General features: G+C 46.5%; 1 protein-coding gene and 1 pseudogene across 1 annotated transcript in view; both read right to left on the reverse strand.

Moving 5' to 3' along the window:
* Positions 1–19754: 19754 nt before the first annotated feature.
* Positions 19755–43149, reverse strand: LOC115118899 (double-strand-break repair protein rad21 homolog A-like; annotated as a pseudogene).
* A 16324-nt stretch (positions 43150–59473) lies between these two features.
* The window catches only part of LOC135574924 (exostosin-1a-like), a 26341-nt gene continuing 13725 nt past the window's right edge, over positions 59474–72089 (reverse strand). The window contains exons 6-10 of the mRNA XM_065027045.1: positions 70614–70726; positions 68941–69064; positions 66533–66693; positions 62422–62593; positions 59474–61166 (exon numbers count right to left, since the gene is read on the reverse strand). Coding sequence (XP_064883117.1) covers positions 60981–61166; positions 62422–62593; positions 66533–66693; positions 68941–69064; positions 70614–70726 — 756 coding nt within the window. The 3' untranslated portion in view covers positions 59474–60980. The remainder of the gene's footprint in view (positions 61167–62421; positions 62594–66532; positions 66694–68940; positions 69065–70613; positions 70727–72089) is intronic.

Consider the following 72089-nt stretch of genomic DNA (forward strand, 5'->3'; position numbering starts at 1 on the left):
TATTTACATTTTGAGGTTTGATCCAACAGAAATAGGACATAGACACCAAAACACATTTAGACATTATTTTACTGTAATAGACAAGTTAGCCTTTATGTCTCAATTCCTCAAACCTGCAGTTCAGAGCAGACATTACTAAATACAAGAGTATCAATGAACATGGATTTATGCTGTTTGTCACAACAACAAAAAAACGAAATTTTCATAGACTTGAAAGCCAGATCAGTGACTATTGCACCAACAACAACAGCAGCACCAACAACAACAACAGCACCAACAACAACAACAGCACCAACAACAACAACACCACCAACAACAGCAACACCACCAACAACAACAACACCACCAACAACAACAACACCACCAACAACAGCAGCAACACCACCAACAACAACAACACCACCAACAACACCACCAACAACAACACCACCACCAACAACAGCAGCAACAGCACCAACAACAGCAACAACACCACCAACAACACCACCACCAACAACAGCAACACCACCAACAACAGCAACACCACCAACAACAACAACACCACCAACAACAACAACACCACCAACAACAACAACACCACCAACAACACCACCAACAACAACAACAGCAGCACCAACAACAGCACCAACAACATCAACACCACCAACAACAGCAACACCACCAACAACAGCAACACCACCAACAACAACAACACCACCAACAACACCACCAACAACAACAACACCACCAACAACAGCAGCAACAGCACCAACAACAGCAACAACACCACCAACAACACCACCAACAGCACCAACAACAACACCAACAACACCACCAACAGCAGCAACACCACCACCACCACCAACACCAACACCAACAGCAGCAACAGCACCAACAACACCACCAACAACAACAGCACCAACAACACCACCAACAACACCACCAACAACAGCAACAACACCACCAACAACACCACCAACAACAGCAACAACACCACCAACAACAGCAACAACACCACCAACAACAGCAACAACACCACCAACAACAACAACAGCACCAACAACACCACCAACAACAACACCACAAACAACACCACCAGCACCAACAACAACAACAGCAGCACCAACAACAACAGCAGCACCAACAACAACAGCAGCACCAACAACAACAGCAGCACCAACAACAACAGCAGCACCAACAACAACAGCAGCAACAACACCAGCAACAACACCACCACCAACAACAGCACCAACACCACCACCAACAACAGCAACAACACCACCAACAACAACAGCAGCACCAACAACAACAGCAGCACCAACAACAACAACAACAGCACCAACAACAACAACAGCACCAACAACAACAACAGCAACAACAGCAACAACACCAACAGCAACAACACCACCAACAACAACACCACCAACAACACCACCAACAACAACACCACCACCAACAACAGCAGCAACAGCACCAACAACAGCAACAACACCACCAACAACACCACCAACAGCAGCAACACCACCACCACCACCAACACCAACACCAACAGCAGCAACAGCACCAACAACACCACCAACAACACCACCAACAACACCACCAACAACAACAACAGCACCAACAACACCACCAACAACAACACCACCAACAACACCACCAACAACAGCAACAACACCACCAACAACACCACCAGCACCAACAACAGCAACACCACCACCAACAACAACAGCACCAACAACAACAACAGCAGCACCAACAACAACAGCAGCACCAACAACAACAGCAGCACCAACAACAACAGCAGCACCAACAACACCACCAACAACAGCAACAACACCACCACCAACAACAGCACCAACACCACCACCAACAACAGCAACAACACCACCAACAACAACAACACCAACAACAACAACAGCAGCACCAACAACAACAGCAGCACCAACAACAACAACAACAGCACCAACAACAACAACACCACCAACAACAACAACAGCACCAACAGCAACAACAGCAACAACACCAACAGCAACAACAACAGCAACAACACCAACAGCAACAACACCAACAGCAACAACAGCAACAACAACAACAACAACACCAACAACAACAACAACACCAGCAACACCAACACCAACAACAACAGCTGGTTAAACTCATCGCGTGACTCCAAGTTGATCAATAGAGAATGACCAATATATGGGGCCGACACCTGCCCTTCTCCATTGGCCTTGCCGATAGTCCCTCTACATAGAAAAACTTCAGCCACGCCAGCCGCCAATCACCGTCTAATGTTATGTTTTATAACGAAAGCACTTTCTCCCGTGTCATTACGGTCGCTGTCCGCGGTTCTGAAACATTGTTTTTAGTGCACTGTGGAATTGGCACCTTTCCCTATGTTGCTATGTGCATAATAACTGTGGAATTGGCACCTTTCCCTATGTTGCTATGTGCATAATAACTGTGGAATTGGCACCTTTCCCCATGTTGCTATGTGCATACTGTGGAATTGGCACCTTTTATGTTGCTATGTGCATAATAACTGTGGAATTGGCACCTTTCCCCTATGTTGCTATGTGCATAATAACTGTGGAATTGGCACCTTTCCCTATGTTGCTATGTGCATAATAACTGTGGAATTGGCACCTTTCCCTGTTGCTATGTGCATAATAACTGTGGAATTGGCACCTTTCCCTATGTTGCTATGTGCATAATAACTGTGGAATTGGCACCTTTCCCTATGTTGCTATGTGCATAATAACTGTGGAATTGGCACCTTTCCTATGTTGCTATGTGCATAATAACTGTGGAATTGGCACCTTTCCCTATGTTGCTATGTGCATAATAACTGTGGAATTGGCACCTTTCCCTATGTTGCTATGTGCATAATAACTGTGGAATTGGCACCTTTCCCTATGTTGCTATGTGCATAATAACTGTGGAATTGGCAATAATAATAACTGTGGAATTGGCACCTTTCCTATGTTGCTATGTGCATAATAACTGTGGAATTGGCACCTTTCCCTATGTTGCTATGTGCATAATAACTGTGGAATTGGCACCTTTCCCTATGTTGCTATGTGCATAATAACTGTGGAATTGGCACCTTTCCCTATGTTGCTATGTGCATAATAACTGTGGAATTGGCACCTTTCCCTATGTTGCTATGTGCATAATAACTGTGGAATTGGCACCTTTCCCTATGTTGCTATGTGCATAATAACTGTGGAATTGGCACCTTTCCCTGTTGCTATGTGCATAATAACTGTGGAATTGGCACCTTTCCCTGTTGCTATGTGCATAATAACTGTGGAATTGGCACCTTTCCCTATGTTGCTATGTGCATAATAACTGTGGAATTGGCACCTTTCCCTATGTTGCTATGTGCATAATAACTGTGGAATTGGCACCTTTCCCTGTTGCTATGTGCATAATAACTGTGGAATTGGCACCTTTCCCTATGTTGCTATGTGCATAATAACTGAATGAAACCAGCATGTTGAGAGGGAGAACAATGAGGCGGAGGCAGTGAAGACGAGGAAACAGCCCTTCGCCTAATTGTCTGAGAAAATTGAGGAGAGAGAGGAAACTCCAATGTAATTAGGTCTATAAATCAATGGCCTAACTGTTCATTTATTGCCTAAGTGTTCATCTTTACACTGCTGCTACTCTGTTATCATCTAGTCACTTTAATATCTCTACCTACATGTACATAGTACCTCGACTAACTGATGCTCCCCACACATTGACTCTGTACATATATAGCCTCAATTGACTTCTGGTACTAATAGCCTCCACATTGACTCTGTACCCCCCTGTATAGCCTCCACATTGCCTCCACATTGACTCTATACTGGTACCCCCTCTGTATATAGCCTCCACATTGACTCTGTACCGGTATATAGCCCCACATGACTATATAGCCTCCACATTGACTCTGTACCGGTACCCCCTGTATATAGCCTCCATATTGACTCTGTACCCTGTATATAGCCTCCACATTGACTCTGTACCCCCCTGTATATAGTCTCCACATTGACTCTGTACTGGTACCCCCCTGACTATATAGTCTCCATATTGACTCTGTACCGGTACCCCCTCCACATTGACTCACTGGTACCCCCTGAGGACTCTACTACATATAGTCTCCACATTGACTTGTATTCATATAGTCTCCATATTGACTCTGTACCGGTAGTGTCTACTACACCTTTCACTGTAAGGTCTACTACACCTCAGCATTTCACTGTAAGGTCTACTCCACCTGTTGTATTCAGCATTTCACTGTAAGGTCTACTACACCTGTTGTATTCAGCATTTCACTGTAAGGTCTACTACACCTGTTGTATTCAGCATTTCACTCTAAGGTCTATATCAGTTGTATTCGCTGCATGTGACTAAAAACATTATATTTGTGGCTTTATAAATGATTCATATGCATCTACAGAAATAAAACAGATCCTGCTTCTGTTTGAACAGGACATCCTGGCTCTAGACCTGACTCTAGACCTGACTCTAGACCTGACTCTAGACCTGACTCTAGACCTGACTCTAGACCTGACTCTAGACCTGACTCTAGACCTGACTCTCTTGACTTAGCATGATGCAATGGAATAGCAACTAGCTGGCTGGCTCCAAGTACCCCCGAGCAGGTGAATAGTTTAGCTACACTGGGAATAACTGTCCTTCACAATGATCCAATCTAGCACCAGGCAGGCAGCAACCACAGGTGGGTTAAATGTTTTACTCAACCAGGCAAGTCAGTTAATTCTTATTTACAAATGACGGCCTACCACTGGCCAAAACCTCCATTAACCCGGGACGACGTTGGGCCAAATTGTGCGTTGCCTTATGGGACTTCCGATCACGGCCGGCTGTGATTCAGCCCGGGATCGAACCAGGGCCTGTAGTGACGCCTAACACCGAGTTGCAGTGCCTTAGACCGCTGAGCCACTCGAAGCCCCAAAATGAACGAATGCAGTTTATTTCACAGACAAACACAGGCTGAATCCTGAATGACACCCTATTCCCTATATAGTGCACTACTTTAGACCAGGGCCCTATTCCCTATATAGTGCATTACTTTAGACCAGGGCCCTATTCCCTATATAGTGCACTACTTTAGACCAGGGCCCTATTCCTATATAGTGCACTACTTTAGACCAGGGCCCTATTCCCTATATAGTGCATTACTATAGACCAGGGCCCTATTCCCTATATAGTGCATTACTTTAGACCAGGGCCCTATTCCCTATATAGTGCATTACTATAGACCAGGGCCCTATTCCCTATATAGTGCATTACTATAGACCAGGGCCCTATTCCCTATATAGTGCATTACTTTAGACCAGGGCCCTATTCCCTATATAGTGCATTACTATAGACCAGGGCTCTATTCCCTATATAGTGCATTACTTTAGACCAGGGCCCTATTCCCTATATAGTGCACTACTTTAGACCAGGGCCCTATTCCCTATATAGTGCACTACTGTTAACCAGGGGCGGTGCGCTATATTAGAGAATAGGGTGCTATTTGAGATGCGGCCAGACAATTATTTCCCCAAAATGAGTCCATATTTCTTCATAACAAATGTCCTTGTATCTAACCAGCCAAGCACTTAAACAATACACAGTAGACTCTGATTTGAACCTTTAGTCCTCTAGTCTGGCTGTTGACTTATAACGAGGACGATCAAATCGTGTTCTAGCAGCAGCTGCCCAGTCAAGTTCCTCTCCTCTCCTTAAACGTGAAGCATTAAAAAAAACTACCTCTTTATTTTTTTATACTGCAGATTGATGAGATTTCACTAGCAGTAAAACAATGGCGCCCTCTGTTGGCAAAACGGAGGTAGTGCAAGAGAAAAGGTCCATGTAGCCTAGATGCAAATCTGTTATTTCTGTTTTTCCAGTTCATTTGTGAGCTTTTTTGTTTATTTGTTTGAGTAGTCACAGCAGGGGCCACTTCTGGCACTGACTATCAGTCCTGTGTTTTGTACTGTGGACACAGCAGGGGCCACTTCTGGCACTGACTGTCAGTCCTGTGGTTTGTACCGTGGACACAGCAGGGGTCACTTCTGGCACTGACTATCAGTCCTGTACTGTGGACACAGCAGGGGTCACTTCTGGCACTGACTGTCAGTCCTGTACTGTGGACACAGCAGGGGTCACTTCTGGCACTGACTGTCAGTCCTGTGTTTTGTACTGTGGACACAGTAGGGGTCACTTCTGGCACTGACTGTCAGTCCTGTACTGTGGACACAGCAGGGGTCACTTCTGGCACTGACTGTCAGTCCTGTGTTTTGTACTGTGGACACAGCAGGGGTCACTTCTGGCACTGACTGTCAGTCCTGTGTTTTGTACCGTGGACACAGCAGGGGTCACTTCTGGCACTGACTGTCAGTCCTGTACTGTGGACACAGCAGGGGTCACTTCTGGCACTGACTGTCAGTCCTGTGTTTTGTACTGTGGACACAGTAGGGGCCACTTCTGGCACTGACTGTCAGTCCTGTACTGTGGACACAGTAGGGGCCACTTCTGGCACTGACTGTCAGTCCTGTGGTTTGTACCGTGGACACAGCAGGGGTCACTTCTGGCACTGACTGTCAGTCCTGTACTGTGGACACAGTAGGGGTCACTTCTGGCACTGACTGTCAGTCCTGTACTGTGGACACAGTAGGGGTCACTTCTGGCACTGACTGTCAGTCCTGTACCGTGGACACAGCAGGGGTCACTTCTGGCACTGACTGTCAGTCCTGTACTGTGGACACAGTCCACTTCTGGCACTGACTGTCAGTCCTGTACTGTGGACACAGTAGGGGCCACTTCTGGCACTGACTGTCAGTCCTGTGGTTTGTACCGTGGACACAGCAGGGGTCACTTCTGGCACTGACTGTCAGTCCTGTACTGTGGACACAGTAGGGGTCACTTCTGGCACTGACTGTCAGTCCTGTGTTTTGTACCGTGGACACAGCAGGGGCCACTTCTGGCACTGACTGTCAGTCCTGTACTGGACACAGCAGGGGCCACTTCTGGCACTGACTGTCAGTCCTGTGTTTTGTACTGTGGACACAATAGGGGCCATTTCTGGCACTGACTGTCAGTCCTGTGGTTTGTACTGTGGACACAGTAGGGGCCATTTCTGGCACTGACTGTCAGTCCTGTGTTTTGTACCGTGGACACAGTAGGGGTCACTTCTGGCACTGACTGTCAGTCCTGTACTGTGGACACAGCAGGGGTCACTTCTGGCACTGACTGTCAGTCCTGTGTTTTGTACTGTGGACACAGCAGGGGTCACTTCTGGCACTGACTGTCAGTCCTGTGTTTTGTACCGTGGACACAGCAGGGGTCACTTCTGGCACTGACTGTCAGTCCTGTACTGTGGACACAGCAGGGGTCACTTCTGGCACTGACTGTCAGTCCTGTGTTTTGTACTGTGGACACAGTAGGGGCCACTTCTGGCACTGACTGTCAGTCCTGTACTGTGGACACAGTAGGGGCCACTTCTGGCACTGACTGTCAGTCCTGTGGTTTGTACCGTGGACACAGCAGGGGTCACTTCTGGCACTGACTGTCAGTCCTGTACTGTGGACACAGTAGGGGTCACTTCTGGCACTGACTGTCAGTCCTGTACTGTGGACACAGTAGGGGTCACTTCTGGCACTGACTGTCAGTCCTGTACCGTGGACACAGCAGGGGTCACTTCTGGCACTGACTGTCAGTCCTGTACTGTGGACACAGTAGGGGCCACTTCTGGCACTGACTGTCAGTCCTGTACTGTGGACACAGTAGGGGCCACTTCTGGCACTGACTGTCAGTCCTGTGGTTTGTACCGTGGACACAGCAGGGGTCACTTCTGGCACTGACTGTCAGTCCTGTACTGTGGACACAGTAGGGGTCACTTCTGGCACTGACTGTCAGTCCTGTGTTTTGTACCGTGGACACAGCAGGGGCCACTTCTGGCACTGACTGTCAGTCCTGTACCGTGGACACAGCAGGGGCCACTTCTGGCACTGACTGTCAGTCCTGTGTTTTGTACTGTGGACACAATAGGGGCCATTTCTGGCACTGACTGTCAGTCCTGTGGTTTGTACTGTGGACACAGTAGGGGCCATTTCTGGCACTGACTGTCAGTCCTGTGTTTTGTACCGTGGACACAGCAGGGGCCACTTCTGGCACTGACTGTCAGTCCTGTGTTTTGTACTGTGGACACAGTAGGGGCCACTTCTGGCACTGACTGTCAGTCCTGTGTTTTGTACTGTGGACACAGTAGGGGCCACTTCTGGCACTGACTGTCAGTCCTGTGGTTTGTACTGTGGACATAGCAGGGGTCACTTCTGGCACTGACTATCAGTCCTGTGTTTTGTACCGTGGACACAGTAGGGGCCACTTCTGGCACTGACTGTCAGTCCTGTACTGTGGACACAGCAGGGGCCACTTCTGGCACTGACTGTCAGTCCTGTACTGTGGACACAGCAGGGGCCTCTTCTGGCACTGACTGTCAGTCCTGTACTGTGGACACAGTAGGGGCCACTTCTGGCACTGACTGTCAGTCCTGTACTGTGGACACAGCAGGGGCCTCTTCTGGCACTGACTGTCAGTCCTGTACTGTGGACACAGTAGGGGCCACTTCTGGCACTGACTGTCAGTCCTGTACTGTGGACACAGCAGGGGCCACTTCTGGCACTGACTGTCAGTCCTGTACTGTGGACACAGCAGGGGCCACTTCTGGCACTGACTGTCAGTCCTGTACTGTGGACACAGCAGGGGCCACTTCTGGCACTGACTGTCAGTCCTGTACTGTGGACACAGTAGGGGCCACTTCTGGCACTGACTGTCAGTCCTGTACTGTGGACACAGTAGGGGCCACTTCTGGCACTGACTGTCAGTCCTGTACTGTGGACAGAGCAGGGGCCACTTCTGGCACTGACTGTCAGTCCTGTACTGTGGACAGAGCAGGGGCCACTTCTGGCACTGACTGTCAGTCCTGTACTGTGGACACAGCAGGGGCCACTTCTGGCACTGACTGTCAGTCCTGTACTGTGGACACAGCAGGGGCCTCTTCTGGCACTGACTGTCAGTCCTGTACTGTGGACACAGCAGGGGCCTCTTCTGGCACTGACTGTCAGTCCTGTACTGTGGACACAGCAGGGGCCTCTTCTGGCACTGACTGTCAGTCCTGTACTGTGGACACAGTAGGGGCCACTTCTGGCACTGACTGTCAGTCCTGTACTGTGGACACAGTAGGGGCCACTTCTGGCACTGACTGTCAGTCCTGTACTGTGGACACAGTAGGGGCCACTTCTGGCACTGACTGTCAGTCCTGTACTGTGGACACAGCAGGGGCCTCTTCTGGCACTGACTGTCAGTCCTGTACTGTGGACACAGCAGGGGCCACTTCTGGCACTGACTGTCAGTCCTGTACTGTGGACACAGCAGGGGCCACTTCTGGCACTGACTGTCAGTCCTGTACTGTGGACACAGCAGGGGCCACTTCTGGCACTGACTGTCAGTCCTGTACTGTGGACACAGCAGGGGCCACTTCTGGCACTGACTGTCAGTCCTGTACTGTGGACACAGCAGGGGCCTCTTCTGGCACTGACTGTCAGTCCTGTGTTTTGTACTGTGGACACAGCAGGGGCCTCTTCTGGCACTGACTGTCAGTCCTGTACTGTGGACACAGCAGGGGCCACTTCTGGCACTGACTGTCAGTCCTGTGGTTTGTTTGACGCCTGAACATGAATGTGCCTCAAATTGGTCAGCATGGCAACATCCCTCTTTGAACTATGTATATATGCTCCCAGTTATTGCTACAGACTAACTACTAGTGGTGTAAAGTACTTAGGAAGTTTTTTTGGGGGGGGTATCCGTAATGAACTATTTATATTTTTGACAATTTTAGGTTTTACTCTACTACATTCTTAAAGATAAAAAATAAAAAAGAATGTACTTTTTACTCCAAACATTTTCTCTGAAACTCAAAAGTATTTGTTACATTTAGAATGTTTAGCAGGACAGGAAATGGAAATGGTCCAATTCACACACTTATCAGAGAACATCCCTGGTCATCCCTACTGTAAACTACAAGACCATGGTGCTTGCCTACGGAGCTGTGAGGGGAACGGCACCTCAGTACCTCCAGGCTCTGATCAGGCCCTACACCCAAACAAGGGCACTGTGTTCATCCACCTCTGGCCTGCTCGCCTCCCTACCACTGAGGAAGTACAGTTCCCGCTCAGCCCAGTCAAAACTGTTCGCTGCTCTGGCCCCCCAATGGTGGAACAAACTCCCTCACGACGCCAGGACAGCGGAGTCAATCACCACCTTCCGGAGACACCTGAAACCCCACCTCTTTAAGGAATACCTAGGATAGGATAAAGTAATCCTTCTCACCCCCCCCCCTCCCCCCCTTAAAATACCTAGATGCACTATTGTAAAGTGGCTGTTCCACTGGATGTCATAAGGTGAAAGCACCAATTTGTAAGTCGCTCTGGATAAGAGCGTCTGCTAAATGACTTAAATGTAAATGTAAATGTACTGCCTCTGATCTGGAGGACTCACTAAACAGAGAACATCCCTACTGTCTCTGATCTGGAGGACTCACTAAACAGAGAACATCCCTGGTCATCCCTACTGCCTCTGATCTGGAGGACTCACTAAACAGAGAACATCCCTGGTCATCCCTACTGCCTCTGATCTGGAGGACTCACTAAACAGAGAACATCCCTGGTCATCCCTACTGCCTCTGATCTGGAGGACTCACTAAACAGAGAACGTCCCTGGTCATCCCTACTGCCTCTGATCTGGAGGACTCACTAAACAGAGAACGTCCCTGGTCATCCCTACTGCCTCTGATCTGGAGGACTCACTAAACAGAGAACATCCCTACTGTCTCTGATCTGGAGGACTCACTAAACAGAGAACATCCCTGGTCATCCCTACTGCCTCTGATCTGGAGGACTCACTAAACAGAGAACATCCCTGGTCATCCCTACTGCCTCTGATCTGGAGGACTCACTAAACAGAGAACGTCCCTGGTCATCCCTACTGCCTCTGATCTGGAGGACTCACTAAACAGAGAACATCCCTGGTCATCCCTACTGCCTCTGATCTGGAGGACTCACTAAACAGAGAACATCCCTGGTCATCCCTACTGCCTCTGATCTGGAGGACTCACTAAACAGAGAACATCCCTGGTCATCCCTACTGCCTCTGATCTGGAGGACTCACTAAACAGAGAACATCCCTGGTCATCCCTACTGCCTCTGATCTGGAGGACTCACTAAACAGAGAACGTCCCTGGTCATCCCTACTGCCTCTGATCTGGAGGACTCACTAAACAGAGAACATCCCTGGTCATCCCTACTGCCTCTGATCTGGAGGACTCACTAAACAGAGAACATCCCTGGTCATCCCTACTGCCTCTGATCTGGAGGACTCACTAAACACAAACGCTTAGTTTGTAAATTATGTCTGAGAGTTGAACTGTGACCCTGGCTATCCGTAAATGTAAAAAAACAAGAACATTGTGTCGTCTGGTTCTCTTAATATAAGACATTTTAAATGTATACTATAACTTTTGATACTTAAGTACATTTTAAACCAAATACTTTAAGACTTTAACTCTAATAGTATTCTACTGGGTGACTTTTACTTGAGTCATTTTCTTTTAAGAGGTCTACATTTACTCAAGTTTGAAAAGGGGTACTTTTGTCCACCCCTGTTTATTTAACTACATAGTTTGAGATGGATTTTCAGCCGTATGGTAGGAGTGACGTCACTATCCTTTTCTACATGAAAAAAAAGTGTTTTAGTTTAATTTATTAATTGACCATTAAAAAAAAAAAAAAAAAAAAAGTACACATAAAACTTAAAAGCCTTATAAATGAACATGAATAAAAATCGAGGTTAACGGGGTTATTTCCATTGTGGTCCTCTTGAGACAAGATGGCTAGAGAGGATCCAACACAGTATGGCAGTACTAACCACATTTAACGTTAGCAACAAGACCCTGGTGTTAATGTCTGGTAAATCGGGTTTTTTATTGTCACAACAACAAAATGGTAGACAGCGATACTATCCAACCACATTTAACAGTTAGGACACATTCCATACATCCCGCTTGTGTCCGCCATGATGCTAAAGCTAACTAGCATAGCCACACTTTCCAGCCAGTCTATCCGGGTCCCACAGCCTCCAAAACGGACAGAAATAACCTCGTATTTAACTCACCAGCCCTTCGATCTGAATCTGCTTCACGGGTGAATCTAAAGTTGCTCCCGGAGACGTGGCAGCCATCGGGGCGGTTGGTGTCGACGGTGTTTCCTTGCGAGTAGCCATTCTGAAACACGCCGAAAAAAAGAGGGAGGAAAGAGAGGGTGGGACATGGTGCACCGGCTTTCTACGCTTGGGGTAAATGGTTACATGATAAATAGTTCCGAGTGTAGAGCCATTATTCAAAGACTGGATACAGTCATATCTACAAACAGTAAGTAGTTCAAACACGATGTCATTGATTTATTGCTGCCATCACATAATTCATTTCATGAGGAAAAGATATTCAACCTCTCTCCTTTCTATACTTTTTAACAGTAAATTGTCTTGTGCCGTTCACGAGCCTTTTTGGGGCCCAAAGCAACATTTAATTTCCCCACCCCCAGCGATCAAAACATTTTAGCAGCCCCCCTTGACAGCGGTTAGGGAAAAATACGTTTTAGAGTTAATTTCCTGCAATTGTACACATTTTGCCATGAGGCATAGAGAAGATGTTGTCGTTTAAATGTAAGCTTTTTATTTAACGAGGCAAGTCAGTTAAGAACAAATTTTTATTTACACAACGGCCTACTCCGGACGACGCTGGGCCAATTGTACTGCATTTGGTACTCCCAATCACGGCCGGATGTGATTCAGCCTGGATTCGAACCAGGACTGTAGTGACGCCTCTTGCACTGAGATGCAGTGCCTTAGACACTACATAATAATGACGCCGAAGGAGATGGTTGCCGTTTTACGATCCCGTAACCAATATGTATGTTTTTATTTGTCACTTATTTTGTACATAATGTTTCTGACGCGATGTCTTATGACCGAAAAGAGCTTCTTGATATCAGGGCAGCGATTACTCACCCCGTACTGGAGGAATTCTTCAATGTGCCAGAATGACACAACAAGATGGAGGGGTTGCTAAGAGACAGATTGAATGAGTGGAATAATGTGTCAACGTGTGGTCCCACTGTGGTCTCCACCTCTTTAGAGGGCTTTGCCTCTACTGTTATGAAGAGAAGAGAGGGAGAGAGAGGGGGGGGAGAGAGAAAGGGAGAGAGAGACAGAGAGAGAATTGAATTGAATTGAGAGAGAGAGAGAGAGAGGGAAGGAAGGAAGGAAGGAAGGAAGAGAGGAAAAGGGGCTGAATGGATTTAAAATGTATTTATTTTTTCTTTATTTGTAACTTATTTTGTACATAATGTTTCTGACGCGGTGTTTTATGACCGAAAAGAGCTTCTTGATATCAGGGCAGCGATTACTCACCCCGTACTGGAGGAATTCTTCAACGAGTCGCACGGAAACGATGACGTCATCCCCAAAAGGGCCCTCATCCCCGTATTTCGCAGGAGGAAAAGACGGAGATGTCGTGGACGACGGTCCGGGTGCCTTGTAAGGATCCGTCTCAAAGTGGGTGATCTACATTTACCTTCGGTTCTATTAGCCAACGTAGAATCAAATTATAATCAAATAGACGAGCGCGTATCCGCCACGGAGCCGCAGTCAAACGACCACCCCTCATCACTGTCAAACGCTCCCTAAAACACTTCTGTGAGCAGGCCTTTCTAATCGACCTGGCCCGGGTATCCTGAAGGACATTGACCCCCACCCGGCCAGTTGAGGATGCCTGGTCATTCTTTAAAAGTAACTTCCTCACCATTTTAGATAAGCATGCTCCGTTCAAAAATGCAGAACCAAGAACAGATACAGCCCTTGGTTCACTCCAGACCTGACTGCCCTCGACCAGCACAAAAACATCCTGTGGCGGACTGCAATAGCATCGAATAGCCCCGTGATATGCAAACTGTTCAGGAAGTCAGGAACCAATACACGCAGTCAGTCAGGAAAGCTAAGGCCAGCTTCTTCAGGCAGAAGTTTGCATCCTGTAGCTCCAACTCCAAAAAGTTCTGGGACACTGTGAAGTCCATGGAGAACAAGAGTACCTCCTCCCAGCTGCCCACTGCACTGAGGCTAGGTAACACGGTCTCCACCGATAAATCCACGATTATCGAAAGCTTCAATAAGCACTTCAACGGCTGGCCATGCCTTCCGCCTGGCTACTCCAACCTCGGCCAACAGCCCGCCCCGCAGCTCCGCCCAAGCCTCTCCAGGTTCTCCTTTACCTAAATCCAGATAGCAGATGTTCTGAAAGAGCTGCAAAACCTAGACCCGCACAAATCAGCTGGGCTTGACAATCTGGACCCTCTATTTCTGAAAACTATCTGCCGCCATTGTCGCAACCCCTATTACCAGCCTGTTCAACCTCTCTTTCATATCGTTTCCTGAGATCCCTAAGGATTGAAAGCTGCCGCAGTCATCCCCTTTCAAAGGGGGAGACACCCTGACCCAAACTGCTATAGACCTATATCCATCCTGCCCTCCTATCTAAGGTCTTCAAAGCCAAGTCAACAAAACAGGTCACTGACCATCTCGAATCCCACCGCACCTTCCCGCTGTGCAATCTGGTTTCCGAGCCGGTCACGGGTGCACCTCAGCCACGCTCAAGGTACTAAACGATATCATTACCGCCATCGATAAAAGACAGTACTGTGCAGCCGTCTTCATCGACCTCGCCAAGGCTTTCGACTCTGTCAATCACCATATTCTTATCGGCAGACTCAATAGCCTCGGTTTCCGGATGACTGCCTTGCCTGGTTCACCAATTACTTTGCAGACAGAGTTCAGTGTGTCAAATCGGAGGGCATGCTGTCCGGTCCTCTGGCAGTCTCTATGGGGGTGCCACAGGGTTCACCCTCGGGCCGACTCTTTTCTGTATATATCAATGATGTTGCTCTTGCTGGGGCGATTCCCTGATCCACCTCACGCAGACGACACCATTCTATATACTTTCGCCCGTCATTGACACTGTGCTATCTAACCTCCAAACGAGCTTCAATGCCATACAGCACTCCTTCCGTGGCCTCCAACTGCTCTTAAACGCGAGTAAAACCAAATGCATGCTTTTCAACCGACGCTGCCTGCACCCGCATGCCCGACTAGCATCACCACCCTGGATGGTTCCGACCTTGAATATGTGGACATCTATAAGTACCTAGGTGTCTGGCTAGACTGCAAACTCTCCTTCCAGACTCACATCAAACATCTCCAATCGAAAATCAAATCAAGAGTCGGCTTTTATTCCGCAACAAAGCCTCCTTCACTCACGCCGCTAAGCTTACCCTAGTAAAACTGACTATCCTACCGATCCTCGATTTCGGCGATGTCATCTACAAAATGGCTTCCAACACTCTACTCAGCAAACTGGATGCAGTCTATCATAGTGCCATCTGTTTTGTCACCAAAGCACCTTATACCACCCACCACTGCGACTTGTATGCTCTAGCTCGGCTGGCCCTCACATATTCGTCGCCAGACTCACTGGCTCCAGGTCATCTACAAGTCCATGCTAGGTAAAGCTCCGCCTCATCTCAGTTCACTGGTCACGATGGCAACACCCATCCGTAGCACACGCTCCAGCAGGTGTATCTCACTGATCATCCCTAAAGCCAACACCTCATTTGGCCGCCTTGTTCCAGTACTCTGCCGCCTGTGACTGAACGAACTGCAAAAATCGCTGAAGTTGGAGACTTTATCTCCCCACCAACTTCAAACATCAGCTATCCGAGCAGCTAACCGATCGCTGCAGCTGTACATAGTCTATTGGTAAATAGCCCACCCATTTTCACCTACCTCATTCCCATACTGTTTTTATACTGTTTTTTTATTTATTTATTTACTTTTTCTGCTCTTTTGCACACCAATATCTCTACCTGTACATGACCATCTGATCATTTATCACCCGTGTTAATCTGCAAAATTGTATTATTCGCCTACCTCCTCATGCCTTTTGCACACATTGTATATAGACTGCCCATTTTTTTCTACTGTGTTATTGACTTGTTAATTGTTTATTCCATGTGTAACTCTGTGTTGTCTGTTCACACTGCTATGCTTTATCTTGGCCAGGTCGCAGTTGCAAATGAGAACTTGTTCTCAACTAGCCTACCTGGTTAAATAAAGGTGAAATAAATTTTTTTTTTTTTTAAGTATATCCTACCAACGGGACATTAAAAACTTGTCTCAGGATGGTAAGTTGGTGGTTTAAGATATCCCTCTAGTGGTGTGGAGGCTGTGCTTTGGCAAAGTGGGTGGGGTTACTTCCTGCCTGTTTGGCCCTGTCCGGGGGTATCATCGGATGGGGCCACAGTGTCTCCTGACCCCTCCTGTCTCAGCCTCCAGTATTTATGCTGCAGTAGTTTATGTGTTGGGGGGCTAAATCAAATCAAATGTATTTATATAGCCCTTCGTACATCAGCTGATATCTCAAAGTGCTGTACAGAAACCCAGCCTAAAACCCCAAACTGCAAGCAATGCAGGTGTAGAAGCACAGTGGCTAGGAAAAACTCCCTAGAAAGGCCAAAACCTAGGAAGAAACCTAGAGAGGAACCAGGCTATGTGGGGTGGCTAGGGTCAGTCTGTTAACTCTGGAGTACTTCTCCTGTCCTATTCGGTGTCCTGTGTGAATTTACGTATGCTCTCTCTAATTCTCTCTTTCTTTCTCTCTCTCGGAGGACCTGAGCCCAGGACCATGCCTCAGGACTACCTGGCATGATGACTCCTTGCTGTCCCCAGTCCACCTGGCCGTGCTGCTGCTCCAGTTTCAACTGTTCTGCCTGCGGCTATTATGGAATCCTGACCTGTTCACCGGACGTGCTACCTGTCCCAGACCTGCTGTTTTCAACTCTCTAGAGACAGCAGGAGCGGTAGAGATACTCTTAATGATCGGCTATGAAAAGCCAACTGACATTTACTCCTGAGGTGCTGACTTGCTGCACCCTCAACAACTACTGTGATTATTATTATTTGACCATGCTGGTCATTTATGAACATTTGAACATCTTGGCCATGTTCTGTTATAATCTCCACCCGGCACAGCCAGAAGAGGACTGGCCACCCCTCATAGCCTGGTTCCTCTCTAGGTTTCTTCCTAGGTTCTGGCCTTTCTAGGGAGTTTTTCCTAGCTACCGTGCTTCTACACCTGCATTGCTTGCTGTTTGGGGGTTTTAGACTGGGTTTCTGTACAGCACTTTGTGACATCAGCTGATGCAAGAAGGGCTTTATAAATACATTTGATTGATTGATTCTACAGTTTATCATGAGATACTCTACCTCAGGCGAGCAAAACCTTAAGATATCGTGCACCGGCTGTTTACATATATGTATAGTCCACCACTTTGAGATATCAGCTGATGTGAGAAGGGCTTTATAAATACATTTCATTTGATTAATATCTAATGTTTCACAGAGTCGTGGCTGAACAACAACATGATTAACATACAGCTGGCGGGTTTTAAGCTTTTTCGTCGCGAGTGTCAACTGGTGTTGTATTCTAAACAGCAGGATTATTAAAGGGATACCTCGAGATTTTGGCAATTAAGCCCTTTATCTTCTTCCCCAGTCAGATTAACTCGTGGATACCATTTTATGTCTCAGACTGTCCAGTATGAAGGAAGCATGCTAGCTGTTCCCATAGACCGCCATTCAATGCGCTAACGCTAGTTAGCAACTTCCTTCTTTTTTTTAAAATGTTTTTTATTGTGCACGTGACAAATCAATTTTGGTTTGATTTCAAACTGCAGACATAAAAATGATATCCACGAATTCATTGGACTCTGAGGATGTAAAAAGGTTTCATTGCCAAAATATTTAAGCATCCCTTTAAGTTAGCCTCAACTTGTCGTCAAGTCAGTTATTTTAAGTCCACATTTCTCTAAAAGATTAAGTCATTTTGAACAGTCAGCTGGGCCAAGTCATTTTGAACAGTCAGCTGGGCCAAGTCATTTTGAACAGTCAGCTGGGCCAAGTCATTTTGAACAGTCAGCTGGGCCAAGTCATTTTGAACAGTCCGCTGGACCAAGTCATTTTGAACAGTCAGCTGGGCCAAGTCATTTTGAACAGTCAGCTGGGCCAAGTCATTTTGAACAGTCAGCTGGGCCAAGTCATTTTGAACAGTCAGCTAGGCCAAGTCATTTTGAACAGTCAGCTGGACCAAGTCATTTTGAACAGTCCGCTGGGCCAAGTCATTTTGAACAGTCAGCTGGGCCAAGTCATTTTGAACAGTCAGCTGGGCCAAGTCATTTTGAACAGTCAGCTAGGCCAAGTCATTTTGAACAGTCAGCTGGGCCAAGTCATTTTGAACAGTCAGCTGGGCCAAGTCATTTTGAACAGTCCGCTGGGCCAAGTCATTTTGAACAGTCCGCTGGGCCAAGTCATTTTGAACAGTCAGCTGGGCCAAGTCATTTTGAACAGTCAGCTGGGCCAAGTCATTTTGAACAGTCCGCTGGGCCAAGTCATTTTGAACAGTCCGCTGGGCCAAGTCATTTTGAACAGTCAGCTGGGCCAAGTCATTTTGAACAGTCAGCTGGGCCAAGTCATTTGAACAGTCAGCTGGGCCAAGTCATTTTGAACAGTCAGCTGGGCCAAGTCATTTTGAACAGTCCGCTGGGCCAAGTCATTTTGAACAGTCCGTCATTTGAACAGTCCGCTGGGCAAGTCATTTTGAACAAGTCCGCTGGGCCAAGTCATTTTGAACAAGTCCGCTGGACCAAGTCATTGATCTTGCTTTCTGGAACAGATGCTTGATGTCATTTCACCAGACTGAAATGGTTCAGAGTTTGTAAACCAAGTAATTAAAACACTTTTTTATTTCAAATTCTTTACAGAAGTATCACAACAGCTAGTTAACCATAAGACTTAAAAAAAACACGGGATCATCCAACTTTCATTAAAACATGTGCAAGCGTCTAGTTACTTTACGCAACGACAACAAACATAGCTGTTGGAGGTACAAAACGCAACGGGAATAAAATGGGCATTATTATTATACACCTAAACAATACAATTCAATGCTAGTCGTAATATTTAATTTATAAACACAAATAACAACCTGTAAAAACTAAAAAAAATGATTTTTTTTTTCTCTCTCTCATGAAAACCAGAATTTTATGTCAAGTGCAATGAGGAAGACCTCGAGGTGAAGAGCACTTATTCCATTTCTCTCATGATATAACAGTACCTGTAAAAAGCATGTATGTAGCATGAAAGACTAATGTTCTTACACTATTTTTTTTGGAGGGGAATTCTTGATTGGAGACTAAAAATTTGATGAATCTTTTGATGAATTTGACCGTTGCAGAGCAATGGGACATGTATTGTTCCCAACCCCTCCCCAAAACAAAACAACGAAAGTGTGGTGGAAAGCTTTACAAAATGAAAAAAAAAAAAACAACTAGACAGGAAATATAAATATACTGGATAAATGCATTTCTCACTAAAAAACAACAATACTGCATGATTCAGTTGGTGGTAGAAACAGTACAATCCTTTTCAAAGTTAGCATTTAGGACCCCCACCCCCCAACAAAAAGGCAAAAAAACAACTAAAACATACATAAAAATAGTGAAAGACATTCCCAAATGGCACCACATTCCCTATATAGTGCACTACTTTTTGCCCAGAACCCTAGGAGGCTCTGGTCAAAAGTAGGGCGCTGTATAGGAACCTGTGGCATTTGGACCTCAGGCAGTGTCTAAACCAGGTGGAATCTTGGTCCGGCTGTAGCGATGATGTCACTGTAAGGCTCGGTCTGGTTGAGCTCGATGGCCTGCTGTTTCTTCAGAACCAGGAAACTGTAGAACTTGGCGGCCGCCTGCTTCTTGTTGTTGTCTCGACACAGCGCCAACAAGCTGACCTGCTTTCGGCTCCCGTCTTGGCCATGACTCGCTGTAGAGAGGAGAGAACAGAGAGACGGTCACCTTACTGATCAATGGTCTGTTCAACCAGATAACAGACCGACCCAGGGGTCGTCCAGCGAGATAACAGACCGACCCAGGGGTCACTTATCCAGCTAGATAACAGACCGACCCAGGGGTCGTCCAGCTAGATAACAGACCGACCCAGGGGTCGTACAGCTAGATAACAGACCGACCCAGAAGGTCGTCCAGCTAGATAACAGACCGACCCAGGGGGACATGTCGCCCAGCTAGAAAACAGACCACCCAGGGGTCGTCAGCTAGATAACAGACCACCCAGGGGAGTCGTCCAGCTAGATAACAGACCGACCCAGAAGGTCGTCCAGCTAGATAACAGACCGACCCAGGGGTCAGTCCAGCGAGATAACAGACCGACCCAGGGGCCGCCAGCTAGAAAACAGACAGACCCAGGGGGTGCCCAGCTAGAAACAGACCACCCAGGGGTCGTACAGCTAGATAACAGACCACCCAGGGGGTCGTCCAGCTAGATAACAGACCGACCCAGGGGTCGTCCAGCTAGAAACAGACCGACCCAGGGGTCGGACCTCCAGCTAGATAACAGACCGACCCAGGGGGTGTCCGGCTAGATAACAGACCACCCAGGGGTCGTCCGGCTAGATAACAGACCGACCCAGGGGTCGTCCAGCTAGATAACAGACCGACCCAGAAGGTCATCCAGCTAGATAACAGACCGACCCAGGGGTCGGCTCCAGCGAGATAACAGACCGACCCAGGGGGTCGTCCAGCTAGATAACAGACCGACCCAGGGGGTCGTCCGGCTAGATAACAGACCGACCCAGGGGGTCGTCCAGCGAGATAACAGACCGACCCAGGGGGTCGTCCGGCTAGATAACAGACCGACCCAGGGGGTCGTCCAGCTAGATGACAGACCGACCCAGGGGGTCGTCCAGCTAGATAACAGACCGACCCAGGGGGTCGTCCAGCTAGATAACAGACCGAGCCTGGGGGTCGTCCAACCAGATAACAGACCGACCCAGGGGTTCGTCCAGCTAGAAAACAGACCGACCCAGGAGAAAGTGGTTCGCCCAAATAAGAGATGATGGAATGACCGCTAAGATATGAAGTCAGTTGCCTCCAGACAACCAGATGAACCTGAACAGCTCATCATATGTAGACATCAGATATCACCAGATGTAGACATCAGATATCACCAGATGTAGACATCAGATATCACCAGATGTAGACATCAGATATCACCAGATGTAGACATCACCAGATGTAGATACCAGATATCACCAGATGTAGATACCAGATATCACCAGATGTAGACATCAGATATCACCAGATGTAGACATCAGATATCACCAGATGTAGACATCAGATATCACCAGATGTAGATACCAGATGTAGATACTAGATATCACCAGATGTAGATACCAGATATCACCAGATGTAGACACCAGATATCACCAGATGTAGACATCAGATATCACCAGATGTAGACATCAGATATCACCAGATGTAGACATCAGATATCACCAGATGTAGACATCAGATATCACCAGATGTAGACATCAGATATCACCAGATGTAGACATCAGATATCACCAGATGTAGACATCAGATATCACCAGATGTAGAAACCAGATGTAGATATCAGATATCACCAGATGTAGATATCAGATATCACCAGATGTAGACATCAGATATCACCAGATGTAGACATCAGATATCACCAGATGTAGACATCAGATATCACCAGATGTAGACATCAGATATCACCAGATGTAGACATCAGATATCACCAGATGTAGACATCAGATATCACCAGATGTAGAAACCAGATGTAGATACCAGATATCACCAGATGTAGATACCAGATATCACCAGATGTAGACATCAGATATCACCAGATGTAGATACCAGATGTAGATACCAGATATCACCAGATGTAGACATCAGATATCACCAGATGTAGACATCAGATATCACCAGATGTAGACATCAGATATCACCAGATGTAGAAACCAGATGTAGATATCATCAGATATCACCAGATGTAGATATCATCAGATATCACCAGATGTAGATATCATCAGATGTAGATACCTGCAGATATCAGATATCACCAGATGTAGATATCACGATGTAGACATCAGATATCACCAGATGTAGACATCAGATATCACCAGATGTAGACATCAGATATCACCAGATGTAGACATCAGATATCACCAGATGTAGACATCAGATGTAGACATCAGATATCACCAGATGTAGACATCAGATATCACCAGATGTAGACATCAGATATCACCAGATGTAGACATCAGATATCACCAGATGTAGACATCAGATATCATCAGATGTAGACATCAGATATCACCAGATGTAGATATCACCAGATGTAGACATCAGATATCACCAGATGTAGACATCAGATATCACCAGATGTAGACATCAGATATCACCAGATGTAGACATCAAATATCACCAGATGTAGACATCAGATATCACCAGATGTAGAATCAGATATCACAGATGTAGATATCAGATATCACCAGATGTAGACATCAGATATCACCAGATGTAGACATCAGATATCACCAGATGTAGACATCAGATATCACCAGATGTAGACATCAGATATCACCAGATATTCTCCACATCATTTTCCATTATAGCAGTTTTCACCAGATGGAAATGTAATATTCTGTACCTCTAATATCACCAATGTAGAACATTAGCATAGATTGTTTGTTTACTTGAAGTAGAATAACAAGATATCACCAGAAGGCCGATATCACATCTGCTGGACCTCTTATTCCACCTCTTCAGATATCCTCCTGATATCCTGATGTTGACCCCCCTCCTCCTCCTGCAAACACATCACACATATCACCTGATGTAGACATCAGATATCACCAGATGTAGACATCAGTCCATATCTCCAAATGTAGACATCAGATATCACCAGAAATGTTACATCAGATATCACCAGATGTAGACATCAGATATCACCAGATGTAGACATCAGATATCAGATGTAGACATCAGATATCACCAGATGAAGACATCAGATATCCCCAGATGTTGACCCCAAGATCAAGAGTCTCTCAGATATCACCCCCAATGTTGACCCTCAGATATCAAGATGTCATCAGATATCACCAGATGTAGACATCAGATATCACCAAGATGTAGAAGAGATGTCATCAGATATTCTCCAACGACCTGGTTTCCATTATAGCAGTTTTCCCCAAATGTAATATTCTGTACCTCCCTTCCCCCAGAACATTACCCTAGTTTGTTTGTTTACTTGAAGAAGTGAATAACAAGATATTTGTTTACCTGAAGGCCGTCAGCATCTGCTGGGTCCTCTTATTCCACCTCTTCTCCTCCTGGTCCTGAGTTGATCCCCCTCCTCCTCCTGCAAACACACACACACACTCTGAAAACATGCAGGACCTCAAGGTGGCTGGACACAGTCCATTCATCTCCAAAGGTATCATAGATGTGTATTACCCACAAATGTTACTTTTCCATCAGGCCAGTTGAGGTCAAATTGTTGACGTGTTTATCCCTAAGGTCCAAGTTGACCCCAAGAGTGAAGAGTCTCTACCCTCCCCTCCTCCCCCAAGTTGACCCCAAGAGTGAAGAGTCTCTACCCTCCCCTCCTCCCCCCCAGGTGAAGAGTCTCTACCCTCCCCCAGGTACTACCTCCCTCCTCCCCCAAGAGTGAAGAGTCTCTACCCTCCTCCTCCCCCAGGTCTCTACCCTCCCCTCCTCCCCCAAGTTGACCCCAAGAGTGAAGAGTCTCTACCCTCCCTCCCCCCCCCCCCCTCCCCCCCCAAGAGTGAAGAGTCTCTACCTCCCTCCCCCCCAGGTCTCTACCCTCCCCTCCTCCCCCCCCAGGTCTCTACCCTCCCCCTCCCCCCCAGGTCTCTACCCCTCCCCTCCTCCCCCAAGTTGACCCCAAGAGTGAAGAGTCTCTACCCTCCCCTCCAGGTCCTACCTCCCTCCCCCAGGTCTCTACCCTCCTCCCCCAGGTCTCTACCCTCCCTCCTCCTCCCCCAAGTTGACCCCAAGAGTGAAGAGTCTCTACCCTCCCCTCCCCCCCAAGGTCTGACCCCAAGAGTGAAGAGTCTCTACCCTCCCCCTCCCCCCAGGTCTCTACCCTCCCTCCTCCCCCAGGTCTCTACCCTCCCCTCCTCCCCCCAGTTGACCCCCCTCCCCCAGAGTCTCTACCCTCCCCTCCTCCCCCAGGTCTCCCAAGAGTGAAGAGTCTCTCCCTCCCCCCCAGGTCTCTACCCTCCCCCTCCCCCCAGGTCTCTACCCTCCCCCCTCCCCCCAAGTTGACCCCAAGAGTCTCTACCCTCCCCCTCCCCCCAGGTCTCTACCCCTCCTCTACCCTCCCCTCCTCCCCCCAGGTCTCTACCCTCCCTCCTCCCCCCAGGTCTCTACCCTCCTCCTCCCCCCAGTCCCCCCCCCAGGTCTCTACCCTCCCCTCCCCCCCAGGTCTCTACCCTCCCCTCCCCCCCAGGTCTCTACCCCCTCCTCCCCCAGGTCTCTCCCCTCCTCCTCCCCCCAGGTCTCTACCCTCTCCTCTCCTCCCCCCAGGTCTCTACCCCCCTCCCCCAGGTCTCTACCCTCCCCTCCCCCCCCAGGTCTCTACCCTCCCCTCCTCCCCCCAGGTCTCTACCCCCCTCTCCCCCCCCCCCAGGTCTCTACCCTCTCCTTCCTCCCCCCCAGGTCTCTACCCCCCCCAGGTCTCTACCCTCCCCTCCCCCCCAGGTCTCTACCCTCCTCCCCCCTCCCCCCCCTCAGGTCTCTACCCCCTCCTCCCCCAGGTCTCTACCCCCCTCCTCTCTACCCCCTCCTCCCCTCCCCCCCAGGTCTCTACCCCCCTCCCCAGGTCTCTACCCTCCCCCCAGGTCTCTACCCTCCTCCCCAACCCCCCAGGTCTCTACCCTCCCCCAGGTCTCTACCCCCCCCCCTCCCCCAGGTCTCTACCCTCCCCAACCCCCAGGTCTCTACCCTCCCCTCCTCCCCCAACCCCCAGGTCTCTACCCTCCCCTCCTCCCCAACCCCCCAGGTCTCTCTACCCCCCCCAGTCTCTACCCCCCCATATAAACCCTCTCTGATAGTAAGTTGCCACCACTCACCTCCTCATCACTGTCATCCTTGTCCTTCTTCTCCTTGTCCAGCAGATCCAGCTCAGGGACCAGCTGTGTGAGGCTGAGGCTCTCCTCTGGGGGCAGGTCTACCTGGGGCAGGTCTACCTGGGGCAGGTCTACCTGGGCCATGGAGAGGACTGAGAGATCAGCCTGAGGCTCCTGGGCTCCCATCTAAATGGACGAGACGAGAGAGGGTTGTTGGATACACATACCAGAACTAGTCAGAGGCAAGACAAAACATCAACCTTTTCATTACTGGTAGTTGAATACATTTATATACACTTTGCTGTTATTATTGGGGGTAGAGACCTTGGACTTGGGGGGGATAGAGACCTTGGGGGGGTTACGACATCGTTTAACATTATGTAAGTGTAGCAGATGCTCTGATTCAGAGACTTAACTAGGTGCATCCGACTACAGTAGGTAAGACAACTAGTCACAGGAAATGGACAAAACATGAATGATTCCATTGCTGGCTGGTTGTTCCATATCCATTCTGACGGGGTTTTTAAAATGTATTTATTTTACCTTCATTTAACTAGGCAAGTCAGTTAAGAACAAATTCTTATTTTTACAATGACGGCCTACCGGGGAACAGTGGGTTAACTGCCTTGTTCAGAGGCAGAACAACAGATTTGTACCTTGTCAGGTCTGGGATTTGAACTTGCAACCTTTTGGTTATTAGTCCAACACTCTAACCACTAGGCTACCCTGCCGCCTCTACACTCTAACCACTAGGCTACCCTGCCGCCTCTACACTCTAACCACTAGGCTACCCTGCCGCCTCTACACTCTAACCACTAGGCTACCCTGCCGCCTCTACACTCTAACCACTAGGCTACCCTGCCGCAGCAGTACTCGCAGGCAGGCCAGCCTCCTGAATGAAAGCAGCAGTACTCACAGGCAGGCCAGCCTCCTGAATGAAAGCAGCAGTACTCACAGGCAGGCCAGCCTCCTGAATGAAAGCAGCAGTACTCACAGGCAGGCCAGCCTCCTGAATGAAAGCAGCAGTACTCACAGGCAGGCCAGCCTCCTGAATGAAAGCAGCAGTACTCACAGGCAGGCCAGCCTCCTGAATGAAAGCAGCAGTACTCACAGGCAGGCCAGCCTCCTGAATGAAAGCAGCAGTACTCACAGGCAGGCCAGCCCCCTGAATGAAAGCAGCAGTACTCACAGGCAGGCCAGCCCCCTGAATGAAAGCAGCAGTACTCCCAGGCAGGCCAGCCCCCTGAATGAAAGCAGCAGTACTCACAGGCAGGCCAGCCCCCTGAATGAAAGCAGCAGTACTCACAGGCAGGCCAGCCTCCTGAATGAAAGCCAGCAGGCCAGCCTCCTGAATGAAAGCAGCAGTACTCCAGGCAGGCCAGCCTCCTGAATGAAAGCAGCAGTACTCACAGGCAGGCCAGCCTCCTGAATGAAAGCAGCAGTACTCACAGGCAGGCCAGCCTCCTGAATGAAAGCAGCAGTACTCACAGGCAGGCCAGCCTCCTGAATGAAAGCAGCAGTACTCACAGGCAGGCCAGCCTCCTGAATGAAAGCAGCAGTACTCACAGGCAGGCCAGCCTCCTGAATGAAAGCAGCAGTACTCACAGGCAGGCCAGCCTCCTTGTGTTTGAGTCCGTGTGGGGTGGACGGTGGTGGCATGACAGACTCATCCAGGGTGGTCCTACTTCCCTCCATGGCTGAGGCCTGCAGCATACTGGGTTCCTCCATGATGGTCTGGTCTGAGGAGAGAGAGAGAGACACAGGGTTGGTTTGATAATGACAGGTCTGGTCTGAGGAGAGAGATGGAGAAAACCTTCTCTGGGGTTAGTATACGAGGGGTGAGACAGCCTCCTCTCTGGGGTTAGTATATGAGGGGTGAGACAGCCTCCTCTCTGGGGTTAGTATATGAGGGGTGGGACAGCCTCCTCTCTGGGGTTAGTATATGAGGGGTGGGACAGCCTCCTCTCTGGGGTTAGTATATGAGGGGTGGGACAGCCTCCTCTCTGGGGTTAGTATATGAGGGGTGGGACAGCCTCCTCTCTGGGGTTAGTATATGAGGGGTGGGACAGCCTCCTCTCTGGGGTTAGTATATGAGGGGTGGACAGCCTCCTCTCTGGGGTTAGTATATGAGGGGTGGGACAGCCTCCTCTCTGGGGTTAGTATATGAGGGGTGAGACAGCCTCCTCTCTGGGGTTAGTATATGAGGGGTGAGACAGCCTCCTCCCTGGGGTTAGTATATGAGGGGTGGGACAGCCTCCTCTCTGGGGTTAGTATATGAGGGGTGGGACAGCCTCCTCTCTGGGGTTAGTATATGAGGGGTGGGACAGCCTCCTCTCTGGGGTTAGTATATGAGGGGTGAGACAGCCTCCTCTCTGGGGTTAGTATATGAGGGGTGAGACAGCCTCCTCTCTGGGGTTAGTATATGAGGGGTGGGACAGGGAGACAGCCTCCTCTCTGGGGTTAGTATATGAGGGGTGAGACAGGGAGACAGCCTCCTCTCTGGGGTTAGTATATGAGGGGTGGGACAGCCTCCTCTCTGGGGTTAGTATATGAGGGGTGAGACAGGGAGAAAGCCTCCTCTCTGGGGTTAGTATATGAGGGGTGAGACAGGGAGACAGACTCCTCTCTGGGGTTAGTATATGAGGGGTGAGACAGGGAGACAGACTCCTCTCTGGGGTTAGTATATGAGGGGTGAGACAGGGAGACAGCCTCCTCTCTGGGGTTAGTATATGAGGGGTGGGACAGCCTCCTCTCTGGGGTTAGTATATGAGGGGTGGGACAGCCTCCTCTCTGGGGTTAGTATATGAGGGGTGGACAGCCTCCTCTCTGGGGTTAGTATATGAGGGGTGGGACAGCCTCCTCTCTGGGGTTAGTATATGAGGGGTGGGACAGCCTCCTCTCTGGGGTTAGTATATGAGGGGTGAGACAGCCTCCTCTCTGGGGTTAGTATATGAGGGGTGAGACAGCCTCCTCCCTGGGGTTAGTATATGAGGGGTGAGACAGCCTCCTCTCTGGGGTTAGTATATGAGGGGTGAGACAGGAAGAAAGCCTCCTCTCTGGGGTTAGTATATGAGGGGTGGGACAGCCTCCTCTCTGGGGTTAGTATATGAGGGTGGGAGGCTGAAGGTAACTTACCAATAACGTCCCCTGCCAGACAGAGCCTCCTCTCTGGGGTTAGTATATGAGGGGTGGGAGGCTGAAGGTAACTTACCAATAACGTCCCTGCCAGACAGAGCCTCCTCTCTGGGGTTAGTATATGAGGGGTGGGAGGCTGAAGGTAACTTACCAATAACGTCCCTGCCAGACAGAGCCTCCTCTCTGGGCACCTCGGGGTTCTCCAGGTCCTTCAGGAACTCATCCAGACTATCAGCCTCTCCTCCCTTCCTCCTCTTCCTCATCTCATCGGGCACCAGGGAGTCAGGCACCGCGTGAACATCTGACAAAACAGGACATAGTTCAGTGCCTCTCCACCCTTCCTCCTCTTCCTCATCTCATCAGGCACCAGGGGAGTCAGGCACCGTGTGAACATCTGACAACACAGGACATAGTTCAGTTTGCTGTTCCAGAGCGGCTGTGTGTTGATCTCCTCCTGTCTCTTACCTTCAACAGTTTGCTGTTCCAGAGCGGCTGTGCTTTGATCTCCTCCTGTCTCTTACCTTCAACAGTTTGCTGTGCTTTGATCTCCTCCTGTCTCTTACCTTCAACAGGTTGCTGTTCCAGAGCGGCTGTGCTTTGATCTCCTCCTGTCTCTTACCTTCAACAGTTTGCTGTTCCAGAGCGGCTGTGCGGGGGAGAGAGAAGAGTTTCTCCACTCCTCCGGTCTCTTACCTTCAACAGTTTGCTGTTCCAGAGCGGCTGTGCGGGGAGAGAGAAGAGTTTCTCCACTCCTCCGGTCTCTTTCCACATCATCAGCTTCTTGGTGGGAGGGGCCAGGTCCAACGTGGTCACGATGTCCGAGTAGTCGCTGAGCTGGGCGCGGATCGATTTACTGTCCAGCTCTTTCAGGTTGTCGACAATCAGCTTCCTCTTCCTCTTCGCCTTGGTCTCTTTCACTAGACAGAGAAGTGTGGATGTCATTCTGACACTAGACAGAGAAGTGTGGATGTCATTCTCGTTCACTAGACAGAAGTGCGGATGTCATTCTCGATGTCATTCTCGTCACTAGACAGAAGTGCGGATGTCATTCTCGTCACTAGACAGAGAAGTGCGGATGGATGTGTCATTCTCGTTCACTAGACAGAGAAGTGCGGATGTCACTACTAGACAGAGAAGTGCGGATGTCATTCTCGTTCACTAGCTCACTAGACAGAGAAAGTGCGGATGTCATTCTCGTCACTAGACAGAGAAGTGCGGATGTCATTCTTCGCTCACTAGACAGAGAAGTGCGGATGTCATTCTCGTTCACTAGACAGAGAAGTGCATTCTCGTTCACTAGATGTCATCATTCTCGGATGTCATTCTCACTAGACAGAGAAGTGCGGATGTCATTCTAGACAGAGAAGTGCGGATGTCACTAGACAGACAGAGAGTGCGGATGTCATTCTCGTTCACTAGACAGAGAAGTGCGGATGTCATTCTCGACAGAGAAGTGCTCACTAGACAGAGAAGTGCGGATGTCATTCTCGTTCACTAGACAGAGAAGTGCGGATGTCATTCTCGTTCACTAGACAGAGAAGTGCGGATGTCATTCTCGTTCACTAGACAGAGAAGTGCGGATGTCATTCTCGTTCACTAGACAGAGAAGTGCGGATGTCATTCTCGCTCACTAGACAGAGAAGTGCGGATGTCATTCTCGTTCACTAGACAGAGAAGTGCGGATGTCATTCTCGTTCACTAGACAGAGAAGTGCGGATGTCATTCTCACTAGACAGAGAAGTGCGGATGTCACTAGACAGAGAAGTGCGGATGTCATTCTCGTTCACTAGACAGAGAAGTGCGGATGTCATTCTCGTTCACTAGACAGAGAAGTGCGGATGTCATTCTCGTTCACTAGACAGAGAAGTGCGGATGTCATTCTCTGATGTCACTAGACAGAGAAGTGTGGATGTCATTCTCGTCACTAGACAGAGAAGTGTGGATGTCATTCTCGTTCACTAGACAGAGAAGTGTGGATGTCATTTTCCCACTAAGACAGAAGTGCGGATGACCAAAAATCCCCATGTCATTTAACATTAGTTTTCTTCTGCCACAGAGCGAGAAGTTTGATGTTATTCTGAAGACGTTAGCAGAATAAAGAAGTTTGGATGTCATTCTGAAACGTTAGCAGAATAAAGAAGTTTGATAGTCATTCTGAACTAGACGTTGGATGTCATTTTTCCAGACAAAGAAGTTTGATGTCATTAGCTGACACTTAGCAGAATAAAGAAGTTTGATCAGGTTAGCTGAAACGTTAGCAGAATAAAGAAGTTTGATGTTAGCTGAAAGACGTTAGCAGAATAAAGAAAGTTTGAAGGTTAGCTGAAAGTGTTGATGTCGTTAGCAGAATAAAGAAGTTTGATTCTCGGTTAGCTGAAACGTTAGCAGAATAAAGAAGGTGATTCTTGACACTAGACAGAAGTGTTGTCATTTTCCCAGACCAAAAATCCCCATTTCTTTAACATTAGTTTCTTCCAAGAGCTCAAGTCCCTGTGGTGTCAATGTTTGATTTCAAGAATAAAAGAAGTTCAATGTTCAAACCAGAATAAAGAAGTTTGAAGTCCCTGAAGTTTGATAGGTTAGCTGAAACAATGTTCAAACAATAAAGAAGTTTGATAGGTTAGAGGCAGAATAAAGAAGTTTGATAGGTTAGCAAACGTCAGAATAAAGAAGGTGATTCTTCTTAGCAGGGGCAGGTGTTTATTTCCGGTTCAAGCTGAGTCATTCAAAGAAAAGGAGATTCTTCCAAAGCTCAAGTCCCTGTGGTGTCAATGTTCAACCATATCAAGTCCCTGTGGTGTCAATGTTCAACCATATCAAGTCCCTGTGGTGTCAATGTTCAGACAGAGGCAACCAGGAGGCAACTCAAGTTATTCTCTTAGTTCCAGACAAGCGGAGACAACTCAAGTTATTCTCTTAGTTCCAGACAAGCTGAGACAACTCAAGTTATTCTCTTAGTTCCAGACAAGCTGAGACAACTCAAGTTATTCTCTTAGTTCCAGACAAGCTGAGACAACTCAAGTTATTCTCTTAGTTCCAGACAAGCTGAGACAACTCAAGTTATTCTCTTAGTTCCAGACAAGCGGAGACAACTCAAGTTATTCTCTTAGTTCCAGACAAGCTGAGACAACAAGTTATTCTCTTAGTTCCAGACAAGCTGAGACAACAAGTTATTCTCTTAGTTCCAGACAAGCGGAGACAACTCAAGTTATTCTCTTAGTTCCAGACAAGCGGAGACAACTCAAGTTATTCTCTTAGTTCCAGACAAGCTGAGACAACAAGTTATTCTCTTAGTTCCAGACAAGCTGAGACAACAAGTTATTCTCTTAGTTCCAGACAAGCTGAGACAACTCAAGTTATTCTCTTAGTTCCAGACAAGCGGAGACAACTGAAGTGTTTTTCATTGTGTTTTTACAGAACTAGAGATTAAAAGTACCCAACACCGCTTTGCTGGGAAGAAAGATTTGTTATGCATACTTTTGATACTGAAATGTAAATCAGATTTTCAACCAAAACCTAATATTAGATAAAGGGAACCAGAGTATAGAAATAATTAAATATATTATTATTATATAGTTATTCAACACCCAATTCCCCGGTGAAAAAGTAATTGCCTCCTTTACAACTCAATAAAACTTCAAATTTTAACCAAACACTGCATTCCACAGTAAGAACCTCATACCAACGGTCAAGCATGGTGGTGGTATTGTGATGGTTTTGGGGGATGCTTTAAGTATAACTATACCTTTTCCTTGTTATTTGTGAACTCAGGTTCCCCTTTATCTAATATCAGGTTTTGGTTGAAGATCTGATAACATTCAGTATCAGAAATATCCAAAATAATTTTAAAATTTTTTATTTATTTTTTTTTAAATCAGAAAAAGGGGCAAATACTTTTTCACAGCGTTGTTTTTATAGCAGATTCACATTTTAACAGTCAATGAAATAGTGTTTTCGGTTGTGTCTCTCCACTATTCTGACAGAGCTGCTCAGAGCTGAGAGAAGTGTTATTGGTTGTGTCTCTCCACTATTCTGACAGAGGAGAGCTGAGAGAAGTGTTATTGGGTTGTGTCTCTAGACAGAGGAGAGCTGAGAGAAGTGTTATTGGGTTGTGTCTCTACACTATTCTGACAGAGGAGAGCTGAGAGAAGTGTTATTGGTTGTGTCTCTCCACTATTCTGACAGAGGAGAGCTGAGAGAAGTGTTATTGGTTGTGTCTCTCCACTATTCTGACAGAGGAGAGCTGAGAGAAGTGTTATTGGTTGTGTCTCTCCACTATTCTGACAGAGGAGAGCTGAGAGAAGTGTTATTGGTTGTGTCTCTCCACTATTCTGACAGAGGAGAGCTGAGAGAAGTGTTATTGGTTGTGTCTCTCCACTATTCTGACAGAGGAGAGCTGAGAGAAGTGTTATTGGGTTGTGTCTCTCCACTATTCTGACAGAGGAGAGCTGAGAGAAGTGTTTTCAGTTGTGTCTCTACACTATTCTGACAGAGGAGAGCTGAGAGAAGTGTTTTGGGTTGTGTCTCTCCACTATTCTGACAGAGGAGAGCTGAGAGAAGTGTTATTGGTTGTGTCTCTCCACTATTCTGACAGAGGAGAGCTGAGAGAAGTGTTATTGGGTTGTGTCTCTCCACTATTCTGACAGAGGAGAGCTGAGAGAAGTGTTATTGGGTTGTGTCTCTACACTATTCTGACAGAGGAGAGCTGAGAGAAGTGTTATTGGTTGTGTCTCTACACTATTCTGACAGAGGAGAGCTGAGAGAAGTGTTATTGGGTTGTGTCTCTACACTATTCTGACAGAGGAGAGCTGAGAGAAGTGTTATTGGTTGTGTCTCTCCACTATTCTGACAGAGGAGAGCTGAGAGAAGTGTTATTGGTTGTGTCTCTCCACTATTCTGACAGAGGAGAGCTGAGAGAAGTGTTATTGGGTTGTGTCTCTCCACTATTCTGACAGAGGAGAGCTGAGAGAAGTGTTATTGGTTGTGTCTCTACACTATTCTGACAGAGGAGAGCTGAGAGAAGTGTTTTTGGGTTGTGTCTCTACACTATTCTGACAGAGGAGAGCTGAGAGAAGTGTTTTTGGGTTGTGTCTCTCCACTATTCTGACAGAGGAGAGCTGAGAGAAGTGTTATTGGTTGTGTCTCTCCACTATTCTGACAGAGGAGAGCTGAGAGAAGTGTTATTGGTTGTGTCTCTCCACTATTCTGACAGAGGAGAGCTGAGAGAAGTGTTATTGGGTTGTGTCTCTCCACTATTCTGACAGAGGAGAGCTGAGAGAAGTGTTTTTGGGTTGTGTCTCTCCACTATTCTGACAGAGGAGAGCTGAGAGAAGTGTTATGGGTTGTGTCTCTCCACTATTCTGACAGAGGAGAGCTGAGAGAAGTGTTATGGGTTGTGTCTCTCCACTATTCTGACAGAGGAGAGCTGAGAGAAGTGTTATTGGGTTGTGTCTCTCCACTATTCTGACAGAGGAGAGCTGAGAGAAGTGTTATTGGTTGTGTCTCTCCACTATTCTGACAGAGGAGAGCTGAGAGAAGTGTTATTGGGTTGTGTCTCTCCACTATTCTGACAGAGGAGAGCTGAGAGAAGTGTTTTGGGTTGTGTCTCTCCACTATTCTGACAGAGGAGAGCTGAGAGAAGTGTTTTTGGGTTGTGTCTCTCCACTATTCTGACAGAGGAGAGCTGAGAGAAGTGTTTTTGGTTGTGTCTCTCCACTATTCTGACAGAGGAGAGCTGAGAGAAGTGTTTTTGGGTTGTGTCTCTCCACTATTCTGACAGAGGAGAGCTGAGAGAAGTGTTTTTGGGTTGTGTCTCTCCACTATTCTGACAGAGGAGAGCTGAGAGAAGTGTTATTGGGTTGTGTCTCTCCACTATTCTGACAGAGGAGAGCTGAGAGAAGTGTTTTTGGTTGTGTCTCTCCACTATTCTGACAGAGGAGAGCTGAGAGAAGTGTTTTTGGGTTGTGTCTCTACACTATTCTGACAGAGGAGAGCTGAGAGAAGTGTTTTTGGTTGTGTCTCTCCACTATTCTGACAGAGGAGAGCTGAGAGAAGTGTTTTTGGGTTGTGTCTCTCCACTATTCTGACAGAGGAGAGCTGAGAGCTGAGACAGAGAAGTGTTTTGGGTTGTGTCTCTCCACTATTCTGACAGAGGAGAGCTGAGAGAAGTGTTTTTGGGTTGTGTCTCTCCACTATTCTGACAGAGGAGAGCTGAGAGAAGTGTTTTTGGGTTGTGTCTCTCCACTATTCTGACAGAGTCGAGCTGCTCACCAGTGATGTCGATGGGCTCCAAGGCAAAAGCCTCCTCCTCATTGTGGACCAGAGTGGTCTGTTCCGTCTGGTCCTGCATGGCCGGCAGGGGCTCGACTGGGCCGGAGTCGGGACTGTCTGGACCCGCTGTGGCACAACAACACATCTTAATGCAGGGAGTGATGACAGCAGTAATTATCTTCTAGGTCGTTTTAATGGTGTCATGGTTAAATCAATAATAAACAAGTTCATAGGTCGTTTTAATGGGGTCATGGTTAAATCAATAATAAACAAGTTCATAGGTCGTTTTAATTGTGTCATGGTTAAATCAATAAATCATGGTTAAATCAATAATAAACAAGTTCATAGGTCGTTTTAATGGGGTCATGGTTAAATCAATAATAAACAAGTTCATAGGTCGTTTTAATGGGGTCATGGTTAAATCAATAATAAACAAGTTCATAGGTCGTTTTAATGGGGTCATGGTTAAATCAATAATAAACAAGTTCATAGGTCGTTTTAATGGTCATGGTAAACGTTTTAATGGTGTCATGGTTAAATCAATAATAAACAAGTTCATAGGTCGTTTTAATGGTGTCATGGTTAAATCAATAATAAACAAGTTCATAGGTCGTTTAATTGTGTCATGGTTAAATCAATAAAAACGTTTTTTGGTGTCATGGTGTCATGGTTTTAAATCAATATAATAAACAAGTTCATAGGTCGTTTAATTGTGTCATGGTTAAATCAATAATAAACGTTTTAAGTGTCATAAATCAATAATAAACGTTTTAATGGTGTCATGGTTAAATCAATAATAAACAAGTTCATGGTTAAATCAATAATAAACGTTTTAATTGTGTCATGGTTAAATCAATAATAAACAAGTTCATAGGTCATTTTAATTGTGTTATCGATTAAAAACATCAATTGTGATCCGGGTAGTGTTCAGTAGGGAGAAAACGTTTTGAAACAGGGAGGTCAACCTGAACTTTCCAATGAGAACACAGGTGTTTGTTTTCTGCTGGGGAAAAGTATTTGCGGTACGCCCCAAATGAACAACACACTGATATGTTATCCCAGAAAGAGAGAAAGATCAACAGATTTTAAATGACCAATTGGTCTGGGTAATGAACGTTGACTGTAAGTTCTCCATGGTCTGGGGAATCACGCTCTCTGTGATGGCTGGAGGGTCGTCAAATATCCTCCTGGGACCACCCCCATCCTCCTGGGACAGTCCATGGTCTGGGTAATAAATCAATAACAAACGTTTTAATGGGGGATGGTTAAATCATTAAACGTCATCCAACCCTGAATTTAGAATAGTAATAATTTAATCCTCATGGTTAAACACAATAATAAACGTTTTAATTGTGTCATGGTTAAATCAATAATCCTCCTCCCTCGCTTTACAGAGACAGTCACCACTATGGGGCGGTAAGCATTCCCCTCCCTCCCTAAGAGCACAGAACAGTCACCACTATGGGCGTGTCATTCCCCTTAAATCAAGAGACAGTCAATAAATCCCAGCATTCCCCTCCCTCCCTAAGAGCACAGAGACAGTCACCACTATGGGGCGGTAATTCCCCTCCCTAAGAGCACAGAGACAGTCACCACTATGTGTCAGCATTCCCCTTAAGAGCACAGAGACAGTCAAGTTCATAGGTCATTTTAATTGCACAGAGACAGTCACCACTATCGATTAACCAAACATTCCCCTCCCTCCCTGATCACAGGGACAGTCACCACAGTAGGGAGAAAAGCATTCCCCTCCCTCCCTAAACAGGGAGGTACAACCTGAACTTGTCCAATGAGAACACAGGTGTTTGTTTTCCCTCCCTAAGAGCAAAGACAGTCATTTGCTATGGGGGCGGTATCCCAGCCCCCCTCCCTAAGAGCACAGAGACAGTCAAATGAACAACACACTGATATGGGTTATCCCAGAAAGAGAGTCAAAGATCAAGAGCAGAGACAGTTTAAATGACCACATTGGTCCCTCCCTAAGAGCACAGAACAGTCACTGTAGGTTGTCCCAGCATTCCCCTCCCTCCCTCCAGAGGTCACCACTGGGGGTATCCGCATTCTCCCTCCCTGATGGCTGGAGAGACAGTCAAACTATGGGGCGGTATCCCACCCCCATCCTCCTGGCACAGACAGTCAGTTTATCCACTGGACAAAGCGAGACAACTACACGGGGCGGTATCCCAGGCCCCTCCCTCCCTAAGGCACAGAACCATTCACCACTATGGGGCGGTATCCCAGCATTCCCCTCCCTCCCTAAGAGCACAGAGACAGTCACCACTATGGGGCGGTATCCCAGCATTCCCCTCCCTCCTAAGAATTTAGACAGTCACTATATTAATTCCTTCACACAAGACAGTCACCACTATGGGGCTATCCCAGCATTCCCCTCCCTCCCTAAGCACAGAGACAGTCACCACTATGGGGCGGTATCCCAGCATTCCCTCCCTCCCTAAGAGCACAGAGACAGTCACCACTATGGGGGCGGTATCCCAGCATTCCCCTCCCTCCCTAAGAGCACAGAGACAGTCACCACTATGGGGCGGTATCCCAGCATTCCCCTCCCTCCCTAAGAGCACAGAGACAGTCACCACTATGGGGCGGTATCCCAGCATTCCCCTCCCTCCCTAAGAGCACAGAGACAGTCACCACTATGGGGCGGTATCCCAGCATTCCCCTCCCTCCCTAAGAGCACAGAGACAGTCACCACTATGGGGCGGTAATCCCAGCATTCCCCTCCCTCCCTAAGAGCACAGAGACAGTCACCACTATGGGGCGGTAATCCCAGCATTCCCCTCCCTCCCTAAGAGCACAGAGACAGTCAACACTATGGGGCGGTAAATCCCAGCATTCCCCTCCCTAAGAGCACAGAACCAGTCAACACTACGGGGCGGTATCCCAGCATTCCCCTCCCTCCCTACCCAACATTCCCCTCCCTAAGAGCACAGAGACAGCCAACACTATGGGGCGGTATCCCAGCATCCCCCTCCCTAAGAGCACAGAACCAGTCAACACTCCCATTCCCCTCCCTCCCTACCCAACATTCCCTCCCTAAGAGCACAGAGACAGCAACACTATGGGGCGGTATCCCAGCATTCCCTCCCCCCTACCCAGCAAGAGCACAGAAACAGTCAACGCTATGGGGCGGTATCCCAGCATCCCCCTCCCTAAGAGCACAGAACCAGTCAACACTACGGGCGGTATCCCAGCATTCCCCTCCCTCCCTACCCAGCATTCCCCTCCCTCCCTAAGAGCACAGAGACAGCATTCCCCCTCCCTCCCTACCCAACATTCCCCTCCCTAAGAGCACAGAGACAGTTGACACTACGGGGCGGTATCCCAGCATTCCCTCCCTCCCTACCTACCCAACATTCCCCTCCCCAAGAGCACAGAGACAGCCAACACTACGGGCGGTATCCCAGCATTCCCCTCCCTCCCCCTACCCAACATTCCCCCCCTCCCTAAGAGCACAGATAGTTCCCCTCCCTCCCTCCCTAAACACCATGGGGCGGTTTCCCAGCACCCCCTCCCTACCCAGCATTCCCCCCTCCCTACCCAGCATTCCCCTCCCTAAGAGCACAGAAACAGTTGACACTATGGGGCGGTTTCCCAGCATCCCCCTCCCTCCCTACCCAGCATTCCCCTCCCTCCCTACCCAGCATTCCCCTCCCTCCCTACCCAGCATTCTCCTCCCTCCCTCCATTCCCTCCCTCCCTACCCAGCATTCCCCCCCTAAGAGCACAGAAACAGTTGACACTATGGAGCGGTTTCCCAGCATCCCCCTCCCTCCCTACCCAGCACCCCCTCCCCCTACCCAGCATCCCCCCCTCCCTACCCAGCATCCCCCCTCCCTCCCTACCCAGCATCCCCCCTCCCTCCCTACCCAGCATTCCTCCTTCGTTGTTCTCCATGGTGTCTCCAAAGTCGTCGTACTCCAGGTGGTTGGACTTGTCCGGCAGTTGAGCAGGCCCAGGCTCCGCCTCCAGCAGCAGATTAGAGGCTGCCGCTCCATGGATGATGTCCTCTTCAAAGCCTCCCTCTACCCTCATCATCTCACGGTCATCCATGCCAAAGTCAGCTGGGAGCGCGGGAGGGACACAGAGGGTTGTTACAATACATGGAAAGCCAATGGCAAAGAGATGGGATGTAAGGTAATATTAAGGTAAGGTAATATTCATGAGAAGGTCTGATTCTAACTAATCTAAGTATGTCTCCAGCTAGTTAATCTAGTTAGCATTATGAGAATGTGTCTCCAGCTAGGTAATCTAGTTAGCATTATGAGAATGTGTCTCCAGCTAGGTAATCTAGTTATCATAATGAGAGAATGTCTCCAGCTAGGTAATCTAGTTATCATAATGAGAGAATGTCTCCAGCTAGGTAATCTAGTTAGCATTATGAGAGAATGTCTCCAGCTAGGTAATCTAGTTAGCATTATGAGAATATGTCTCCAGCTAGGTAATCTAGTTAGCATAATGAGAATGTCTCCAGCTAGGTAATCTAGTTAGCATTATGAGAATATGTCTCCTAGTTAGCATAATGAGAATAAGCTAGGTAATCTAGTTAGCATTATGAGAATATGTCTCCAGCTAGGTAATCTAGTTAGCATAATGAGAATATGTCTCCAGCTAGGTAATCTAGTTAGCATTATGAGAATGTGTCTCCAGCTAGGTAATCTAGTTATCATAATAAGAGAATGTCTCCAGCTAGGTAATCTAATTAGCATTATGAGAATATGTCTCCAGCTAGGTAATCTAGTTAGCATAATGAGAATATGTCTCCAGCTAGGTAATCTAGTTAGCATTATGAGAATATGTCTCCAGCTAGGTAATCTAGTTAGCATAATGAGAATATGTCTCCAGCTAGGTAATCTAGTTAGCATTATGAGAATATGTCTCCAGCTAGGTAATCTAGTTAGCATAATGAGAATATGTCTCCAGCTAGGTAATCTAGGTAGAGAATGTCATTAATGAGAATGTATGACTTAGTTTTAGATTTGCATATTCATGAACCAGTTGGTTTTTACAGGGGAAATACAATGTGTATTATGAACATGACTTGCTATGCATATTCAGTAGCGATCCAAAACCCAGTTAAAGAGATTCTCAGGTACTTTGTATACTTTTCAGCCAGTAGTTCTGAAAGTAGCACACGAGCCAAAAGCGGTCCACAAAAATGTGCATAATACATCACAAATGTGCACAACGTTGTTGCTCTCTCTCTCTCTCTCTCTCTCTCTCCCTGCTGTGTCCACTGGGCCGTTGAGCCCGCCCTGGATAACGCTGGGCAGGCCTCCGGCTAGCTGTCACTCAAATGGGAGGAGCTGAAGCTCATTGGCTAGAACTAAAATTGCTAGGGGGCTGGCCCACATGGGGAAGATGTAAACTCCACATTGACATCAAGCCAAAGGCGGGAGTTGAAATAAATATACACACTTTCTTGATCGCCAAAGTACTGGATTATGTCGAACAAAAGCCAGGAATATTGACAGACAGCTCCTTACCAAAGTCATTGTCCTGCATGAGGCTGAGGTTGCCCACCTCCTCCCTCATGGTGATCTCCTCCACTCTGCTCTGGTTCAGGGTGAACTGCTGGGCGACGTCTATGTCGCTGTGGAAACAAACGGCAGTGTAAAACGTTTCAACTCAGTTCCTCATAGCGCTGCATAATCACCCGTTCCTTATGTCAGATAGCCGAGTACAATCTGTATTTGGTTAGGAAGGGGACGGGGGTCTCCTAAAATTAGGAGAATACTTGTTTGGTGATTTGCATCCTCATTAGTTGCCTGTTACAATTAGCAACAGTCCTCTTCCTGGGAGGCTTGTGTCGGGTTGTATTGGGAGGGAACTTCCTCCATAGACACTAATATATATATAGATATAGATATAGAGATATATAGATCTATATCTATCTATATATATATCTCTATATCTATCTATATCTCTATATCTATCTATATCTATCTATATATATCTATATATCTCTATATCTATCTATATATATCTATCTCTATATATATCTATCTATATCTATATATATATCTATCTATCTATCTATCTATCTATCTATCTATCTATCTATCTATTTCTATATATCTATATGACTTACTCAAGGTCAGGTAAGGGTTGGTCAAAGTCGTGGAAATCCTCCGGCAGGGTGATAGCGTTGTAGGCAGCCTCTCTGTTCTCCTCTGGCAGATCCACCACACCTGGAGGGTGGTGAGCAAATAAACAACAGTAAGACTGGGATCACCAGGCGCTCAAACTCCTGATCTCTTCAAGTTTAGTCCTAGTCAAGTACCTGGTCTGAAAGCCACGTTGATTAACCTTATTCCTAGTCAAGTACCTGGTCTGAAAGCCACGTTGATTAACCTTATTCCTAGTCAAGTACCTGGTCTGAAAGCCACGTCGATTAACCTTATTCCTAGTCAAGTACCTGGTCTGAAAGCCACGTTGATTAACCTTATTCCTAGTCAAGTACCTGGTCTGAAAGCCACGTTGATTAAGCTTATTCCTAGTCCCATAAGACACTAGCTACATACCTGGTCTGAAAGCCACGTTGATTAACCTTATTCCTAGTCACTTAACACCCTAGCTACATACCTGGATTGAAAGCCACCTTGATTAAGCCAGTCCCATAATAAGATTACGCACGTGGTCTGTTGATGAAGATTATTTCCTAGTCCCATAATAAGAGCCAAGCTACGCACCTGGTCTGAAAGCCATCTTGATTAAGTTTATTTCCTAGTCCCATAATAAGAGCCAAGCTACGCACGTGGTCTGAAAGCCACGTTGATGAAGATTATTTCCTAGTCCCATAATAAGAGCCAAGCTACGCACCTGGTCTGAAAGCCATCTTGATCTTGATGAAGGCTTCATTACAGTCAGCCAGGAGGTACTTGGCCTTCCTGTTGTAGATCCTCACCACACCGAGCAGGAGGTGACCGGAGGTCCTCAGTGCCATCTTCACCTAGGGGGAGGAGACAGAACCATGGGTGTATTCAGTGTGGTGAAATGTTATGAACGCTGTTGAAACAGAATGAAGAGAGACGATATGATTCTCTATTCTATCTGACAATCATTTCTGGTCTACAAAATAGACTTCTAGTTCTAGAACGTTGCGTAATGATGTGCCCTCCTGAACAGGTCCCATAGATCACATTACATCATCACCATCGGCTGAAGAACAGTCAACCGCAAGCATCACCCAGTAGCTGTGGTCACTACCAAGGTATGTTACTCGATGTGGGTAACATGCATGCAGTCTCAGTCAATCGGCCTGGTACTAATCTGGTCACTAGCTAGTTCCATCATTAGACCCATGTCTACTTCTTCCACACGTAGATCTGAAACTATTGGCTTGGTCAATGCGGAAATAAGGTTAGCCAATGGGACAGCCAAGGGATGAGACTGACTTCTCAGACTGGGTCTTCATTGTGTAAGGGCATTCAACAGAGACATGAATCATGATACCTGCTAGCCAGGTCTCCGCTTACCTTGGGGCAGATAATGCTCTCCACACTGCTCTCTAGGTTACATTCAAACACATGAGCCTTGGTCAGCTTCTTGTCCCAGTGAGCCGCTAGCCAGATCTTGGCCAGAGGCCCACGTTTGGACAGGACAAAGTGGGCGTAGAACATTGTCCCGGTTGGTTGCTAGCTCTTGAAGAACCGGGGGTAAGAGCACCTGGAATAGAGAAAGACGTATTTGAAAGCTTTATTAAGATGGAATGTGAAATAGCAACTTTCTCTAAATGTTTAGGTAGCTAAGCTTTTGGGAAGAAAATTCTACATGCAAAATAGGCGGTAGTTGTAGCTAATATCAACAAATGAAGTGTAGTTTTGGATTGAAGATCAGACTCATTCACGACTCTTTTGGCTTTTTGGATGATAGGAGACCAATAATCAGAAATATCTGCCTTGCAATCTAATAAACAACTTAGGTTAGCTAATTATTGTACTGGTTGAAACAGGATTTATATAGTTAGCAGCTCATGTTCAAGTACTGGTGGACTTGCGAGTTAAAAGTTGTCCGAAAAAAAAAATCTACTACTTGGGGCTTTGATTGAACATGGCTAGGTTAGCATGCTAACATGCTAGCTCACGTTAACCGTTCAGTTAGCAAGAGAGCTAGTTAGCTAGCTTGAAATCCTAGCAACAATTTCGGAAAATATATCGAAGTAAACAAAATAAGAAGAGAAGCATGATAATGCGTAATCATAATTGATCATAATTGTGGGATGCATCATTTCACGCTAACTAGCGACGGTGCTGAGCGTGCGTGCATTAACTGCAAACACTTTTTTCCCCCCGGTAGCGGTTAGCAGGCGCGCTAGTTGGTAGGAGGGCCCCGGTACAGAAAGCATCGGCGTGCACGCTAATTTCTGATCACAAAACTCACAAATCATTTTTTTTTTTCATAAAGTAAAATATATTTAACTTACCGATTGTACCCCCCCTTTCAAAATAAATATCAATGATTATGCAATTACTCCCAGCGATTGTCTCTTCCTGTTGTACTCATGAAAAGAATCAAGATGGCGCCAGTAGACTTCCTCCCGCTCAGTGTCCTTTTAAAATCAGCAGGATGTTTACAGCCCGAAACATGGCGAAGGAGGAGTCTGCTCGTGTTGACAGCCAGCTGCAAATGGCAAATACATTGACCAATGATAGCGGGCGAGATTGTTTAAATTCGATTATTGCAAAAATAAAATATGCAATCTGATTCATTCAAGTGTGTTTGTTGTGTACGAAAATGTGTATGCACTATCTACTGTATAATCTCTCTGGATAACTGACTAAAACATGTATGTGTGTGAAAGATAGAGAAGGACGAGATGCTTTGCTCCTGAGCCAGACTTTAAAATGTGCGGATTCGATTAGCCAAGGAGCACCAGTCTATGGCCCGTGACTTGAACGGGCAAAAGTAAATGTAATAAATGTCACATGCGCCGAATACAACATGTGTGGACTTTACCGTGAAATGCTTATGTACAAGCCCTTTCCCAACAATGCAGGGTTAAAAAGTCAAAACAATGAGCAAAAAGGTAACAGTAACACAATACAATAACAATAATTAGACTATATACAAGGAGTACAGAGTCACTGTGCAGGGGTACCAGGTAGTAATGAGACTATATACAAGGAGTACCAGCACAGAGTCACTGTGCAGGGGTACCATGTAGTAATGAGACTATATACAAGGAGTAGAGTCACTGTGCAGGGGTACCAGGTAGTAATGAGACTATATACAAGGAGTACAGAGTCACTGTGCAGGGGTCTGAGGTAGTAATGAGACTATATACAAGGAGTACAGAGTCACTGTGCAGGGGTACCAGGTAGTAATGAGACTATATACAAGGAGTACCAGTACAGAGTCACTGTGCAGGGGTACCAGGTAGTAATGAGACTATATACAAGGAGTACCAGTACAGAGTCACTGTGCAGGGGTACCAGGTAGTAATGAGACTATATACAAGGAGTACCAGTACAGAGACTATATACAAGGAGTACAGAGTCACTGTGCAGGGGTACCAGGTAGTAATGAGACTATATACAAGGAGTACCAGTACAGAGTCACTGTGCAGGGTACCAGGTAGTAATGAGACTATATACAAGGAGTACCAGTAGAGTCACTGTGCAGGGGTACCAGGTAGTAATGAGACTATATACAAGGAGTACCAGTCACTGTGCAGGGGTACCAGGTAGTAATGAGACTATATACAAGGAGTACCAGTACATAGTCACTGTGCAGGGGTACCAGGTAGTAATGAGACTATATACAAGGAGTACAGAGTCACTGTGCAGGGGTACCAGGTAGTAATGAGACTATATACAAGGAGTACCAGTCACTGTGCAGGGGTACCAGGTAGTAATGAGACTATATACAAGGAGTACAGAGTCACTGTGCAGGGGTACCAGGTAGTAATGAGACTATATACAAGGAGTACCAGTCACTGTGCAGGGGTACCAGGTAGTAATGAGACTATATACAAGGAGTACCAGTACAGAGTCACTGTGCAGGGGTACCAGGTAGTAATGAGACTATATACAAGGAGTATCAGTACAGAGTCACTGTGCAGGGGTACCAGGTAGTAATGAGACTATATACAAGGAGTACCAGTACAGAGTCACTGTGCAGGGGTACCAGGTAGTAATGAGACTATATACAAGGAGCACAGAGTCACTGTGCAGGAGTACCAGGTAGTAATGAGACTATATACAAGGAGTACCAGTACAGAGTCACTGTGCAGGGGTACCAGGTAGTAATGAGACTATATACAAGGAGTACCAGTACAGAGTCACTGTGCAGGGGTACCAGGTAGTAATGAGACTATATACAAGGAGTACAGAGTCACTGTGCAGGTAGTACAGTACAGAGTCACTGTGCAGGGGTACCAGGTAGTAATGAGACTATATACAAGGAGTACCAGTACAGAGTCACTGTGCAGGGTACCAGGTAGTAATGAGACTATATACAAGGAGTACCAGTCACTGTGCAGGGGTACCATGTAGTAATGAGACTATATACAAGGAGTATCAGTACAGAGTCACTGTGCAGGGGTACCAGGTAGTAATGAGACTATATACAAGGAGTATCAGTACAGAGTCACTGTGCAGGGGTACCAGGTAGTAATGAGACTATATACAAGGAGTACAGAGTCACTGTGCAGGGGTACCAGGTAGTAATGAGACTATATACAAGGAGTACAGAGTCACTGTGCAGGGGTACCAGGTAGTAATGAGACTATATACAAGGAGTACAGAGTCACTGTGCAGGGGTACCAGGTAGTAATGAGACTATATACAAGGAGTACCAGTACAGAGTCACTGTGCAGGGGTACCAGGTAGTAATGAGACTATATACAAGGAGTATCAGTACAGAGTCACTGTGCAGGGGTACCAGGTAGTAATGAGACTATATACAAGGAGTACAGTCACTGTGCAGGGGTACCAGGTAGTAATGAGACTATATACAAGGAGTACAGAGTCACTGTGCAGGGGTACCAGGTAGTAATGAGACTATACAAGGAGTACAAGTCACTGAGTACCAGTACAGAGTCACTGTGCAGGGGTACCAGGTAGTAATGAGACTATATACAAGGAGTACCAGTACAGAGTCACTGTGCAGGGGTACCAGGTAGTAATGAGACTATATACAAGGAGCACAGAGTCACTGTGCAGGAGTACCAGGTAGTAATGAGACTATATACAAGGAGTACCAGTACAGAGTCACTGTGCAGGGGTACCAGGTAGTAATGAGACTATATACAAGGAGTACCAGTACAGAGTCACTGTGCAGGAGTACCAGGTAGTAATGAGACTATATACAAGGAGTAGTACAGAGTCACTGTGCAGGGGTACCAGGTAGTAATGAGACTATATACAAGGTAGTACAGAGTCACTGTGCAGGGTACCAGGTAGTAATGAGACTATATACAAGGAGTACCAGTACAGAGTCACTGTGCAGGGGTACCAGGTAGTAATGAGACTATATACAAGGAGTACAGAGTCACTGTGCAGGGGTACCAGGTAGTAATGAGACTATATACAAGGAGTACCAGTACAGAGTCACTGTGCAGGGGTACCAGGTAGTAATGAGACTATATACAAGGTATCAGTACAGAGTCACTGTGCAGGGGTACCAGGTAGTAATGAGACTATATACAAGGAGTACAGAGTCACTGAGGGGTACCAGGTAGTAATGAGACATATACAAGGAGTACCAGTACAGAGTCACTGTGCAGGGGTACCAGGTAGTAATGAGACTATATACAAGGAGTACCAGTACAGAGTCACTGTGCAGGGGTAGCAGGTAGTAATGAGACTATATACAAGGAGTACCAGTACAGAGTCACTGTGCAGGGGTAGCAGGTAGTAATGAGACTATATACAAGGAGTAGAGAGTCACTGTGCAGGAGTACCAGGTAGTAATGAGACTATATACAAGGAGTACCAGTACAGAGTTACTGTGCAGGGGTACCAGGTAGTAATGAGACTATATACAAGGAGTCCCAGTACAGAGTCACTGTGCAGGAGTACCAGGTAGTAATGAGACTATATACAAGGAGTACCAGTACAGAGTTACTGTGCAGGGGTACCAGGTAGTAATGAGACTATATACAAGGAGTCCCAGTACAGAGTCACTGTGCAGGAGTACCAGGTAGTAATGAGACTATATACAAGGAGTACCAGTACAGAGTCACTGTGCAGGGGTACCAGGTAGTAATGAGACTATATACAAGGAGTAGAGTCACTGTGCAGGGGTACCAGGTAGTAATGAGACTATATACAAGGAGTACAGAGTCACTGTGCAGGGGTACCAGGTAGTAATGAGACTATATACAAGGAGTATCAGTCACTGTGCAGGGGTACCAGGTAGTAATGAGACTATATACAAGGAGTACCAGTACAGAGTCACTGTGCAGGGGTAGCAGGTAGTAATGAGACTATATACAAGGACCAGTACAGAGTCACTGTGCAGTCACTGTGCAGGGGTACCAGGTAGTAATGAGACTATATACAAGGAGTAGAGTCACTGTGCAGGGGTACCAGGTAGTAATGTATATACAAGGAGTACCAGTACAGAGTCACTGTGCAGGGGTAGCAGGTAGTAATGAGACTATATACAAGAGTACCAGTACAGAGTCACTGTGCAGGGGTCAGGTAGTAATGAGACTATATACAAGGAGTACAGTACAGAGTCACTGTGCAGGGGTAGCAGGTAGTAATGAGACTATATACAAGGAGAGTCACTGTGCAGGGGTACCAGGTAGTAATGAGACTATATACAAGGAGTACCAGTATAGAGTCACTGTGCAGGGGTACCAGGTAGTAATGAGACTATATACAAGGAGTACAGAGTCACTGTGCAGGGGTACCAGGTAGTAATGAGACTATATACAAGGAGTACCAGTACAGAGTCACTGTGCAGGGGTAGCAGGTAGTAATGAGACTATATACAAGGAGTACCAGTACAGAGTCACTGTGCAGGGGTAGCAGGTAGTAATGAGACTATATACAAGGAGTAGAGTCACTGTGCAGGGGTACCAGGTAGTAATGAGACTATATACAAGGAGTACAGAGTCACTGTGCAGGAGTCTGAGGTAGTTGAGGTAATATGTACAACTAGTTAGGGGTAAACGTGTCCAGGCAATCAGGATAGATAATGAACAGAGTAGCAGCAGCATATGAGAGTGTGAAAGAGTGTCTATGTGTGTGTGTGTGTGTGTGTGTGGCATCAATATGCACGTGTGTGTGTGTGTGTGTGTGTGTGTGTGTGTGTGTGTGTGTGTGTGTGGCATCAATATGCACGTGTGTGTGTGTGTGTGTCAATATGCACGTGTGTGTGTGTGTGTGGGTGTGTGTGTGTGTGGCATCAATATGCGTGTGTGTGTCAATATGTGTGTGTGTGGCATCAATATGCACGTGTGTGTGTGTGGGTGTGTGTGTGTGTGGCATCAATATGCACGTGTGTGTGTGTGTGTGTGTGTGTGTGTATGTGGCATCAATATGCACGTGTGTGTGTGTGTGTGTATGTGTGTGTGTGTGTGGCATCAATATGCGTGTGTGTATGTGTGTGTGTGTGTATGTGGCATCAATATGCGTGTGTGTGTGTGTGTATGTGGCATCAATATGCGTGTGTGTATGTGTGTGTGTGTGTGTGTGTGTATGTGGCATCAATATGCGTGTGTGTGTGTGTGTGTGTGTGTTTGTGTGTGTGCCGCAGCGCCCGCAACACCAGGGTTGTGGGTTCGATTCCTAACCGAGGACAATTATGAAAATGCATGCACTCAATACTGTAAATCGCTAATACGTTTGTTCATCACAAACAAGGAATATCTGCTGATTTGTTTATTAAACAACCGCTGATTTGTTACCGTCAGCACAAAGACAACAGGCGCCTCCGCTATTCCAGCACCATATCAATTTAAACATCATCAAATCAACAAGTCTATATATACTGGCCCTGTTCAGGGTGAGAAATGTACATGTCTTCTGTCTTCTTCTTCTGTCTGTTGTAGCCTGCAGAGCCTGACAGACCATCTATCTGGAGGGAGGAGTTTGGTTTGCAGATAACCTGATGAACCAGACCACCTGTAGGGAGGGAGTTTGGTGCAGATAACCTGATGAACCAGACCATCTGTAGGGAGGGAGGGAGTTTGGTGCAGATAACCTGATGAACCAGACCACCTGTAGGGAGGAGGGGAGTTTGGTGCAGATAATCTGATGAACCAGACCACCTGTAGGGAGGGAGTTTGGTGCAGATAATCTGATGAACCAGACCATCTGTAGGGAGGGAGTTTGGTGCAGATAACCTGATGAACCAGACCACCTGTAGGGAGGGAGTTTGGGGCAGATAACCTGATGAACCAGACCATCTGTAGGGAGGGAGGGAGTTTGGTGCAGATAACCTGATGAACCAGACCACCTGTAGGGAGGGAGATAACCTTGAACCAGACCATCTGTAGGGAGGGGGGAGTTTGGGGCAGATAATCTGATGAACCAGACCACCTGTAGGGAGGGAGGGAGTTTGGTGCAGATGAACCAGATAATCATGAACCTGTAGGGAGGAGTTTGGTGCAGATAACCTGATGAACCAGACCACCTGTAGGGAGGGAGTTTGGTGCAGATAACCTGATGAACCAGACCATCTGTAGGGAGGGGAGTTTGGTGCAGATAACCTGATGAACTGTAGGGAGGAGTTTGGTGCAGATAACCTGATGAACCAGACCATCTGTAGGGAGGGAGTTTGGGGCAGATAACTGATGAACCAGACCACCTGTAGGGAGGGAGGGAGTTTGGTGCAGATAACCTGATGAACCAGACCATCTGTAGGGAGGGAGTTTGGTGCAGATAACCTGATGAACCAGACCATCTGTAGGGAGGAGTTTGGTGCAGATAACCTGATGAACCAGACCATCTGTAGGGAGGGAGTTTGGTGCAGATAACCTGATGAACCAGACCATCTGTAGGGAGGTAGTTTGGTGCAGATAACCTGATGAACCAGACCATCTGTAGGGAGGGAGTTTGGTGCAGATAACCTGATGAACCAGACCATCTGTAGGGAGGGAGTTTGGTGCAGATAACCTGATGAACCAGACCATCTGTCAGATAACTGATCACTGCAGTTTATATAATATGTTGTATCCCTCTAAAACTGGTGCTTGTTCAATTCTGAATATTTGGAACCATTTCATCATTGTAGACAACGGTTTGTCTTGTTAGTAGAGTTACCATGGAAGACCTAGTCCTACTTTGTATTGGACATACAGTTTAACATCCTCTGTGGTCAGGGCTTCCCTATTCTACTGTGGTCAGGGCTTGCCTATTCTACTGTGGTCAGGGCTTCCCTATTCTACTGTGGTCAGGGCTTCCCTATTCTACTGTGGGTCAGGGCTTCTCTATTCTACTGTGGTCAGGGCTTCCCTATTCTACTGTGGGTCAGGGCTTCCATATTCTACTCTACATATAGTCTTTGTATTTGACATACAGTATTACACCCTCTGTGGCCAGGGCTTCCTATTCTACTGTGGTCAGGGCTTCCTATTCTACTGTGGGTCAGGGCTTCTCTATTCTACTGTGGTCAGGGCTTCCCTATTCTACTGTGGTCAGGGCTTCCCTATTCTACTGTGGGTCAGGGCTTCTCTATTCTACTGTGGTCAGGGCTTCCCTATTCTACTGTGGTCAGGGCTTCCATATTCTACTCTACATATAGTCTTTGTATTTGACATACAGTATTACACCTCTGTGGCCAGGGCTTCCCTATTCTACTGTGGTCAGGGCTTCCCTATTCTACTGTGGGTCAGGGCTTCCATTCTACTGTGGTCAGGGCTTCCCTATTCTACTGTGGTCAGGGCTTCCCTATTCTACTGTGGTCAGGGCTTCTCTATTCTACTGTGGTCAGGGCTATTCTACTGTGGGTCAGGGCTTCTCTCTACTGTGGTCAGGGCTTCCCTATTCTACTGTGGGTCAGGGCTTCCCTATTCTACTCTACATATAGTCTTTGTATTTGACATACAGTATTACACCCTCTGTGGCCAGGGCTTCCCTATTCTACTGTGGTCAGGGCTTCCCTATTCTACTGTGGTCAGGGCTTCCCTATTCCACTGTGGTCAGGGCTTCTCTATTCTACTGTGGTCAGGGCTTCCTATTCTACTGTGGTCAGGGCTTCCCTATTCTACTGTGGGTCAGGGCTTCCCTATTCTACTGTGTTCAGGGCTTCCCTATTCTACTGTGCATATAGTCAGGGCTTCCCTATTCTACTGTATTCAGGGCTTCCCTATTCTACTGTGGGTCAGGGCTGCTCTATTCTACTGTGGTCAGGGCTTCCCTATTCTACTGTGGTCAGGGCTTCCCTATTCCACTGTGGTCAGGGCTTCCCTATTCTACTGTGGTCAGGGCTTCCCTATTCTACTGTGGTCAGGGCTTCCCTATTCTACTGTGGGTCAGGGCTTCTCTATTCTACTGTGGTCAGGGCTTCCCTATTATACTGTGGGTCAGGGCTTCCCTATTCTACTGTCTTTGTATTTGACATACAGTATTACACCCTCTGTGCTGGGCTCCCTATTCTACTGTGGTCAGGGCTTCCTATTCTACTGTGGTCAGGGCTTCCCTATTCCACTGTGGTCAGGGCTTCTCTATTCTACTGTGGTCAGGGCTTCCCTATTCTACTGTGGTCAGGGCTTCCCTATTCTACTGTGGGTCAGGGCTTCCCTATTCTACTGTGGTCAGGGCTTCCCTATTCTACTGTGGTCAGGGCTTCCCTATTCTACTGTGGTCAGGGCTTCCTATTCTACTGTGGGTCAGGGCTGCTAGTCTACTTGGTCAGGGCTTTGATTCTAACTGTGGTCAGGGCTTCTCTACCTACTGTGGCCAGGGCTTCCCTATTCTACTGTGGTCAGGGCTTCCTATTCTACTGTGGGTCAGGGCTTCCCTATTCTACTGTGGGTCAGGGCTTCTGTATTCTACTGTGGTCAGGGCTTCCCTATTATACTGTGGGTCAGGGCTTCCTTATTCTACTCTACATATAGTCTTTGTATTTGACAAACAGTATTACACCCTCTGTGGCCAGGGCTTCCTATTCTACTGTGGTCAGGGCTTCCCTATTCTACTGTGGGTCAGGGCTTCCCTATTCTACTGTGGTCAGGGCTTCCCTATTCTACTGTGGTCAGGGCTTCCCTATTCTACTGTGGGTCAGGGCTTCCCTATTCTACTGTGGGTCAGGGCTGCTGTATTCTACTGTGGTCAGGGCTTCCCTATTCTACTGTGGTCAGGGCTTCTCTATTCTACTGTGGTCAGGGCTTCCCTATTCTACTGTGGGTCAGGGCTTCCCTATTCTACTGTGGTCAGGGCTTCCCTATTCTACTGTGGTCAGGGCTTCCCTATTCTACTGTGGTCAGGGCTTCCCTATTCTACTGTGGTCAGGGCTTCCCTATTCTACTGTGGTCAGGGCTTCTCTATTCTCCTCTGCATATAGTCTCGCCAAGGGACTCACTAATGAGGAGAGTGAAACAAACCCAAGTTATATCTCTTGCAAATATTCAGAGATGACTCCCGCTTTCCTCAATCCCATGATGCATGTTGCTAATAGCTTCCTGATGCGTTTAATCTTAATATATTCAATGAGGATCCGAACCCAGTGGAGTTGTCAACCCTCCAGACAGTGGGATACCTTCCTGGAGCTTCTGGTGTGTATGTTAGAGACGTCCTCATTAACCCCCCCACACACACACACACTGCATGTTGGGTAGTCTTGCTCTGGAGTGGAAAGAGAGAGAAAGGATGTTTTAGTTCGCCCCACAGCCATTTAACTGTCATCCTGCAGTAGCTGGCCCACATACATTTAACTGTCATCCTGCAGTAGCTGGCCCACATACATTTAACTGTCATCCTGTAGTAGCTGGCCCACATACATTTAACTGTCATCCTGTAGTAGCTGGCCCACATCCATTTAACTGTCATCCTGCAGTAGCTGGCCCACAGCCATTAAACTGTCATCCTGCAGTAGCTGGCCCACAGCCATTAAACTGTCATCCTGTAGTAGCTGGCCCACAGCCATTAAACTGTCATCCTGCAGTAGCTGGCCCACATCCATTTAACTGTCATCCTGTAGTAGCTGGCCCACATCCATTTAACTGTCATCCTGTAGTAGCTGGCCCACATCCATTTAACTGTCATCCTGTAGTAGCTGGCCCACATACATTTAACTGTCATCCTGCAGTAGCTGGCCCACAGCCATTTAACTGTCATCCTGCAGTAGCTGGCCCACATCCATTTAACTGTCATCCTGCGGTAGCTGGCCCACAGCCATTAAACTGTCATCCTGCGGTAGCTGGCCCACAGCCATTAAACTGTCATCCTGCGGTAGCTGGCCCACAGCCATTAAACTGTCATCCTGCGGTAGCTGGCCCACAGCCATTAAACTGTCATCCTGCAGTAGCTGGCCCACAGCCATTAAACTGTCATTTAACTGGCCCACAGCCATTAAACTGTCATCCTGCGGTAGCTGGCCCACAGCCATTAAACTGTCATCCTGCAGTAGCTGGCCCACATCCATTTAACTGTCATCCTGTAGTAGCTGGCCCACAGCCATTTAACTGTCATCCTGCAGTAGCTGGCCCACATCCATTTAACTGTCATCCTGCAGTAGCTGGCCCACGGCCATTTAACTGTCATCCTGCAGTAGCTGGCCCACATCCATTTAACTGTCATCCTGCAGTAGCTGGCCCACATCCATTTAACTGTCATCCTGCAGTAGCTGGCCCACATCCATTTAACTGTCATCCTGCAGTAGCTGGCCCACATCCATTTAACTGTCATCCTGCAGTAGCTGGCCCACATCCATTTAACTGTCATCCTGTAGTAGCTGGCCCACATCCATTGAACTGTCATCCTGCAGTAGCTGGCCCACATCCATTTAACTGTCATCCTGTAGTAGCTGGCCCACATACATTTAACTGTCATCCTGCAGTAGCTGGCCCACATACATTCAACTGTCATCCTGTAGTAGCTGGCCCACATCCATTTAACTGTCATCCTGCAGTAGCTGGCCCACAGCCATTAAACTGTCATCCTGCGGTAGCTGGCCCACAGCCATTAAACTGTCATCCTGCAGTAGCTGGCCCACATCCATTTAACTGTCATCTTGCAGTAGCTGGCCCACATCCATTTAACTGTCATCTTGCAGTAGCTGGCCCACATCCATTTAACTGTCATCCTGCAGTAGCTGGCCCACATCCATTTAACTGTCATCCTGCAGTAGCTGGCCCACATCCATTTAACTGTCATCCTGCAGTAGCTGGCCCACATCCATTTAACTGTCATCCTGCAGTAGCTGGCCCACATCCATTTAACTGTCATCCTGCAGTAGCTGGCCCACATCCATTTAACTGTCATCCTGTAGTAGCTGGCCCACATCCATTAAACTGTCATCCTGCAGTTGCTGGCCCACATCCATTTAACTGTCATCCTGCAGTAGCTGGCCCACATCCATTTAACTGTCATCCTGTCACGAGTCCGAGTGGTTCCCCTTCCCCGCTGGCCCACATCCATTTAACTGATTGTTTTTCCTCCCCTCCTTGTATGTTTAGTGGTAGCACCTGTTCATGGTTTAATTAGTTTGTCTTTATTAGGCCCCCGCCTGGTTGTTGTGCGGGATTATTTCATTGTAAACCTTCGGCTCTGTTGTAAGAGGTCCTTAGTTGTGATTTTTTCAATTGTAGTGTTTGGGAACATTATTTTTGTGAGCACCCTGTGTTGCATAAAGACCATTTAACTCTGTCTCCTGCATTTGACTCCACACCCACGACACCCGGGCATTACACATCCTGCAGTAGCTGGCCCACATCCATTTAACTGTCATCCTGCAGTAGCTGGCCCACATCCATTGACAGTTTCAATTGTTCTGCCTTATTATTATTCGACCATGCTGGTCATTTATGAACATTTTAACATCTTGGCCATGTTCTGTTATAATCTCCACCCGGCACAGCCAGAAGAGGACTGGCCACCCCACATATGCTCTCTCTAATTCTCTCTTTCTTTCTCTCTTTCTCTCCTGAGCCCTAGGACCATGCCCCAGGACTACCTGACATGATGACTCCTTGCTGTCCCCAGTCCACCTGACCGTGCTGCTGCTCCAGTTTCAACTGTTCTGCCTTATTATTATACGACCATGCTGGTCATTTATGAACATTTGAACATCTTGGCCATGTTCTGTTATAATCTCCACCCGGCACAGCCAGAAGAGGACTGGCCACCCCACATAGCCTGGTTCCTCTCTAGGTTTCTTCCTAGGTTTTGGCCTTTCTAGGGAGTTTTTCCTAGCCACCGTGCTTCTACACCTGCATTGCTTGCTGTTTGGGGTTTTAGGCTGGGTTTCTGTACAGCACTTTGAGATATCAGCTGATGTACGAAGGCCTATATAAATACATTTGATTTGATTTGAACAGGAAGGAAACATGACAACAAATGTATCAAATATTTGTTTAGTTCTTTTATAAAATCACTTTACAAAATGTTGATGTTTCTATTGGAATCTTAATCTCTATAGAAATGATGTCTGTAAATGACCAGGGTGGAGGAAGAGAACAGGCAGGAAGGAAAGTGTCTGTGAATTAGCCTGGTCTCAGATCAGTTTGTGCTGCGCTACAATGATCATAACGGGAGTTGGCAAGACACTACAAACAGATCTGGGACCAAGACTGTGACTGAACCGACAGAGGCTCCGTCATGTTCCTACGAAACACAGGCAGGAATCTGTCTGTTACAGATCAGATGGAGTCACGTTCAGTGTTTAGACGACAAGGTCACCTAAACACCAGCTACTGTACCAGTCAGTGTTACTGGGGACACAGAGAGATCTTTACTAAAATGGGAACTCCTCTGTTAAAGGCAACAATACAATCATTCTGAAGTGGCTTTTCTTTAAAAGGCACATTCATTTCATCCTAGAACAGCAACAGGGGAATCAGAGGCTTGCATCCCAAATGGCACCCGATTCCCTTTATAGTGCACTACCTTTGACCAGGGCCCATAGGGAATAGGGCCCATAGGGAATAGGGCCCCTAGGGAATAGGGCCCATAGGGAATAGGGTACCATTTGAACAGGGCCCATAGGGAATAGGCTACCATTTGAACAGGGCCCATAGGGAATAGGGCCCATAGGGAATAGGGTACCATTTGAACAGGGCCCATCGGGAATAGGCTACCATTTGAACAGGGCCCATAGGGAATAGGGCCCACAGGGAATATTGTGCCATTTGAACAGGGCCCATAGGGAATAGGGCCCACAGGGAATAGTGTGCCATTTGAACAGGGCCCATAGGGAATAGGGCACATAGGGAATAGGGTACCATTTGATCAGGGCCCATAGGGAATAGGGGGCCAGTTGACCAGGGCCCATAGGGAGTAGGATGACATTTGGGACACATCCCAGAATGAGAACAGGATCAGAGAGAGATTAGATTTCAGCTCAAACACATATTGCACCATGAGAATTAACACAGTCACACTACACAGTCACACAACACAGTCACACCTCACACAGTCACACTACACAGTCACACAACACAGTCACACCTCACACAGTCACACTACACAGTCACACCACACAGTCACACCACACAGTCACACTACACAGTCACACCACACAGTCACACTACACAGTCACACCACACACAGTCACACTACAGTCACACCACACAGTCACACTACAGTCACACCATATACAATCACACTACACAGTCACACCACACACAGTCACACTACAGTCACACTACAGTCACACCACACAGTGTCACACTAGTCACACTACACAGTCACACCACACAGTCACACTACACAGTCACACTACACAGTCACACCATATACAATCACACTACACAGTCACACCACACACAGTCACACTACAGTCACACCACACAGTCACACTACAGTCACACCACACACAATCACACTACACAGTCACACCACACAGTGTCACACTACAGTCACACTACACAGTCACACCACACAGTGTCACACCCAGTCACACAGTCACACTAGTCACACCACACAGTCACACTAGTCACACCACACAGTTCTCATCTAGTCACACAGCCCTCACCTACAGTCACACAGCCCTCACCTACAGTCACACAGCCCTCACCTACAGTCACACAGCCCTCACCTACAGTCACACAGCTCTCACCTACAGTCACACAGCTTCACCTACAGTCACACAGCCCTCACCATACAGTCACACAGCCCCCTCACCTAGTCACACAGCCCTCACCTACAGTCACACAGCCCTCACCTACAGTCACACAGCCCTCACCTAGTCACACAGCCCTCACCTACAGTCACACAGCCCTCACCTACAGTCACACAGCCCTCACCTACAGTCACACAGTCCTCACCTAGTCACACACCCTCACAGTCACACAGCCCTCACCTAGAGTCACACAGTCCTCACCTAAGTCTTCTACACCTGCATTGCTTGCTGTTTGGGGTTTTAGGCTGGGTTTCTGTCACAGCACTTTGAGATATCAGCTGATGTACGAAGCCCTATATAAATACATTTGATTTGATTTGATTTAGTCACACACCATACAGTCACACAGCCCTCACCTACAGTCACACAGTCCTCATCTAGTCACACACCATACAGTCACACAACCCTCACCTACAGTCACACAGCCCTCACCTAGTCACACACCACCTACAGTCACACAGCCCTCACCTACAGTCACACAGCCCTCACCTACAGTCACACAGCCCTCACCTACAGTCACACAGCCCTCACCTACAGTCACACAGCCCTCACCTAGTCACACAGCCCTCACCTACAGTCACACAGCCCTCACCTACAGTCACACAGCCCTCACCTACAGTCACACAGCCCTCACCTACAGTCACACAGCCCTCACCTAGTCACACAGCCCTCACATACAGTCACACAGCCCTCACCTACAGTCACACAGCCCTCACCAGTCACACAGCCCTCACCTACAGTCACACAGCCCTCACCTAGTCACACACCTCACCATACAGTCACACAGCCCTCACCTACAGTCACACAGCCCTCACCTACAGTCACACAGCCCTCACCTACAGTCACACAGCCCTCACCTACAGTCACACAGCCCTCACCTAGTCACACAGCCCTCACCATACAACCTACAGTCACACAGCCCTCACCTAGTCACACAGCCCTCACCTACAGTCACAGCCCTCACCATACAGTCACACAGCCCTCACCATACAGTCACACAGCCCTCACCATCACAGTCACACAGCCCTCACCTACAGTCACACAGCCCTTTGACCTGATGTCACACACCAAATAAAGTCATTTGACAGCCCTCACCTACAGTCACACAGCCCTCACCTACAGTCACACAGCCCTCACCTACAGTCACACAGTCCTCATCTACCTACAGTCACACAGCCCTCACCTACAGTCACACAGCCCTCACCTAGTCACACACCACCTACAGTCACAGCCCTCACCTACAGTCACACAGCCCTCATCTACAGTCACACAGCCCTCACCTAGTCACACAGCCCTCACCTACAGTCACACAGCCCTCACCATACAGTCACACAGCCCTCACCTACAGTCACAGCCCTCACCATACAGTCACACAGCCCTCACCCTCAATGGAAGGGGGACTTTTATCTTATCAAAACAAGGGAACAGGGATGTGAAATCATTGAACATTAAAACATTGAACTGTTGGCACGATAATATACATGTCACATTAATAATGAATCTATAAAGATGTACACCGCTCCCTCAGATCAAGTAAAGACTAGCCATGTCCCTGCTAGCATGCTAGCAGATACCCATAGACTTCCAATCATTGCGCTAATGCTAATTAGCATTGGCTCACGGAACTACCTCTTAACTTCCTTCATACTGGACACAGAGACATAAAGATGGAATCTACGAGTTCATCTGACTCTGGGTCAGTAGATAAAGGACCTCATCTGACTCTGGGTCAGTAGATAAAGGACCTCATCTGAATCTGGGTCAGTAGATAAAGGGCTTCATCTGACTCTGGGTCAGCAGATAAAGGACCTCATCTGACTCTGGGTCAGTAGATGAAGGGCTTCATCTGACTCTGGGTCAGTAGATAAAGGACCTCATCTGACTCTGGGTCAGTAGATAAAGGGCCTCATCTGACTCTGGGTCAGTAGATAAAGGACCTCATCTGACTCTGGGTCAGTAGATAAAGGGCCTCATCTGACTCTGGGTCAGTAGATAAAGGACCTCATCTGACTCTGGGTCAGTAGATAAAGGACCTCATCTGACTCTGGGTCAGTAGATAAAGGGCTTCATCTGACTCTGGGTCAGCAGATAAAGGACCTCATCTGACTCTGGGTCAGTAGATAAAGGACCTCATCTGACTCTGGGTCAGTAGATAAAGGGCTTCATCTGACTCTGGATCAGTTGGTAAAGGGCCTCATCTGACTCTGGGTCAGTAGATAAAGGGCCTCATCTGACTCTGGGTCAGTAGATAAAGGACCTCATCTGAATCTGGGTCAGTAGATAAAGGGCCTCATCTGACTCTGGGTCAGTAGATAAAGGGCTTCATCTGACTCTGGGTCAGCAGATAAAGGACCTCATCTGACTCTGGGTCAGTAGATAAAGGACCTCATCTGACTCTGGGTCAGTAGATAAAGGACTTCATCTGACTCTGGGTCAGTAGATAAAGGGCCTCATCTGACTCTGGGTCAGCAGATAAAGGACCTCATCTGACTCTGGGTCAGTAGATAAAGGACCTCATCTGACTCTGGGTCAGTAGATAAAGGGCCTCATCTGACTCTGGGTCAGTAGATAAAGGACCTCATCTGACTCTGGGTCAGTAGATAAAGGACCTCATCTGAATCTGGGTCAGTAGATAAAGGGCTTCATCTGACTCTGGGTCAGTAGATAAAGGACCTCATCTGACTCTGGGTCAGTCGATAAAGGGCCTCATCTGACTCTGGGTCAGTAGATAAAGGACCTCATCTGAATCTGGGTCAGTAGATAAAGGGCTTCATCTGACTCTGGGTCAGTAGATAAAGGACCTCATCTGACTCTGGGTCAGTAGATAAAGGACCTCATCTGACTCTGGGTCAGTAGATAAAGGACCTCATCTGACTCTGGGTCAGTAGATAAAGGACCTCATCTGACTCTGGGTCAGTAGATGCCAAAACCCCCTTTAGTGTCCTTTTAACTCTAAAGATGATGAATGTGTGTCAACTCAAATCAATCGGATCATGTTAATGTGAATGAGAGTTGAAGATGGACAAAGAAGAGAGTCTTTATTGATGACTGTGGGTGTTAGTCTTGATAGTGGGTTCGATTCCTGGGACCACCCAGAAGTAAAATGTTTGTGTCTTTGCATAAAAGGGTGTGTTAGATAGTATATATTGTTATTATAGTGGGGGCTGACTAGGTGAGGGCTGTGTGATTATAGTGGTTCACCAGGTCTTGTGAGGGGAAGAACGTGGAACGTGGAACCCCCAGACGTCCATGTTGTCATTTGTGCATGAACTAGTTTTCTGTCTGTGTACAGCTCCTACCAAAATACAGCCTGGGTTGTCACGGTTACCACTGTTGGCACCAGCAACAGCGTACAAGGATGGAGAGTGTGGGTGGAAGACGCGTGGCGTCCTGGCTCCACAGCGCCCTGTCCTCTCCTCTCGTTTCTTCCCCTGTTCCTCCCTTCTCTCTGGGAGGGTCAATCGTGGCGTCCTGGCTCCACAGTGCCCTGTCCTCTCCTCTCGTTTCTTCCCCTGTTCCTCTCTTCTCTCTGGGAGGGACGTGGCGTCCTGGCTCCACAGTGCCCTGTCCTCTCCTCTCGTTTCTTCCCCTGTTCCTCTCTTCTCTCTGGGAGGGTCGTGGCGTCCTGGCTCCACAGTGCCCTGTCCTCTCCTCTCGTTTCTTCCCCTGTTCCTCCCTTCTCTCTAGGAGGGTCAACCCTGGGAGGGTCCTGGCTCCACAGCGCCCTGTCATCTCCTCTCGTTTCTTCCCCTGTTCCTCCCTTCTCTCTGGGAGGGTCGTGGCGTCCTGGCTCCACAGCGCCCTGTCCTCTCCTCTCGTTTCTTCCCCTGTTCCTCCCTTCTCTCTGGGAGGGTCTACCGTGGCGTCCTGGCTCCACAGTGCCCTGTCCTCTCCTCTCGTTTCTTCCCCATTTCCTCCCTTCTCTCTGGGAGTGTCGTGGCGTCCTGGCTCCACAGCGCCCTGTCCTCTCCTCTCGTTTCTTCCCCTGTTCCTCCCTTCTCTCTGGGAGGGTCGTGGCGTCCTGGCTCCACAGCGCCCTGTCCTCTCCTCTCGTTTCTTCTCCTGTTCCTCCCTTCTCTCTGGGAGGGTCTCTGTGTGTGTCCCATCCCTCTACTCTCCTGTCCTTCAAGGGGGCAGCAGGGGTCTCAGGCTGGTTATAGTCTCTCTATGTCCTTGTATTTCTTTCTCAGTATGGACACCTGGTCTTTAAACAACACCGGGTCTAGACGCATATTAGAGTGCACCAGGGGCATGCTGCCAAACCAGCTGGCAAATTTATTCATGCAGCTCTGTCGCTGGGCAAAGTGGTCTGGGTCGGCCCACCGAGACGCTCTAGAGGTCTGTAGGGAGAGAGAGAGAGAGAGAGGGGGAGAGAGAGAGAGAGGGGGGAGAGAGAGACAGAGAGAGAGAGAGAGACAGAGAGAGAGAGAGAGAGAGAGAGATTAGTACTGATGGATTCATAATGTTACCAATTAAAGTTGATGGTTTTACTGTAGTTATTGGTTTGTTTATTTGTTTCAGGCCAGAAACCAAATCTATTTACGCAACAATAAGAAACATCAATAACAACGCAGGTGGAACCTGTGGCGTCTGTTGAAGTCATCAGGAACATTAAAGGAAATAAAAAATAACATTAAAAAGCCACGGCACTTCCTGTGCACTTCCTGTGCGCTTCCTGTGCACTTACTGAGAAATGGGAAATAAATAAAGAATGATCTTTATCACCATTTTCCCCTACAGATATGGTACAGAAGCCAGGGACTCAAAGCCAGAGTTGTTCCTGAGAAGGCTCAAATTCAATGTTAATAAATTAAATGTTATTGTACCCTGCATCTGAAAAGTTAGTTGGATGTGTTTGTGTAAACTCCTCTATGCTCTTGTCACGCCCTGACCATAGAGAGCCTGTTATTCTCTATGTTGGTTAGGTCGGGGTGTGACTAGGCTGGGTCATCTAGGTAATTATATATCTATTTTGGCCTGGTATGATTCCGCAATCAGAGGCAGCTGTTTATCGTTGTCTCTGATTGGTTGATCATATTTAGGCAGCCATTTCCCCTTTGTGCTTTGTGGGATCTTGTCTAGGTATTGTTGCCTGTGAGCACTACTCCCTGAGCTTCACGTTTCGTTTGGTCGCTTTGTTTTTTGTTTTTGTTATGAGTTCTCTCTTCCTAATAAAAAGGATGAAAACATACCAAAATGTATGTTGAAAATGGATGAAAATAAACTGTTCGCTGCTCTGGCCCCCCAATGGTGGAACAAACTCCCTCACGACGCCAGGACAGCGGAGTCAATCACCACCTTCCGGAGACACCTGAAACCCCACCTCTTTCAGGAATACCTAGGATAGGATAAAGTAATCCTTCTCACCCCCCCTTAAAAGACCTAGATGCACTATTGTAAAGTGGCTGTTCCACTGGATGTCATAAGGTGAATGCACCAATTTGTAAGTCGCTCTGGATAAGAGCGTCTGCTAAATGACTTAAATGTAAATGTAAATGTACCACGCTACTCCTTTATGACGACCGTGACAGCTCTATAGTAATATCTCCTGTTGTACCTAAGCAGACCAAACGGGAAAGACCAGAAAGACCTCACCTGCACCATCATAGTCTCCTTGTACTGTTTCTTCTGGGTGACCTTGATGGGCGGCAGCTTGGTGACGGCTGACACCAGAAAGTTCATCAGGATGTCTTCACAGTTAGACAGCTGGTCCACCAGGTCCCTCAGACTAGCCGGCAGGTAACTGGTGTACAGGTAGTGGTAATATCTACAGGTAAAGACAGGTAGTGGTAATATCTACAGGTAAAGACAGGTAGTGGTAATATCTACAGGTAGTGGTAATATCTACAGGTAAAGACAGATAGTGATAATATCTCCAGGTAGTGGTAATATATACAGGTAGTGGTAATATCTACAGGTAGTGGTAATATCTACAGGTAAAGACAGGTAGTGGTAATATCTACAGGTAGTGGTAATATCTACAGGTAGTGGTAATATCTACAGGTAAAGACAGGTAGTGGTAATATCTACAGGTAGTGGTAATATCTACAGGTCGTAGTAATATCTAAAGGTAAAGACAGGTAGTGGTAATATCTACAGGTAGTGGTAATATCTACAGGTAGTGGTAATATCTACAGGTAAAGACAGGTAGTGGTTATATCTACAGGTAGTGGTAATATCTACAGGTAGTGGTAATATCTACAGGTAGTGGTGATATCTACAGGTAGTGGTAATATCTACAGGTAAAGACAGGTAGTGGTAATATCTACAGGTAGTGGTAATATCTACAGGTAGTGGTAATATCTACAGGTAGTGGTAATATCTACAGATAAAGACAGGTAGTGATAATATCTCCAGGTAGTGGTAATATATACAGGTAGTGGTAATATCTACAGGTAGTGGTAATATCTACAGGTAGTGGTAATATCTACAGGTAAAGACAGGTAGTGGTAATATCTACAGGTCGTGGTAATATCTACAGGTAAAGACAGGTAGTGGTAATATCTACAGGTAGTGGTAATATCTACAGGTAAAGACAGGTAGTGGTAATATCTACAGGTAGTGGTAATATCTACAGGTAAAGACAGGTAGTGGTAATATCGACAGGTAGTGGTAATATCTACAGGTAGTGGTAATATCTACAGGTAAAGACAGGTAGTGGTAATATCTACAGGTAAAGACAGGTAGTGGTAATATCTACAGGTAGTGGTAATATCTACAGGTAGTGGTAATATCTGCAGGTAAAGACAGGTAGTGGTAATATCTACAGGTAGTGGTGATATCTACAGGTAGTGGTAATATCTACAGGTAGTGGTAATATCTACAGGTAAAGACAGGTAGTGGTAATATCTACAGGTAGTGGTAATATCGACAGGTAGTGGTAATATCTACAGGTAGTGGTGATATCTACAGGTAGTGGTAATATCTACAGGTAGTGGTAATATCTACAGGTAAAGACAGGTAGTGGTAATATCTACAGGTAGTGGTAATATCTACAGGTAGTGGTAATATCTACAGGTAAAGACAGGTAGTGGTGATATCTACAGGTAGTGGTAATATCTACAGGTAGTGGTAATATCTACAGGTAGTGGTAATATCTACAGGTAAAGACAGGTAGTGGTAATATCTACAGGTAGTGGTAATATCTACAGGTAAAGACAGGTAGTGGTAATATCTATAGGTAAAGACAGGTAGTGGTAATATCTACAGGTAGTGGTAATATCTACAGGTAGTGGTAATATCTACAGGTAAAGACAGGTAGTGGTAATATCTACAGGTAGTGGTAATATCTACAGGTAGTGGTAATATCTACAGGTAAAGACAGGTAGTGGTAATATCTACAGGTAGTGGTAATATCTACAGGTAGTGGTAATATCTACAGGTAGTGGTAATATCTACAGGTAAAGACAGGTAGTGGTAATATCTACAGGTAGTGGTAATATCTACAGGTAGTGGTAATATCTCCAGGTAGTGGTAATATCTACAGGTAGTGGTAATATCTACAGGTAGTGGTAATATCTACAGGTAAAGACAGGTAGTGGTAATATCTACAGGTAGTGGTAATATCTACAGGTAGAGGTAATATCTCCAGGTAAAGACAGGTAGTGGTAATCTCTACAGGTAGTGGTAATATCTACAGGTAGTGGTAATATCTACAGGTAAAGACAGGTAGTGGTAATATCTACAGGTAGTGGTAATATCTACAGGTAGTGGTAATATCTACAGGTAGTGGTAATATCTACAGGTAAAGACAGGTAGTGGTAATATCTACAGGTAGTGGTAATATCTACAGGTAGTGGTAATATCTACAGGTAAAGACAGGTAGTGGTAATATCGACAGGTAGTGGTAATATCTACAGGTAGTGGTAATATCTACAGGTAAAGACAGGTAGTGGTAATATCTACAGGTAGTGGTAATATCTACAGGTAAAGACAGGTAGTGGTAATATCTACAGGTAGTGGTGATATCTACAGGTAGTGGTAATATCTACAGGTAGTGGTGATATCTACAGGTAGTGGTAATATCTACAGGTAGTGGTAATATCTACAGGTAGTGGTAATATCGACAGGTAGTGGTAATATCTACAGGTAGTGGTGATATCTACAGGTAGTGGTAATATCTACAGGTAAAGACAGGTAGTGGTAATATCTACAGGTAGTGGTAATATCTACAGGTAGTGGTAATATCTACAGGTAGTGGTGATATCTACAGGTAGTGGTAATATCTACAGGTAGTGGTAATATCTACAGGTAAAGACAGGTAGTGGTAATATCTACAGGTAGTGGTAATATCTACAGGTAAAGACAGGTAGTGGTAATATCTACAGGTAGTGGTAATATCTACAGGTAGTGGTAATATCTACAGGTAAAGACAGGTAGTGGTAATATCTACAGGTAGTGGTAATATCTACAGGTAGTGGTAATATCTACATGTAGTGGTGATATCTACAGGTAGTGGTGATATCTACAGGTAGTGGTAATATCTACAGGTAAAGACAGGTAGTGGTAATATCTACAGGTAGTGGTAATATCTACAGGTAAAGACAGGTAGTGGTAATATCTACAGGTAGTGGTAATATCTACAGGTAGTGGTAATATCTCCAGGTAAAGACAGGTAGTGGTAATCTCTACAGGTAGTGGTAATATCTACAGGTAGTGGTAATATCTACAGGTAAAGACAGGTAGTGGTAATATCTACAGGTAGTGGTAATATCTACAGGTAGTGGTAATATCTACAGGTCGTGGTAATATCTACAGGTAAAGACAGGTAGTGGTAATATCTACAGGTAGTGGTAATATCTACAGGTAAAGACAGGTAGTGGTAATATCTACAGGTAAAGACAGGTAGTGGTGATATCTACAGGTAGTGGTAATATCTACAGGTCGTGGTAATATCTACAGGTAAAGACAGGTAGTGGTAATATCTACAGGTAAAGACAGGTAGTGGTAATATCTACAGGTAGTGGTAATATCTACAGCTAGTGGTAATATCTACAGGTAGTGGTAATATCTACAGGTAAAGACAGGTAGTGGTAATATCGACAGGTAGTGGTAATATCTACAGGTAGTGGTAATATCTACAGGTAGTGGTAATATCTACAGGTAAAGACAGGTAGTGGTAATATCTACAGGTAAAGACAGGTAGTGGTAATATCGACAGGTAGTGGTAATATCTACAGGTAGTGGTAATATCGACAGGTAGTGGTAATATCTACAGGTAAAGACAGGTAGTGGTAATATCTACAGGTAAAGACAGGTAGTGGTAATATCTACAGGTAGAGGTAATATCTACAGGTAGTGGTAATATCTACAGGTAGTGGTAATATCTACAGGTCGTGGTAATATCTACAGGTAGTGGTAATATCTACAGGTCGTGGTAATATCTACAGGTAAAGACAGGTAGTGGTAATATCTACAGGTAGTGGTAATATCTACAGGTAAAGACAGGTAGTGGTAATATCTACAGGTAGTGGTAATATCTCCAGGTAGTGGTAATATCTCCAGGTAAAGACAGGTAGTGGTAATGTCTAGAGGACAGGTAACATTAGTTGGGAGTCAGAGTTCATTCAGCTCCCCTATAGCTGTTTTGATATGAAACAGTGAAAGCTGAGGGCTCAACGGTATCCCGATCCTACTCCTGGAGAGCTAACTACCCTCCTGCCCCGTTTTGTTTCAGCCCTAATTTAACAAACCAGATTCTTCTCACCTGTGGTATATAGCAGCTCCTGTCAGGACCATAGAGTAGTCGTTGGTCCACTTGGAGGTGTAACCCCACCTCTCCTTGTTGCTGTCCCAGAAATGACTCCTGGCCGGGTATCCCACAATCCTCTCTGGGAAACTCTGCCACACCGTGAAAGCAAAGTCCACCTGCAAAAACGGGAGAGAGTGGTTTAACATTGAGCACCTATAGCTCGTAATACAACTACAGTATATGATGCAATCCTTCCATTCAGCTCATCTGTTGTGACAGTGCATCCAGCATATATATATGAAGTTGACAGTTTTTGTAATTTATATAAAAGGGTGAACACCGGTTATCTGCATTGTGTCTCACCCACCACCCGCCAACCCCTCTTTTACACTACTGCTGCTCTCTGTTCATCATATATGCATAGTCACCTTAACCATATCTACATGTACATACTACCTCAATCAGCCCGACTAACCAGTGTCTGTATATAGCCTGTCTTTTTACTGTTGTTTAATTTCTTTACCTACCTATTGTTCACCTAATACCTTTTTTGCACTATTGGTTGAAGCCTGTAAGTAAGTATTTCTCTTTAGGGTCGACTACACCTGTTGTATTCAGCATTTCACTGTAAGGTCTACTACACCTGTTGTATTCAGCATTTCACTGTAAGGTCTACTACACCTGTTGTATTCAGCGCACGTGACAAATAAACTCTGATTTGATTTGAGATCTGGGCCTAAAATAGAACCCTGTGGTACCCCCTTTAGTTTACATACGGTAACAAACTCCTGGCAGTAACTCACCTCAGTAGTAGAGAGAACTGGGCCTAAAATAGAACCCTGTGGTACCCCCTTTAGTTTACATACGGTAATAAACTCCTGGCAGTAACTCACCTCAGTAGTAGAGAGAACTGGGCCTAAAATAGAACCCTGTGGTACCCCCTTTAGTTTACATACGGTAATAAACTCCTGGCAGTAACTCCCCTCAGTAGTAGAGAGAACTGGGCCTAAAATAGAACCCTGTGGTACCCCCTTTAGTTTACATACGGTAATAAACTACTGGCAGTAACTCCCCTCAGTAGTAGAGAGAACTGGGTCTAAAATAGAACCCTGTGGTACCCCCTTTAGTTTACATACGGTAATAAACTCCTGGCAGTAACTCACCTCAGTAGTAGAGAGAACTGGGCCTAAAATAGAACCCTGTGGTACCCCCTTTAGTTTACATACGGTAATAAACTACTGGCAGTAACTCACCTCAGTAGTAGAGAGAACTGGGCCTAAAATAGAACCCTGTGGTACCCCCTTTAGTTTACATACGGTAATAAACTCCTGGCAGTAACTCACCTCAGTAGTAGAGAGAACTGGGCCTAAAATAGAACCCTGTGGTACCCCCTTTAGTTTACATACGGTAATAAACTCCTGGCAATAACTCACCTCAGTAGTAGAGAGAACTGGGCCTAAAATAGAACCCTGTGGTACCCCCTTTAGTTTACATACGGTAATAAACTCCTGGCAGTAACTCACCTCAGTAGTAGAGAGAACTGGGCCTAACATAGAACCCTGTGGTACCCCCTTTAGTTTACATACGGTAATAAACTCCTGGCAGTAACTCACCTCAGTAGTAGAGAGAACTGGGTCTAAAATAGAACCCTGTGGTACACCCTTTAGTTTACATACGGTAATAAACTCCTGGCAGTAACTCACCTCAGTAGTAGAGAGAACTGGGCCTAAAATAGAACCCTGTGGTACCCCCTTTAGTTTACATACGGTAATAAACTACTGGCAGTAACTCACCTCAGTAGTAGAGAGAACTGGGCCTAAAATAGAACCCTGTGGTACCCCCTTTAGTTTACATACGGTAATAAACTCCTGGCAGTAACTCCCCTCAGTAGTAGAGAGAACTGGGCCTAAAATAGAACCCTGTGGTACCCCCTTTAGTTTACATACGGTAATAAACTCCTGGCAGTAACTCACCTCAGTAGTAGAGAGAACTGGGCCTAAAATAGAACCCTGTGGTACCCCCTTTAGTTTACATACGGTAATAAACTACTGGCAGTAACTCACCTCAGTAGTAGAGAGAACTGGGCCTTAAATAGAACCCTGTGGTACCCCCTTTAGTTTACATACGGTAATAAACTCCTGGCAGTAACTCACCTCAGTAGTAGAGAGAACTGGGTCTAAAATAGAACCCTGTGGTACCCCCTTTAGTTTACATACGGTAATAAACTCCTGGCAGTAACTCACCTCAGTAGTAGAGAGAACTGGGCCTAAAATAGAACCCTGTGGTACCCCCTTTAGTTTACATACGGTAATAAACTCCTGGCAGTAACTCACCTCAGTAGTAGAGAGAACTGGGCCTAAAATAGAACCCTGTGGTACCCCCTTTAGTTTACATACGGTAATAAACTCCTGGCAGTAACTCACCTCAGTAGTAGAGAGAACTGTATCCTCGTCCAGACTCAGAACGGCGTCTGTTGGTATTGTGTCATAGGGCAGGAAACGACTGCTCATCACCTGAAGACACAGCAACAAACAGTAGGGCTCGTCACTGCAACAACAATCAATACAAGTACCTAGATATCTGAGAACAATCAATACAAGTCACTAGATATCTTGGAACAATCAATAAGGGTCACTAGATATCTTGGAACAATCAATAAGGGTCACTAGATATCTCAGAACAATCGATACAAGTCACTAGATATCTGAGCACAATCGATACAAGTCACTAGATATCTGAGCACAATCGATACAAGTCACTAGATATCTGAGCACAATCAATACAAGTCACTAGATATCTTGGAACAATCAATAAGGGTCACTAGATATCTTGGAACAATCAATAAGGGTCACTAGATATCTCAGAACAATCGATACAAGTCACTAGATATCTTGGAACAATCAATAAGGGTCACTAGATATCTGAGCACAATCAATACAAGTCACTAGATATCTTGGAACAATCAATAAGGGTCACTAGATATCTCAGAACAATCGATACAAGTCACTAGATATCTGAGAACAATCGATACAAGTCACTAGATATCTGAGAACAATCAATACAAGTCACTAGATATCTGAGAACAATCAATACAAGTCACTAGATATCTGAGAACAATCAATACAAGTACCTAGATATCTGAGAACAATCAATACAAGTCACTAGATATCTGAGTACAATCAATACAAGTACCTAGATATCTGAGAACAATCAATACAAGTCACTAGATATCTTGGAACAATCAATACAAGTCACTAGATATCTTGGAACAATCAATAAGGGTCACTAGATATCTCAGAACAATCGATACAAGTCACTAGATATCTGAGCACAATCGATACAAGTCACTAGATATCTGAGAACAATCGATACAAGTCACTAGATATCTTGGAACAATCAATACAAGTACCTAGATATCTGAGAACAATCAATACAAGTACCTAGATATCTGAGCACAATCGATACAAGTCACTAGATATCTTGGAACAATCAATAAGGGTCACTAGATATCTTGGAACAATCGATATAAGTACCTAGATATCTGAGAACAATCAATACAAGTACCTAGATATCTGAGCACAATCGATACAAGTCACTAGATATCTGAGAACAATCGATACAAGTCACTAGATATCTGAGAACAATCAATACAAGTCACTAGATATCTGAGAACAATCAATACAAGTCACTAGATATCTGAGAACAATCAATACAAGTACCTAGATATCTGAGCACAATCGATACAAGCCATTAGAATGTGCTGACTTGGGCTACATTTAGACTTTTAGACCATTAGAATGTGCTGACTTGGGCTACATTTAGACTTTTAGACCATTAGAATGTGCTGACTTGGGCTACATTTAGACTTCTCTATCTACAGGTAGTGGTAATATCTACAGGTAGTGGTAATATCTACAGGTAGTGGTAATATCTACAGGTAGTGGTAATATCTACAGGTAGTGGTAATATCTACAGGTAAAGACAGGTAGTGGTAATATCTACATTTCAACTTCTCTCTGTATCCATCAGCACATTGATGTATGTGAAGCTATAGGGGAAGAGGACTCACCTTGCTCTCTCCATCTATGACCAGGACAGGTACTGAGGACTCACCTTGCTCTCTCTATCTATGACCAGGACAGGTACGGCGGTGGCAGGCCAGCGGTGTTTGGCCGGGAGGGGCTTGTCACAGTTCCATAGGACGATCACCTGGAAAAATATGACATACATTTAAACATGAAATTACGTTTTCTTTCGGATGGATTATATCACAACCAAAAGCTACTACATTTAATCCTAGTAAAATGTCCCTGTTTTAGGTCAGTTAGGATCACCAATTTATTTATTTTTTAAATGTGAAATGTCAGAATAATAGTAGAGAGAATGATTTATTTCAGCTTTTATTTCTTTCATCACATTCCCAGTGGGTCAGAAGTGTACATACACTCAATTAGTATTTGGTAGCATTGCCTTTAAATTGTTTAACATGGGTCAAATGTTTCGGGTAGCCTTCCACAAACTTCTCACAATAAGTTGGATGAATTTTGGCCCATTCCTCCTGACAGAGCTGGTGTAACTGAGTCAGGTTTGTAGGCCTCCTTGCTCGCACACGCTTTTTCAGATCTGCCCACAAATTTTCTATAGGATTGAGGTCAGGGCTTTGTGATGGCCACTCCAATACCTTGACTTTGTTGTCCTTAAGCCATTTTGCCACAACTTTGGAAGTATGCTTGGGGTCATTGTGCATATGGAAGACCCACTTGCGACCAAGCTTTAACTTCCTGACTGATGTCTTGAGATGTTGCTTCAATATATCCACATTTTCCTCCCTCATGATGCCATCTATTTTGTGATGCGCACCAGTCCCTCCTTCAGCAAATCCCCCCACAACATGATGCTGCCACCCCCGTGCTTCACGGTTGGGATGGTGTTCTTCAACTTGCAAGCCTCCCCCTTTTCCCTCCAAACATATCGATGGTCATTATGGCCAAACAGTTCTACTTTTGTTTCATCAGACATTTCTCTACAAAGTACGATCTTTGTCCCCATGTGCAGTTGCAAACCGTAGTCTGGCTTTTTTATGGTGGTTTTGGAGCAGTGGCTTCTTCCTTGCTGAGCGGCCTTTCAGGTTATGTCAATATCGGACTCATTTTACTGTGGATAAAAGTACTTTTGTATCTGTTTCCTCCAGCATCTTCACAAGGTCCTTTGCTGTTGTTCTGGGATTGATTTGCACTTTTCGCACCAAAGTCGTTCATCTCTAGGAGACAGAACGATCTCCTTCCTGAGCGGGATGAAGGCTGTGTGGTTCCATGGTGTTTATACTTGCTTACTATTGTTTGTACAGATGAACATGGTACCTTCAAGTGTTTGGAAATTGCTCCCAAGGATGAACCAGACTTGTGGAGGTCTACAATTTTTGTTCTGAGGTCTTGGCTGATTTATTTTGATTTTTCCCATGATGTCAAGCAAAGAGGCACTGAGTTTGAAGATAGGCCTTGAAATACATCTACAGGTACACCTCCAATTGACTCAAATGATGTCAATTAGCCTATCAGAAGCTTCTAAAGCC

The sequence above is a fragment of the Oncorhynchus nerka genome, linkage group LG14 (assembly GCF_034236695.1).
Source record: "Oncorhynchus nerka isolate Pitt River linkage group LG14, Oner_Uvic_2.0, whole genome shotgun sequence".
NCBI lineage: Eukaryota > Metazoa > Chordata > Actinopteri > Salmoniformes > Salmonidae > Oncorhynchus > Oncorhynchus nerka.